General features: G+C 35.1%; 6 protein-coding genes across 7 annotated transcripts in view; all 6 read left to right on the forward strand.

The window, feature by feature from the left end:
- The window catches only part of LOC111377744, an 18,420-nt gene extending 14,285 nt beyond the window's left edge, over positions 1-4,135 (forward strand). For both annotated transcript variants that reach the window (XM_023000869.1, XM_023000868.1), the window contains 6 exons: positions 2,337-2,465; positions 2,567-2,692; positions 2,829-2,884; positions 2,983-3,082; positions 3,673-3,790; positions 3,905-4,135. In XM_023000869.1, the coding sequence (XP_022856637.1) occupies positions 2,337-2,465; positions 2,567-2,692; positions 2,829-2,884; positions 2,983-3,082; positions 3,673-3,790; positions 3,905-4,119 (744 nt within the window). In that variant the 3' untranslated portion in view covers positions 4,120-4,135. The remainder of the gene's footprint in view (positions 1-2,336; positions 2,466-2,566; positions 2,693-2,828; positions 2,885-2,982; positions 3,083-3,672; positions 3,791-3,904) is intronic.
- Positions 4,136-4,906: 771 nt separating this feature from the next.
- Positions 4,907-7,923, forward strand: LOC111377743. The gene is made up of 6 exons (XM_023000867.1): positions 4,907-4,984; positions 5,090-5,155; positions 5,266-6,030; positions 6,149-6,537; positions 6,730-6,965; positions 7,172-7,923. Exons 1-6 carry the CDS (start codon positions 4,907-4,909, stop codon positions 7,921-7,923), a joined length of 2,286 nt encoding a protein of 761 aa, XP_022856635.1.
- Positions 7,924-19,670: 11,747 nt separating this feature from the next.
- On the forward strand, positions 19,671-26,174 carry LOC111377752. The gene is made up of 10 exons (XM_023000877.1): positions 19,671-19,790; positions 19,934-20,098; positions 21,355-21,728; positions 21,964-22,057; positions 22,793-22,901; positions 23,014-23,282; positions 23,385-23,509; positions 23,923-24,157; positions 25,177-25,365; positions 25,863-26,174. The coding sequence occupies exons 1-10, from the start codon at positions 19,671-19,673 to the stop codon at positions 26,145-26,147; spliced, it is 1,965 nt and encodes a 654-aa protein (XP_022856645.1). The 3' UTR covers positions 26,148-26,174.
- Positions 26,175-26,270: 96 nt separating this feature from the next.
- Positions 26,271-28,260, forward strand: LOC111377745. The gene is made up of 4 exons (XM_023000870.1): positions 26,271-26,385; positions 26,460-26,699; positions 27,218-27,303; positions 27,859-28,260. The coding sequence occupies exons 2-4, from the start codon at positions 26,487-26,489 to the stop codon at positions 28,016-28,018; spliced, it is 459 nt and encodes a 152-aa protein (XP_022856638.1). The 5' UTR covers positions 26,271-26,385; positions 26,460-26,486; the 3' UTR covers positions 28,019-28,260.
- Positions 28,261-32,977: 4,717 nt separating this feature from the next.
- LOC111377746 (probable BOI-related E3 ubiquitin-protein ligase 3) lies at positions 32,978-34,472 on the forward strand. The gene is made up of 2 exons (XM_023000871.1): positions 32,978-33,612; positions 33,699-34,472. Exons 1-2 carry the CDS (start codon positions 33,334-33,336, stop codon positions 34,203-34,205), a joined length of 786 nt encoding a protein of 261 aa, XP_022856639.1. The 5' UTR covers positions 32,978-33,333; the 3' UTR covers positions 34,206-34,472.
- A 12,252-nt stretch (positions 34,473-46,724) lies between these two features.
- Positions 46,725-47,232, forward strand: LOC111377753. Its single transcript, XM_023000878.1, has 2 exons — positions 46,725-46,904; positions 46,981-47,232. Exons 1-2 carry the CDS (start codon positions 46,725-46,727, stop codon positions 47,230-47,232), a joined length of 432 nt encoding a protein of 143 aa, XP_022856646.1.
- Positions 47,233-51,956: the final 4,724 nt, after the last annotated feature.

The following is a 51,956-nucleotide window of genomic DNA, read 5'->3' on the forward strand; positions in this document are numbered from 1 at the left end:
GGAGAAAGGAGGGGGGGGGGGGGGGGGGGGGGGGGGGGGGGGTATTCTCAAGTCCTACCTAATCTCCAAGAATCATCCCTAATTACAATAATTACAATTTCCATAAATACAATAGTTAATTAAGGCAACAAAGATAATATCATATCTCTAGGATTTCAACATTTTTCTTTCAAGTTTTTTTAAGTTCTATCTAAGAAAAATCAATAAGTTCCTGCGTACAGGGAATTATCGACATGGTTTCAACACAGCACCTGTATGGCCCTTTTTTCATCTCCCAATGAAATTGCGCCTGGTGCTATTTCTCAAAAAAATCTGGAAAACTTTCTGTACCTATAGCATTGTTCAAGCACAATAATTTATGACGTTGGAATCTGAAAGATCTTATAAACAAATATCTGTCATGCATATAAATAAATAAATTGCACCATCAATCAGAAAGTGACAAATTCACTTGAAATAAGGAATAGAAGATTGATATGATAAACTAAGTTGAAAATGCTGCTCCTGTATCTAGCCTTAGCAATTCTTGGTTTACCGATAAATAATAGAATATCACCGATAAAGAATAGAATATCACTGGGCCAAAACTCCATTAACCCTTCTCTCTTTACAGTATCCACTCAAAAGAGATGTTTGATATTATGTACATGAGGAGACAAATCCTTTCTCCCCAAAAATAAAAGAAAAAGAATAAAGTCTTTGGCATCTTAGATAAAGAAATTGCCAATGCCAATGGGCGTTATAATATCATTGAATTCTTTCATGCCTGTTACAGTTCTGAGATGTCGACAAAATTGTTCATAATTAGAGATGGAGATTTAGTTCCTCAATGTCAAATAAACTAATTATTTGAAATCCAAAGTCCACATATCACCGTTTCTGTTCATTTTAGGCATTTAAGCTCTAATTTTGAATGAAAATAACTGTTTTTAGTGTTGTATATCTCATATAGTGCTTAGTTCGGCTCAAGGTCCAATTTATGATGACAACGAGTTACCTTTTATAGGTTTGATGTAATAATTTTTTGGGATAATTGCAGCAGAAGCCCCAAACCTTTATAATACTAGCAGATTTTTTCTCAAACCTTTCATCCTTTCCAAACGTTACATGTGAGACCCTTTTGGATGATTTCTGTCTAAAATGCTGTCAGTTGGTCGTCAAAACAAACTTTGACCACCTTTTAATGAATTTTAAAAGAGTAAAATGGTAACTTTCTATTTACCACATTAAACAATTAAAAAACTTAAATAAAAAACCAAAAAAAAAAAAAAGGAAAAGAAAAATGGATCTTCTTCTTAAAAAGATGTCACAATTTTGAAACACTGTTGTTGCATCTCTGAAGATGAAATCTTCTGTGGCCCTGGGTGGGTGGGAGTGGGGTGCGGGGAGAGAAGAAGAAGAACCTTTTTTTTTTTTTGGGTTTTTTATTTTAGTTTTTTAATTGTTTAATGTGGTAAATAGAAAAAATATCATTTTATCTTTTAAAATTAAGGTGGTAAAATTTGTTTTGACGGTCAACTAACGGTATTTTAGATAGAAACCTTCCAAAAGGACCTCACTTGCAACGTTTGGAAATGTTAAGGGTGACGGCTGTACCAAATGAAAGGTTTGGAGAAAGTTTGCTAGTGTTACAAAGGTTTGGGACTTCTGTTGCAATTATCCCCAATTTTTTATACTTACATTACATATTTTGGGCTAGTTTTCCTCTTACCGCATTCTTTTTGTGACAGCATATTCTTGTAATTGCCTAGAAGAATAAAAATATTTTAACTCACTTGAATTTCTATATCATTCGAGGTGCTGTTTTAAAAAAATTATCTTTTCTTATATTCTTTGTATGAATCTGATATTCATTACTGCTCGAGTTCTAAGAGTATTATTTGACAAATCATATACCATAGATATCTCACTGGAAAAATTTATTTAAGTTTATGGACAAGCACATTTTCCATAATATTGTTATTGTAAATGAGGATGCGGCATGGCATATCTAATTGGAGAGGCATTTTAGTGAAAATATTCATGGTTGGAACATAAACTTATGTTAACTTGTATGTTTTGGTCTATTTACATTTTTTTGTTAACCAAAGGGTGTTCAGGTATAATTTGGAAAAGAGATGGTGCTAACACCTCCAATCTTTTTCATGACCTTCCATAACAAAATTGCTACTACTGTCACTTATCTCGCACTGTGTTGGAATTATGCGTTTAAACGACCTTTTCTCATTGCCCTCTATTGACCATATGATTGAATATCACCATATATCATCTGTAGCATTTAGCAACTATGTCCACACTCCATTCATAGTCTCAAATAGTCTTTTGCGATGATGAAGGTTTATGGTGCATTTAGAGTAGCTGTCAAAATGTTACTCATGTTAAACTCCCAAATCCAAGTTGATGGTGGTGGAAACACTGTTGTTGCTACCTCTGTTCTTGAAGTCAGGAATCTTGTTGTTCTTAAGGTAATAATCAAACGACCGTTTTATGCAACTGAAACTTTCTCTGTTTCAGGTGCTTGTGGATTATAAGGCTCTAATCTCAACACTCCTCTTTTTTCTGGCAGGACCACTCTGTCATCAGTTCAAATGGAAACCTGGCTCTATATGGACAAGGACTTCTACAGCTGACCGGTCAGGGTGATGCAATTAAAGGCCAGAGACTTTCTTTGTCACTATTTTATAACATTACCGTAAGATATTGGTTAAAAAGTACTCTTCTTCATTTAATCCATTACATTTGCTATATCGATTACACACAAGATTCTTCTGAGATCTCTTTATTATCAGTCATTCAACTAGTTCTTCGGAAAACTTTTCATGTGTTAGGTGGGTCCAGGATCTTTACTTCAAGCTCCCTTGGATGATGAAGAGAGTAGAAGCTCGTAAGAAAATTGTTCAGTATTTATCTGCTTAATTTCTATTCATTTGATTATTTTTTCAATATTGCAAATTCAATCCACCTTTTCATTATCTTGAATAGGATAACTAAATCTCTTTGTGAGAGTTCAACATGCCCGGTGGAATTGATAACTCCACCAGATGATTGCCATGTTAATTACACACTGTCCTTTTCACTGCAGGTTAGTAAAGCAATTTTATCTGGTGCTCTATAAACTCAGATTTACATCTTCGCATGTGTACCCTTATGGATTGTTAAATTAAGATCGTCTGCTGTATACAGAATAACTTGCCAAGTGGAGTTTAATTTCTTTGGTGGTCTATGCGCAGTATATATGGATCAACTTATCGAATAATAGATCAAAAATTTCTATCTTCCTAGCTATGTGACAAGCAGTCTACGACGCTTAAAGGTCCTAAACAACAATCGTGATGATTGAGAACCTCTGTCATTAAGCTGACGTTATCAGATGGAGTGCAATTTTTGAGAGGATTTAATCTGTCTTGTGCTAGTTGTCTTAATTATCACATGTTGGTTCAATTGGAGTCAGTTGGAAGCATTTAAAGTTCCTACTATTTCTAAAGATACCAGCGTGCAATTTTTTATGTGTCTACGAACAAAAATTCTAAGCTTTATGAAAATGGCCAAGGAAATGAATGAGTGTTTATTTTTATTGCCTTCATTTTTAATATCTGTTACATGTTGTAATGCTTTGACTTCTGGTTGGTGTATTTTATACACTCATCACGAGACTTTTTATGTGTTTGATAGGTCTGTCGTGTTGAGGATATTTTGGTGAATGGAGTTATGAGGGGAAGTATTGTTCACATCCACAGGGCAAGGACTGTTATTGTGGATTCTGATGGCATGATAACTGCATCAGAATTAGGTATACATATCTCTTTCATTTTTGTTACTTTGATTCCTCTCTTACATTCTGAACTCTGAGATTTAGGAAACAATTACACAGGATTTTTCTCAGAAAATAATGAATACTTTTCAGGTTGCAGGAATGGTGTTGGCAGGGGAAATTACTCAAATGGAGCTGGTGCTGGTGCTGGACATGGAGGAAGAGGGGGGTCTGGATTTTTTAGTGGGAAGCTGAGTGAAGGCGGTCCCAGATATGGAAGTGCTGATCTTCCTTGCGAGTTAGGTAGTGGAACAGCAGGACCAAATGAGTCATATGGATATGTGGCTGGTGGCGGAATGATAGGTTAGCATTTAAGCTAACTCTCACCTTTTTAGTATCTGCAAAAAGTAATTCAGCCTTCAATTGCCTATCTTCATATATTTTGATGCCTGTTCTTTTGGTTTTCATTATCAAAATTTATTCCTGATAATCTCTCTCTATGTCGACAAGTTTCAATGCTCTTGTACCTGGTGGTATTATGTAAAATGTATTGATAATTTGTTTTATACTGAAGTTGCAAGGGGTTATGGAGCATTACTAATTTGTTTTACATTGAAGTGCAAGGGGTTAGGGAGCTGAATATTATAGGAAATGTTGAAAATCCACTAGTAATATAGCTGTTGTACAGCTACTGTTTTTCTAGATTCAATCTTTCCGTATTTTGTTTTTTCCTTAATTAGTTGATTGAGTAAAATCAGGAATTATGTACCTTGATTTTCTTTGCTAATTACAGCCTAAGAATTAGCTGAGTTGCTAGAAATAAGGGCAGAAATCACTCAGCCCTCTTGTATATTATGAAATCTTTGTATCAGAATAAAAGCATGGCAGATTCAATTCTTCAATTCAGGAATTTTCATGGTATCAGAGCCATATTCTCTGAATTGAACATCCCTCTCCAGCCTATTCTCTCAATTTTTTCCTCGCTCTATTCATCTTTTTTTCCTTCTTTCATCACTGTCATCTCGTGATCATTCTCTATGATGAAATATGGTATAACAATCAAACGAGAAAGCTCCAACTCCAGTCAGGAAATTCCAGTGACCGGAAACATTGGAGATAACAGCGGTGTTATTCCAATCACAAGTCACAAGCTGAATGGGCACAATTTCTTGTAGTGGTCTCAATCCGTTCTCATGTTTGTCCGAGGAAAAGGCAAGGATGATCATCTCACGGGTCTCTTGGCCTCACCAGGAGAGAAAGACCCCAAATATAGATCATGGAAAGCCGAGGACGGCATGGTTATGCCCTAGTTGATCAATTCCATGATCAATGATATAGGTGAAAATTTCCTTCTATATGGTACTGCCAAGGAGATTTGAGATGCTGCAAAAGAAACTTACTCTAGTAATGAAAATACGGCCGAATTGTTTGGTGTGGAGACGATCCTTCATGATCTCCGACAAGGCGAATCTTCTGTTACCCAATCCTAGAATAATCTAACTCGTTATTGGCAGCAGTTAGATATGTTTGAAGAGCACACTTGGGAAAGTCCAAATGATGGAATTCAGTATAGGCGGATCATTGAGAAAAAACGGGTGTTAAAGTTTCTAATGGGACTTAACAAAGATTTGGATGAGGTACGTGGAAGGATTTTGGGCACAAAGCCTCAAACAAGTCTAAGAGAAGCCTTCTCGAAGGTAAGAAGAGAAGAAAGCCGAAAAATGGTGATGTTGGGAACTCCAAACAATCAGCCCACCACGGAAGGAATAGCCCTAGCCATACGCGGCCCTCAACCAAGTAACCCAAATAGCAGGATAAAAAAGGGGAGGCCCTGGTGTGATCATTGCCGAAAACCAGGGCATACCAGAGAAGCATGTTGGAAGCTCCATGGGAAACCAGCCGATTGGAAGCCCTCACGCTTATCTCATGAAAGTCGCGGCAATGCCACATCCTCAACTAATGAAAATGGCACTTCTGAACCAGTTCTCTTTAACAAAGAGCAACTTGAACTTCTACAGAAGATGATTAGCCAATCCATTAGCTCTTCCACTGTCGCTGCGGGATCCCTGGCTCAGAAAGGTAATTTCTCAAAAGCCTTAAATGTTTACAGGGAAAGAAACAATATTTGGATTATTGACTCGGGAGCATCAGATCACATGACGGGTGATAAGACTCAACTTATTGAGTTTAAACCTTGCAAAGAAAATCACCTAGTCAAGATTGCAGATGGGTCTATTTCAAAAGTAGAAGGCTATGGTTCGGTTACAATTTCTGAGACTGTCACTTCATTCTGTCTTACTTGTACCAAACCTTAATTGTAATCTACTTTCAATCAGTAAACTTACCCGGGATAAGAATTGTGTTGCTCAATTTTTCCAAAATTTTTGTGCATTTCAGGACTCGGATTCGGGGAAAATGATTGGCAGTGCTGAGGTGTACTCGGGACTCTATCTTCTCAAGGGCGACCATCCTTTGGAGGAACAAGCTCACAAGGCAGTCTCTTTGAGTCAGTTTCACAAAAGTTGTTTTTCAGCAAATAAGGATAGTGAGATTATGTTATTACTCTATCGACTAGGGCATCCTAATTTCTTTTATCTTGAAAAACTGTTTCCTTCATTATTCAGAAATAAAAGAGGAATGAATCTTCAGTGTGAAGTGTGTCAGTTTTCAAAACATATTCGTAATTCTTATCCTAGTCGTCCATATAAAGTAACACACCCTTTCTCAATGATTCATAGTGATATCTGGGGACCATCTAATATCAAAAATATCACTGGGGCACGATGGTTTGTATCTTTTGTCGATGATCACACAAGAATTACTCGGATATTTCTTATGAAAGAAAAATTTGAAGTAGAGCAAATTTTCAAAAATTTCAATGCCATGGTCCAAAATCAATTCAAAACACAAATCCAAGTTTTCAAAACAGATAATGCAAAAGAATATTTTAAATTTGTTTTGAGTGATTATTTGAATAGCCAGGGCATAATTCACCAAAGTTCTTGTGTTGATACCCATGAACAAAATGGGATTGCTGAAAGAAAGAATAGGCACCTCCTTGAAGTTGCTAGGTCGTTGATATTCACTACTCATGTCCCAAAACACTTCTGGGGAGAAGCTGTCCTTACGGCAGCTTATTTTATCAATAGAATGTCATCTCGTGTCCTAAAATTCCAAACTCCAAGTCAAGTTCTTCTTAAAACATATCCAGAAAGTTGCATAATCACCACCATTCCTCCAAAAATATTTGGATGTTAAGCCTTTGTTCATGTATATCCTCATAATAGGAGCAAACTTGATCCCAAAGCAATCAAATGCATTTTCCTTGGATACTCACCAAGTCAAAAAGGGTACAAATGTTACTCTCCTATCACAAGAAGATTCTATAACTCAATAGATGTTACTTTCTTAACTCAATAGATGTTACTTTCTTTGCGGAACAACCCTATTACACCAAAACCAATGTTCAGAGGGAGAGTACATCAAAAGAACATCAGTTTTGGAATATCATTGAAAACCAACAACCTTCTCCTGCCGAAAGTCCATCTCAAGTTCCTTCCATTGTCGATGAATCTCCAAATCTTGTCATCGAGTCTCCTGAATCTCCTGTCAAAACTCTACCTCAAAATCCTCCCGACCCTTCTGCCAAAAATAGTGAGCTTTGTATTTACTCCAAGGGAAATTGGCACCAAAAGGAGACGGCACAACGAGCACTTCCTGAGCAACTCCATGAGTCTGAACCAACTCCAAGATCATGTGAAACATCACAAGATAACTCTCATTCAGACTCTTCTCCTCATGAGTCACCTGATAGTCGGCCCATTGCCTTAAGAAAAGGAGTGAGATCTTGCACAAATCATCCTATTTATACCTACTTATCTTACAGAAGATTATCTCCAGAATATAGTGTTTTTGTCTCCAGTCTTAACAAGATACAAGTTCCCAACAACATTCATGAAGCCCTGGAGATACCACACTGGAAGGCTGCCATTATGGAAGAAGTTCGGGCCTTAGAGAAGAACAATACATGGGAGATAGTGGACTTGCCACGAGGAAAACGACCAGTGGGCTGCAAATGGATATTCACTGTAAAACATGAAGCTGATGGAAGTGTAGAAAGATTCAAAGCCCGACTAGTAGCAAAGGGATTCACAGAGTCCCTATGGTATTGATTATTAGGAGACGTTTGCCCCAGTTGCTAAACTCAACACTATGAGAGTGCTCCTATCCCCTGCAGCCAATTTAGATTGGCCATTATTTCAACTTGATGTCAAGAATGCCTTCTTTAATGGAGACCTTGAAGAAGAAGTGTACATGGAGATTCCTTCTGAGCTAGAAAATCAAGCTACAAATAATAAAGTCTGCAGGCTCAGGAAGTCATTATACGGGTTAAAACAATCTCCTCGCGCCTGGTTTGATCGTTTCTCTAGGACAATGAAGAAATTTGGCTATTTGCAATGTCAATCAGATCATACCCTGTTTATCAAACGATCAACTCAAGGAAAATCATCCATTCTCATTGTCTATGTAGATGACATCGTTCTCACGAGGGATTTCTTTGAAGAAATGGATAGACTGAAGAACTTTCTTGTGAAAGAGTTTGAGATCAAAGACCTAGGGAAACTCAGATATGTTCTGGGGATGGAAGTATCTCGAACAAAAGATGACATATCAGTCTCTCAGCGAAAGTACATTCTGGATCTCCTAAAAGAGACAGAAATGCTCGGATGCAAGCCCGCAGATACGCCCATGGATCTGAATATAAAACTAGGAAATGGGAAGAACATGACACCAGTCGACAAAGGGAGATATCAACGACTCGTTGGAAAGCTTATCTATCTCTCACACACTAAACCTGACATTGATTTCTCAGTTTGCGTTGTGAGCCAATTCATGAACAATCCTATGGAAGAGCATATGGCAGCAGTCTACAGAATTCTTAGGTATCTCAAGATGACTCCAGGCAAAGGTCTGTACTTCAAGAAGAACGCAAAGAGGAGCTTAGAAATCTTCGCTGAAGCAGACTGGGCAAGCTCGATTACTGATCGAAGATCCACGTCAGGGTATTGCATCTTCGTATGGGGAAATTTGGTCACTTGGAGAAGTAAGAAACAAACTGTAGTTTCAAGGAGCAGTGCAGAAGCCGAGTTCAGAGCTATGGCACATGAAATTTGCGGGGGAATGTGGCTTAAAAGATTACTGAAGGAACTCAGAATTCAAGATGAAGAGCCATTACACATGTACTGTAACAATCAAGCTACAATAAGCATAGCTAAGAACCCTGTTCATCACGACAGGACTAAGCATGTTGAGAAAGATCGCCATTTCATCAAAGAAAAGATAGAAGATGGGATAATTCTGCTGCAATACACGCCAACAAAACACCAAATAGCTGACATTCTGACTAAGGCCTTGCCTAAGTCCAACTTTGAGGATTTAAACACCAAGCTGGGTATGACTAACATCTACTTGCCAGCTTGAGGGGGAGTGTTGAAAATCCACTAGTAATATAGCTGTTGTACAGCTACTGTTTTCCTAGATTCAATCTTTCCGTATTTTGTTTTTTCCTTAATTAGTTGATTGAGTAAAATCAGGAATTATGTACCTTGATTTTCTCTACTAATTACAGCCTAAGAATTAGCTGGGTTGTTAGAAATAAGGGCAGAAATCACTCAGCCCTTTTTTATATAATGACATCTTTGTATCAGAATAAAAGCGTGGCAGATTCAATTCTTCAATTCAGAAATTTTCAGGGAGCATATTTAGCTCCAGATGTCCTAAAAATTTGCAATGTTTATTCCTTGCAATGCAAATTTGTTTGGTATAGAAGAAAAGGTGTTGTGACATAGAATTTTGAAGGAAGAGAGTTTTGAGTTGAGGGATGCATCGGTATGGTTCTATACATTTAAGAAGTTTAGGGGTATTCCTTTTTCTTTAATTGTTTTCAATTCGGAAGAAGTATTTTCATCTTGATGATTAATTTAGTGTATAGATATCTTGCCCTTCATGAATTGTAGACATATTTCCTTGATTAATATATATTTTTTTTAATGAAAAAGATTGATCACAGAAAAAGTTTGAACAGTTCAGATCCTTTAACCATCATTTCATATTGGTTACAGTCCTTGGTCTTCTTGCTATCTAATCAATTATGCTATTACTTACAACCTTTTAACATTTGGTGAGATAGAGAAGCAATGCTTAATATCCTTCTATGTTTATAAGTGATGATGTATAGTTTTTCCATGCCACCGCATATTATCTTCATTGATTGGAAATGGAGTTTTCCATGAACAAGTAGCTAACCAAAAAATTTCAAGCGTCAAATAATACCTAAGTAATTCCAAGACCTCCCTAATAGAAATCCTCAGCCTGTAAGTTTAATTGTTCCTGATCCATTAAATAGTAGTTTAGATAAATTGATGTTGAAATAGTTCGAAAATGCAATATTTTGACAGAGTATACAACCAAGAAGAATAAATCCCGATATTTTCACAGGAATTGATATGAAGAAATACAATCTAACGAGACAGAGTTAGTCCACTTCGATTATGATTTATTTGGTAATCCTTATAGCTAAGTATTTAGTCATCAAGGGAAACAATCACTTTTCCGAAATTGCTAAGTGCACTAGACATAGGATATTTTGGTCGTGTAATTGACTTAAGAGTGATCTACCTCTCCTTCTCCTAACCGATTCTGACTAATAAAGGTGTATATCGGTTCAAACAAATGGATCTTCTGAAACTTACAAAACTTGACACCGGATGGAGCTCCCCCCACAATCCAAATTAACCCAGCCAACACCCATACCTATCGGCACTGGCGACCAACTGTCCGGTAGGCACCACATAACCGGCCTCACGCCACAAATCAGCCCCTCCAACCACGTCCTTCACACACAAGCATCGGCCATTGTTGGAAACCCTAGCGCCGCCAAGAAGATTCCGCTAGATCTTGCCACGTTTCGAGGAAACGCCTCACCGGAGGCCTTAGCAGAGACCGGCGACCCCAGCAGGAGTTCTGCCCCCCACACGCGCCGCTCCGGCTGTGCGTCTGCCGGCACGTGTGGCCAACGCGCCGTCGCCGGAAAACCTGCAGTGGCAGCTTGCTGCTCCGAGATCAATTGATTTGTCTGTTCCTTCGTTTGATGAACAGCTTGTACACAATCAGGGGAAAAAATTGGCGGATGTACGTAGTATGGTATTCAATCATCGTTTCAGAGTGGAGGCGAAGGACTTCCCAGTATCTATTAACGATTCCGGCACTGTTAAGTTGACAGAATGGGGTTCGAAGTTATCGGATTCTGATGTAGGGTGAATAATAAAGAAAGAGGAAGGAATGTGGAGGAGAAACAGAGAGAAGGGAGAAGAGGAAAAGAAACCAGGGAAAGAGAGGGGAGGGAGAAAACGGCTGCAAGCCACCAAAAAATACTTCAATTCTAAATCATCATCGAGACACTAAATCATCATCAACTGTCTCAAATGAGAAACAAAACAGAAATAAATAGCAGAACACAAACCCTAAAGAGAAGGGTTTGGGCCAAACCCACTAAACAAGCCCAATAACGAAAATATAAACAATAGTCCAAATAAAATATAACTAATAGTCCAAATAGAAAATAAATAATAAATGGATGTCCGCATCAACTCTCCCGGGGTGGGAGAAAAACTCGACCCTGTCGAGTAGATAAAGTAGAATGTTGCACTGAATCTGATGCGAAAGGCTCCAAGTCATGCCACGGGGGACGATCTTTCTCGATAACTAAATACCGAAACTCCACAAATGATAACAAGGATAGTTGTAGCTTATCCTCAAGGATATGATTCAACCAAGGAGGACGATCTTTCTTTGTAATTACATACCGATACTGAACTCCCAATAGTAAAAATTCATGCCACTCATCCCCGAAATCTTCCTCATTGGTCAACACAACCTGTTTATCTAAAATAGCATCAATTACATCTTTGTGTGCTGTGACAATGTTATTGGAGTGAAAATGGTAATATCTTTAGGTTGGGGATCCACATAAGGAAGTAGAAAAGGATCATCAAGGAAATTAAAAAGGCCTTTGTAAGTAACTAAGTCTTCAATATGTAAAGTAGAGTGGTGGCCAAAATGTGATGAAAAATTAATGACATGTGCGTATGGACCAACATGCTTTAAAACTTTAAAAGGACCAGCACTACCGGCTTGCAATATAACATAGTCCCCAGTATGAAATTGAAAATATTGTTTATGCAAATCAGTTTGAAGTTTATATAATGCATTACTTGCGTGAAGTTGTTTATTAATCTTAATATGCAAGTCATGAAGATGATGCACAAATGCTTCAACTGATTTCGACACACTAGCATGTGGGGACATGGAAATAAGGTCTAACGGCCGCCTAGACTTATAACTATAAACAGTTTCAAATGGATTCAAACCTAGAGACCGATTTACAGAATTGTTATACGCAATTTGAACAGTTGGGGGAATCAAGTCCCAATTTCTAAGATTTTTCTGGACTAGAGATTTGAATAAATTGCCAGGACTTTGGTTAACGACTTCATTTTGACCATCAGTTTGAAGTTGGTCAGTAGTGGGGAATGTTGATTTAATGCTAACCACAGGCGATTGGATTCTCCAAGGGTGGCCAGCGAAATCATCAAGCTCTTTGAGTTGTGCAAGGGTATGACATATAACATGTGACCGAGAGTTGTCAGAAACAAGGGGTATAGTATCTAAAGTCTCGGGAAGAGTCTGGAGTCCACCTAAAGAAGTGTCCTCACTATCATCCAAGTCATCAAAATCTTCAAATTTAGGTTCATAGACTAGATCTTCTAATGGCATATCTATTACATTCTTTTGTTCTTCCATGACTAAGGTTCGATTAATACATTTGGAAGAAACGTGGCCAAAATCTTTACAGTTGACGCACAACAAGTGAGAAGAAGACCTTGAAGTTTCAGAAATTCTATCCTGATTTTCTAAGATTGGAGAATCATTAGAAGGGGGAGGTCCTAGAAGGGACTTAACGGGAGGAGGTGGAGCCAATGAAGCCAAATGATGATTATCAAAAATTTTACCCTTATTTTTCAAAATTGGAGGAACATCAGATGGGGGAGGCCCTAGAAGGGACTTAACGGGAGGAATTAGAGCCAATGACACTGAAGGATGATTGTCAATATGCTTTCTACATGGAAAAGGAGATTGTGGACTATCACGACCTTTACAATTATTTTTCCAAATAGGAGGAACATTAGACGGAGACGATTTTATGATAGACTTATGATGAGGTGACGCTAATGAGATGGGTGAGCGACGATGACCACGCTTTTCATATGGAGTACTAATAATCAACTCATAATCTCGAGCTAAAGAGTAAGCGTGATCAAGAGTAGTGACACCTCGAAGGAAAAGCTCGCGCTTAAGATCATCTCTCAGACCTTGGCTAAACCTACTCAAAGTCGTGCTCTCATCCTCAATTAAATGACATTTGATTCGAAATTCCTCAAATTGCGCGATATACTCAGTCACTAATTGATTTCCTTGTTTAAGGGCATTCCATTGAGTAAGAATTTCAAAATTATCTCGTTCTCGCTCACGAATCTGATCCCTATTCCCATCCCTATCCTTACGATCGGGTCGAAGGTATTTTTGATTACCTTGTCGACGATGTTGTCTATTATGGGACACCTTAAAATTATTAACATCAATCGAATGAGGGATGTGTTTAAAATTTTTCGAACTAACAGATAGGGCCTTACTCTCTTCAAGAGTAGCGGTCATTTGAGTTTGAATAGCCGCTATTTGTCGGGTAAGTGCATCGAATTGTGAGGGGTTCATGTTTAAGGCACTAGAGCTAGAAGTGACAAGATGACCAATATGTAACTATATGCAAAGCAATACTACCTAAATGAAATGCAATAGAGAGATCAATATGCATCAAGGACCAACGATTAAAACATCAATTTGAAATTCTCTCTCTCTCTTTTCTTCCCTTCCAAAAATGCAAGTTAATAGTGCTGATACTTGTAAATAATAAAGTAAGGGTCCAATGCTTGTTAAGATCAAATGGTATTGTCAAGATTTCCAATCAGGTAGATAAAAGAGATAACAATGACACATCAATTCAGTGAGATAAATGGGGCAACAATGGCAAGTCAATTCAATGAGTGATTCCAGTCAAGTGAAGTTTGAGGCCAAAGTTGTGATAGTAACAGCAACACAAAGAATCTAAGTGATGCACTTTTAAAATAAAACAGCAGTATAAACCAATGAGAATTAGGAGATAGCAACTCCCTGTAGTTTAGTTTTGATTATTTGTATGCCGCTTGATTTGAATTGCGAACTTATGTGCCCCAACTATGCTTCTATTCTTCCCTTCGTGTCCAATGGTTTTAACTTCTGTTGACTGTAACTTGTGTTGGCTCTGGTGTGGACGTAAACTGAGTGTGGTGACTGTGGCTTTTAGATTGTTGAGATGGACGAGGAAATATATGAGTGTGGTAACTGTGGTGGAAGTGTATGATCTTGGGTTGGTGGTGGTGGCCTATGGCGATGAAGCGGTAGTGTTCTAGATGCCTGGGTACAATAGATAATGAAGTGGTAGCGTGATGGTGATTAGAGGCGATGGCAGCAAGAGAGTGGTTGTGAGAGAGGAATCGGATGAAACTGTGAGGTATTTGATGTTAATTGATTGGTTATAATCGGGCTTGGTCGGATATTTGGGACTGGGCCAGATGGGAAGGGGTTTAGATCTTGTTATAGAGATGGGCCAGTTTGGGTTAGTGTTTGGAGAGTGGGCTTGGGTCGTAGAGAGTAGGCTGGGTTAGTTGGGCTAAATATGTGATAAATGGGCTGAGGATTGGGTTATTGGCCAGGTTGGATAATTGGGCTGATGTAATGGCCTTATTGGGCTGAATATGAGATGTGGATAATGGCCTCTAGGACTTGGGCTACTTATGATTATGTGGATGTAGATTGAGTCTGCGTAACGGGTTAAATGATTTGGAGACTAGAATATTTGACCGGGTGTTATAATGGGCTGTTTGGATTAATAATTGATTGTGTGTATGGATTAGGGTTTGCAGGAAGTAGCAGCAGTAACATAACAACTCGGATTTTTTTTCCCCGCGGATGAACAGTACCAGGGAACAGTTTTTTTTTTTTTTTGACAGATCGCAAAACTGAAATTCTGGGCGTAACAGTACCCGCAATGAACAGTATTTTTTTTTTTTTAACCTAGGAAGGAAAACTGCTATCTTCCAACAAATCCTTTTCGTTTCTGCTGTTCAACAAGTTTTGGGAAAAGGGAAAGAAGAAAATTTTGAATTATAAGAGAAAAATACCCAAGATTTAGTTCTGATACCAAATTTGATGTAGGGTGAATAATAAAGAAAGAGGAAGGAATGTGGAGGAGAAACAGAGAGAAGGGAGAAGAGGAAAAGAAACCAGGGAAAGAGAGGGGAGGGAGAAAACGGCTGCAAGCCACCAAAAAATACTTCAATTCTAAATCATCATCAACTGTCTCAAATGAGAAACAAAACAGAAATAAATAGCAGAACACAAACCCTAAAGAGAAGGGTTTGGGCCAAACCCACTAAACAAGCCCAATAACGAAAACATAAACAATAGTCCAAATAAAATATAACTAATAGTCCAAATAGAAAATAAATAATAAATGGATGTCCGCATCAGATTCAATCTTTATGGGAAGGTATGGTGCTATTTGGATGGTGAATATGGTAGACAGATTGAGAATGAGAAGTGAATTTGAGGACTGTGTCTTTAAATTCAACGAGTCTTTAAGAGCTTTCTTGGCACAACGACGTGTGAACCGTCGAGGTAGATATTTGATGATAGCACAATATGGAGAGAGGCGTCGGAAAGGAGTTGTCGTGATACCAGAAGGTGCAAATGGAGAGGGATGGGCGTCGGTCTCGTAGGTGTTTCAAGTAGTTGTTGACTCATTTGTTGCTAGGGATAAGGCCAAACGACAAATGGTGAATGAACGAAACAGACAAAGGATGACTTATGCAGAAATTACAGCAAACTCACAGATCTCGGAGCATGCCAACCAAAGGATGCTACAGCAAAAGGAAAGGACAAATAAAGTCGGTGATAACGAAGGTCATGACATTTGTTTGAGTAAGGCTGAAATAATGGCCCGTGCCCAGGAGTTGAAAGGAGCATTGGATGAATTACTTAGGCTGGTTGGAAGCGGGCCTGAAATGGACCCCATGAAATTGGTACGCTGTCACAAGTGTGGGGTTGAGTTGGATGAGGATCAAACCGGTGAAATACACGTATCGGGATTGACTCATGAGGAATTACAATCAATTACAGAACATGAAAAGCAGGGAAGAGATGAACATTGTGATTCTCAGGAGAGGATGGAAGCGGGGTATCATAAAAACGATGACGGGGTTGACTTTGTAGGGGTCAACCGGAATGAAGTAGACACGGGGATTGTAGTTGAACGAGAGGTGGAACCGCTGTCCAAGGAAGGGGAGTTTAGTATGGTGAACTTGGAGACATTGACAATGGACGCTGTGAAAGAAAACAACGCTACACATTCGACATCAAGGATTATGAACATCTATAATAGGAGAACAAAAGAAAATGATATGGGGACCGAAAAAGCTTTGGTATTGTAGGTAGATTGTGCCAAGAAACGAGAAAGCGACAGTAACATTATGCCAGTGGTGGAAGAGAAAGAACGGTCCTTTGATCATCTTGAGGGCTATCACGGTGAGGATACTTCAGAAGCTGATGTGTTAGTAGTTGGTCACCCACCTTCGAACTGGGTTCTACAAAAAATTCAGGAATTCAGTAAGTTGGTTGGCGTGTCATATGATGGGTATGAAAGTAGATTGTTACAATTATTCGAAGAGCTGGAGACTAATAGGGGACAAGATATCAGTACACATGGAAGTAAATTAAGAAGAAAGGGTGATCGCGAACTTAAGAGGCTCGAATGGTCAGTAAACTATGCTGGTAAGGGTGGCGAGTCCAAGAAAGGAACAATGGGGAGGGGTTACGGAGTGTTATAATGATGCCAAAACTCATTAGCTGGAACGTAAGAGGGCTCAATGAGGTTAGTAAAAGGCTTGGTGTTCGACATTTGCTAAGGGGATGGAGGGCAAATCTTGTTTGCCTACAAGAAACTAAGATGGAGTTTATCTCGAGGGCGGTGATTCGTAGTTTGGGGGGGGGGGAATCATGTAGGATATCAGTTTTTGGGATCATCAGGGGTTTCAGGAGGCGTGTTGGTGATGTGGGACACTAGAGTGCTTGAGATGAAGGAGGTGAGTATAGGGGTGTTCTCTATATCGATTTCTTTCAAAAATTGCGAGGATGGATTTCGGTGGATGTTCACAGGATTTTATGAGCCTAATTCTGATGACGGTAGAGTGGGCTTGTGGGATGAATTGGGGCTTGATGGAATCTTCCTACATGTATTGGGGGTGATTTCAATGTGATTTGATTTCTTTCGGAGAGGTCGAGTGGTGGGAGACTAGCTAGGGCAATGGAGGAGTTCTCAGATTTTATTAGGGAGAATTTGTTGGTAGATTTACCTATGATTGGGGGAGATTTTACTTGGTCATCTAATCGGGATCGACCCGTCTTGTCTCGTATTGATAGGTTCTTGATTTGTGGGGAGTGGGAGTCCAAATATTCAGATGTCACTCGGAGAAGATTGGGGAGGGTGTACTCGGATCATTTTCCTATTATGTTATCTGGGAATAGGAGGGGTGGTGGAAGAAGATCTTTCAGGTTTGAGAAGATGTGGTTGAAAGTAGAAGGTTTTAGGGAGCGAGTACAGACGTGGTGGTCATGAAGTTAGTGGGTCTCGCTGTTTTGTATTGGATCAGAAGCTAAAGGCGTTGAAAGGGGACTTAAAGAAATGGAATGAGGAAGTTGTGGGCAATGTTAACTGTAGTAAAAATCAGTGTCTGTTAGAGATAGAGGAGTTGGATAGGCGGGAGGAGAGTCAAGGGTTGGCTGGGGAGGAGAAGGAGAGACATAGAGTATTAAAGGAAGAGATGGAGAGGTTGGTGGAGATGGAGGAGATTACTTGGCGACAGAAATCTAGAGTTACTTGGTTGAAAGAGGGGGATAAATGCACTAAATTCTTCCACAAGGTCGCCAATTCTAATAGGAGGAACAACTCCATCATAGTTTTGGAGGTGGACGGGGTTACATATGAGGAACCACAAGAAATTGGAAGCCAACTGATGAATTTTTATCAGAACCTCTATCGGGAGCAATTTGAATGGAGGCCAGAATTGGAGGGATTGCACTTTTCTACTACGGAGGATGATGCCCGACGGATGGAGAGACTATTTGGGGAGGATGAAATTAAGGAGGTAGTGTTTAGCGTGAACGATGATAAGGCTCCGAGACCGGACGGTTTCTCGTTCTCATTCTACAAGGCGTGCTGGGATGTGGTTCGACCGGACATTGTGAATACTTTATCTTATTTTTTTGAACGTGCGAGATTCCAGAGAAGTTATGACGCTACATTTATTGTGCTCATCCCTAAGAAATCGGAAGCGACTGATATTAAGGACTTTCGCCCCATTAGCCTTGTCAGTGGGATGTATAAGATTATTGTGAAAGTCCTGGCAAACAGATTAAAGGAGGTGCTGGGAAAAGTAGTGTCCAAGTTTCAAAATACATTTGTAAAAGGGCGTCAGATTTTAGAGTCTATGCTTATAGCGAATGAATGCTTAGATTCAAGAATGCGTCTAAGGGCCCCAGGGATGCTTTGTAAGCTAGATATTCAAAAGGCTTTCGATCATGTAAATTGGGGATTCCTGTTGTATATGCTCAGGCGCTATGGCTTTGGGGATAAATAGTGTAAATGGATTCAATTCTGTATTTCTACTGTTTCATTCTCAGTTTTGGTCAACGGAACACCTGAGGGTTATTTCCGGAGCAGTAGAGGCTTGAGACAAGGGGATCCATTGTCCCAATTGTTATTTGTCATTGTGATGGATGCTTTCAGTAGGATGATTGAAAGAGCCGTGAGAGCGGGTTTGATAAGGGGTTTTATGGTTGACCAATTGCAAGTGTCCCATTTGTTATTTGCAGATGACACGTTGATCTTATGCGATACAGATGTTGAACAATTCAGGAACTTGTGCCGTCTGCTCCTATGCTTTGAAACGGTGTCTGGTTTGAAAATCAATTTTGGGAAGTCTGAAGCTATTCCAGTAGGGGAGGTCGATAATGTGGAGGAGCTGGCTAATATATTGGGTTGTAAGGTTGTGTAGCTGCCGATGTCATATCTAGGGCTCCCGTTAGGGGCACGATTTAAAAGTACCCATATCTGGAATGGTATTGTGGAAAGGATGGAGAGAAGGTTAGCACGGTGGAAGTGTATGTACCTTTCTAAGGAAGGCAGACTTACTCTTATTAAATCCACTCTCTCCAATCTCCCTACTTACTTTTTGTCATTGTTCCCCATTCCGATTGCAGTGGCAAAGAGATTAGAGAGACTTCAAAGAGAATTTCTGTGAACAGGGTTGGGGGAGAAGAGGAGACTCCATTTGGTCAATTGGGGAGTTGTTTGTTTGCCGATGAGGATGGGGGGTCTTGGGGTGAGGAGCCTTGTGTTGTTCAATAAGGCCTTATTAGGCAAGTGGTTGTGACGATTTGGAGTGGAGAGGAAAGCTTGTGGAGAGAAATAATTAAGGCGAATTATGGTGTGACGGAGGGGGGATGGTGTACATTTGAGGATCGTGGTTCTTATGGGGTGAGTTTGTGGAGGTATATCCGACGGGGATGGAGTGCTTTTTTGGACAAACTGAAGTTTGTGGTCGGAAATGGTAATGAGATTAGATTTTGGGATGATTGTTGGTGCGGAGATCAACCGCTGAAGGAGAGATTTCCTTCCTTGCATCGCATTGCCTCAGTGCCCACTGCTATGGTGAGTGATCTCTTAGACATTCATAATGGGAACTATAGGTGGAATATTACTTTTGGGAGGGATCTACAGAATTGGGAATTGGAAGATTATTCGCTGTTTATGACCTTTTTACATGAGGCACAAATTCGGGATGGAGAGAGGGATTGCATCAGGTGGAGGACAGCACGAAGCACGGGATGACATTTTTTTCATTTCGCTCGTACTTTGGTTCCCTCATGGGATGTGTGAATAATTTATTCCCCTAGAAGTTGGTGTGGCAGTGCAAATTGCCTCCTCGGGTGGCATTCTTATTGTGGACAGTTGTGAGGGGACAGGTCTCAACGGTGGATAATTTTCGACGTAAAGGCTTCTACGTACCCGAGTGGTGTTATATGTGCAAGAAGGATGGGGAGATGATCGATCATTTGTTCATTCATTGTGATTGTGTACGTTGAATTTGGAACAGTATACTTAGTTCTCAATCTATGAATTGGGTGATACCTCGTCGTATAAAGGACGTGATATGGGCATGGCGGAGAAAACATCGTGATAAGGATAGCAAACTAGCATGACACCTTATCCCGGGCTGCATTGTATAGTGCGTGTGAAGAGAAAGGAACAACCGTTGCTTCGAAGATCAAACAAAGACAAGAGAGCAGATAAGAGAAACATTTTACTTTACCTTATATTCTTGGTTTAATGCTGTGGTTAGAAATCTTGTAGATGGGTTGCCTAATTTCATGTTGTTCCTTAATGGCTTAAAGTGATTGTACACCCCCCATGTATTCTCTTTTAAGTAATAAAATTATCCGATTACCTATAAAAAATAAAAATAAAAAAATTGACTTAAGAGTATTTTAAGTGTGGTTTCTCTATGATCCTTATTAAATGTTTCCCCTTACTATGCCAGTAGGAAGTAGGAAATTAAGATTCTTCATGTATTGACCTATAAATTATAATTGAAAGGTGATATTAAATTGATTGAATCGTACTTCTTTTGCTTCAATCTCTTGATTATATTATCTATCCCCCCCCCCCCCCTCCAGAAAAAAAATTAATAATAAAAAAATAAAGTAAAATTGTAAAATCAAGTATAAAAGAGAAGATGTTAGACAACTCAATTTGTATGCGTGTGAATTATCTGATCAAATATATTTGTTGAAACTACAGAAAGGGATGGTCAATTACTTGACCCGCTGTCAACATCTATAATAACCATGCAATGGCATTAAAATTACATCCAGTGTATTACTGCGACCAAAATATGAAATTGCATAATACAATGCAATATCTCGAAAGCATGACCCAAAAACTATAGTATCTAATACAATCCACAACAATAACCTGACAGATCATTGTTCATGCACATCAACCATGGCAATTATGTTGGAGCTCCAACAACTAGCTATGTGATTTATGGAGCTCTAGGCTTGCCATTGCTCACCTGTAGTAAAGTGCAATAACTACGTGAGCTAATGCTCAGTAAGTAAAAAAGTATGCATAGTATGAATATGAGTGTAGAATGTCATGTTGTTTCATCTTTTCAGCTATCATGTTGAAAATACACCATTTTCAAATCATATTGCAAATATGAAGCTCAAAAGCATTCATGAAAATTACTCTTTTTCGAACCCTAATCATTCATGAAAATTACTGGTTAATACTTGTTGATCTCTTTTGTTTTCAATATTTGATTTTGGAGTTGAAGTACAATAACCATTATTTGTTGTTTTATGTGCCATATGCACTAGTAATGGGATCCAGACAATGGCCACTTCTAAGGCTTGATATCTATGGGTCTATCAGAGTTGATGGCCAAAGTTGTCATAAGCCAACCCGGAACAGTAATGGTACGCTCATAGGTGGACTTGGTGGAGGTTCTGGTGGCACTATTCTTCTTTTTCTTCAAGGACTTGCACTTGCAGAGGGTTCCTCTTTATCTGTTGCTGGAGGCTATGGTGGTCCACTGGGTGGTGGCGGTGGTGGTGGCGGAAGAATTCATTTTCATTGGTCTAAGATAGCCATTGGAGATGAATATGTACCTCTTGCTTTCGTAGATGGTATGATGAACAATAGGTATGCCTGCTTTCATGGTACTTTGCTTTACATTAATCTTGATTATTTGCTCTGATCTTTAAACTTTCCCCTATGAATAAGTATCCGGAATCTGAATATAATATTTTTCTCATATTATAATTAGAAGATATTATAATTAGAAACTAACTTTTGCAATAATATAAGAAAACATTGAAGCATTTTGTGTAAGAAAAATTCATATAGCAGCATCTTACATGCTTGCCCTGCCTAACAGTGGAGGTGCCGGGAGTGGAGATGGTCTTCATGGAGAGAAGGGGACAATTACGGGAAAGAAGTGCCCCAAAGGCCTGTATGGTACATTCTGTACGGTATGTTCTGCGTTCTTCCTATCTTTTAGTGTACCTTCTGGTGATTTGTGCTTCAGGTCCTACAAGGAGAACGGGAAAAGAAATAAAAGAAAAGCAAAACATTTCTGGGCGTAGAAGAATTTTTTATTTTTTTGGCCTACACTTTATTCAATAAAAAACATTGTAAGATGATTAGCTGGAACATGACCATGTCTTGTTGCATTTCTAGTTCTTTCCCTAACAAGAACTCTCTGTTTTATCATTTCACTTTTCCTTTATTTCAAATTAACTAAACAAGCTAACCTTCACATAAAAATGATCAAGTGAAATTCCACGCATGCATAGCTACTGAAAGGTGAAATCTAAATATGTGACACTGTTCCATATCAAGGGATGAGATGGATTCTTATTTATTCATCTTAAACTGCCTTTTTATGGGATGCTTGTTTCTTTTTCTTGTTGCCTTTAGAACTCACTCATGCATGCATGCAACACTCATGTAATGTATTCCTAACCAAAAATATTTGATAAGCTTATACAGATTGAGCCATATACATATCAAACTGGCATCACATTATGGAATTAGTGACAGAACAAATTTATTCAATGCATCGGCTTGAAGTATTACTTATTTAACTGGATACATATGATATTATTTTGGCTGATAATTGAGTGCATGTTGCATTATTTACAGTTGACAATATTTTGATTTTTTGACATTGGATTTTAATTGTCCGTCCATGGACTACATTAAAGGAATGCCCTGTTGGAACCTACAAAGATGTTGAAGGATCTGATCCAAATCTTTGCACAGCTTGTTCCCTTGAGCGCCTTCCTAATCGTGCTAATTTTATATATGTACGAGGTAATAGTAATTGATCTGAATTAAATGTTTCCATGAGCATTTTGAAATTCTCTTTACGACTAAGAATTAGTTATTCTTCCCTGATTTCACCCATGGGACTCAATTGCTGTAGGCGGAGTCACCTGCTCATCATGTCCCTATAAATGTATATCTGACAAATACAGAACGCCGAAGTGCTTTACACCTTTTGAGGAGCTTATATATATGTTTGGAGGTCCCTGGTTTTTTGCATTTTTATTGTTGGGTGTTATTGTGCTCCTTGCTCTGGTACTAAATACTCTTAGAATCAAATTGATTGGATCGGGACGCTCTTATCATAGAGAAGATTCAGTTGATCATCATGAAAATCACCGTTTTCCTTCTCTGCTTTCCTTATCAGAGGTGAGCATCTTCCCAAGTATGCACGCTCATTGTTAACTGTTGCATGATCAAAATACCATATGGATTAACACTGAATTGGATTGCTCCTGCTTAAATCTCCAGGTTCGGGGTGCAAGAGCAGAAGAAACTCAGAACCACGTTCACAGGATGTACTTTATGGGTCCCAATACATTTAGAGAACCCTGGCACCTTTCTTACTCACCTCCCCATGCGATAGTTGAGATAGTGTAAGAATTTACAATTGATAGTGAATATTTTCTAAAGTACGGTTCAAATGACCCCTGTAAGGTGAAAATCCTATATTTTTCAGCCTGTTGTGAATCTGTTGTTATTTTCTTGGTTTATTCAAGACTAGTAAATATCAGTATGTTCCTGATGCTTGGTCCCATTATATTACTCTAATTTTTGCCTAATTAATCCACATATTGCAAAATTCTCCTTTATATGGTTCTCTCTTAGTTTTCAGAGGTCTGCAATATTTCCTGAAGTTTGCATACGTGTTTATCTTGAGAACTTGAGATGGCCACATTATGTTTAAGTTGTCAATCAAATTTTAATAATATATCAATATCTCTGGGTTGAATCTTATTCCCTTTTCTGCATAATTCTTTAATGAGTTGCATTGTATTATGAACTGCAGATATGAAGATGCTTTTAACAGATTTATCGATGAGATAAACTCTGTCGCTGCATACGAATGGTGGGAAGGGTCAGTGCATAGAATACTTTCAGTGCTTGCATATCCTTTTTCATGGTCCTGGAAACAATGGCGTAGGAGAAATAAACTTCATCGCCTTCAGGAGTTTGTCAAGTCTGAATATGACCATTCTTGTCTTCGCTCTTGTCGATCACGTGCTCTATACAAAGGAATGAAGGTTAGCTTAATTTGATTATGGTGGAGTTGTGATGACTCTTACAGAATGCACTCCTTTTGTGTTCCTGTTATTGGATTTTTTATCCATGCAATTAGACCTTGCCAATTTTTTTTAAAAATGGAAACATGACTTAGCGTCTGTTTAGTGTTTAAAAATTTGACACTTGAGAAATAAGCTGCAGTTGTTCTGGATTTGCTATTATTTGATTCTGCAACATTCTTTGAGACTTTGTTGTTCTGCTAACTGCTGACAGAATTAAAACAATTTAACAAAATTCTATTGTTTATTGATTTTTTATTATTTTTTTTATTTTTTTATGACAAACAAGGAATAAATGGTGGAGAACATGAGAGGATTTGATAAATCATATACTATAATACAAGTCTAGGAGGATTTGTTTGGAAAGTAAGAAGCCCCTATGACATCTTTTCATCTGCAAATAATTCTCAATGTAAAAACTTAGTCAGGGGATGATCTTCTGATTCGATTTTGTTCTACTTGATCCCTCTTTCTCTCTCATGGCCACATATTTATCCGACTAAGGAATGGGAAATTTTTTTCCAGTTCAATTTTAATTTCAAAAAGCCTATACATAAAATTATTTGGAAGAGTAAGCGATATGTGACAGCAGTAAAGGAAATTCCTTACGGAAATCTCGTCTGGAGCCTGCAATTTAGAGCATGTTTGGCTAAGCTTAAACATCTTTTTAGTTTAGCCAAACATGGTCCTGGTAATTTACTTAATCGTATATAGTGACACCAAGTGAACCTAAAGCACGTTCGACAAATTTTTTTACTTTAATTTGTCATATAGACCCCGTTTGTACCCATTTTTTTCAAAATGCATTTTTCTCTCTCTTCTTTTCAACCACACATTCTTTATTAAGATAATATTACACATAAATAAAAAACTTTTTCTTATTTTTCAACCACATATTTTCCATCAATTTACTATTCAAAAATGCATTTTTACATAAAAATGTCTTCCAAACACCCTCATAATATAAGAAGTCGTTGCAGGTTGGGGCAACACCGGATTTGATGGTTGCTTATATTGAGTTCTTTCTTGGTGGTGATGAGAAACGCTTAGACATGGTAACAAGTATACAGAAGAGGTTTCCTATGCGAATTGTTTTTGGTGGGGACGGAAGTTATATGTCACCATATAATCTGCATAGCGACGCATTATTGACAAATCTCCTTGCCCAGGTTACTTGCAAGTCTAACTTTAGATATTATAGCGTAAAAACTGGTTAGTCACTCAACTAATGGCAATGTTCCATGTTAGTCCCCTAACTTTGATTTGTTCCAAATAAATCGCTGAATTTTGCTTTATATTTAGTTTGGTCACTCAGATAAAATCCATTAGTTTTCTTAATGGAACATCAGATGTGTATGATGGCAATCTGACGTGGCATTAACTTGTTCTGCTAAAGAACTACTGGATTTAACTGAATGACCAAACTGAAATAAAATGCAAACTTCAATGACTAATTTGGAAAAGAAATAAAGCTTGGCCTGACACGAAACTTATTAAATATTGAGTGGCTACAATTGTTTTTTACCCTATATAATGCTTATTGGGGGGAGAGTCATATTTTTTCTTTGTGAAGGGCTACATGCCAAAAATTAATATTTACCTAAACAAAACATAATGATTAGTATGAATTATCTTTTAATATAGGAAAGATTTTTTTTTATTTCAGCATGTACCTGCAACTGTCTGGAATCGATTGGTAGCTGGTTTAAATGCCCAGTTGAGGACTGTGAGGCAAGGGTCAATTCGCTCAGCTCTGGTTCCTGTTATCAATTGGATTGTAACTCATGGAAACCCCCAACTTGATTTCCATGGCGTCAGAATTGAGCTGGGGTGGTTCCAAGCGACAGCTAGTGGGTACTATCAGTTAGGAATTTTGGTAGTGGCTGGTGACTGTACTCTTCAAGATCTCCACCATTCTGAATATTTGGATAGTGATGCACCATCTAGGTAATATAATGATTACATATCAAGTGTCATGTTTGCAAATATTACTGAAGTATAACAATAAAAATAAAAGTTTTTTTTTTTTTTTTTTATTATTATTTTTTTTTTTATCCTCCCCCCCCCCTACTGGTGGCATCAATGGTGGTTTGATAGATGAATCTACCTTGAAATTATTGGGCTACAGAAGGGACTATCTCTTCCCATTTTCTCTGTTATTGCACAATACTCGCTCTGTTGGTCGACAGGTAATCAAGAATTCTCTTTGACACACTTTCTAGAATAATGTTTCATCATTTAATCTTTTACTGTTGTGTTTCAGGAAACCATACAGCTTTTTATCACTATCATGCTTTTGGCAGACCTCTTTGTCACTCTTCTCATGCTGTTCTTGTTCTATTGGATATCCCTTGGTGCTTTCCTAGCCGTGCTTCTTATCCTTCCTCTGTCATTGCTTTCAACCTTTCTAGCAGGCTTGAATGCCTTATTCAGTAATGGGCCTCGAAGAGCTGCACTTGCTCGTATTTATGCTTTATGGAATGTTAGCTCCATATCGAACATCGTAAGTAGACACTTCAACGTGCTGTGTATTCTTGGTATGCAGAATTGGACAAGATTAGACAACATAATACACAAGATTCTGCTTCTTTTCTTTAATAGTGTCTAGTCCTATCCTCCCCTACCAAGCATGCGTACAATGATGAGAAAGTATAGAAACTGCATTTGTAAAATCAAGTGAAATTGGCAATGAAATTCTTAAAACACTAGCTAATATACCTAGTCCATTTCTTGTGGAGCCTGGTTGACCTTTCTATTTTACCTTTCTTGTTCCTAAGCAAATTTTCGTTTTAATTATTTTTCTAAAATAGAAATTATCTGAATGCATACTATTAGGTTTGGGTGTTTAATAAAAATCAATATAAATTATCTTATGAATCTGCAGACCAATCGTTTGTAGTGTAAGTTAAGATTTTATAGCTATATTAACCTAAAATATTTTTTACATCGTTGAAGATAACTGTTATCCTCAATGACTAATGCTTGGCTTGTTTCGTCTATTAAATTTGTTGATTTTTGCAGGCTGTGGCATTTTTATGTGGTTTAATTCACAACGGAATTTCCTCCTCGAAGCAGCCTGGAGAGATCAACATTTGGAACTTGATAAAGTGAGTTGCACTTTCTTATAAAACACAATTCTGAGGGCAGATGAGTTTTGAACTTCTTGAGTTCACAATGTACAACACTAATAATCATGTTTATTTATTATTGGGATTTTTGCTGAACAGAAACCACAAGGACCCTAACTAAAGATATTATGCTTGTTTAAAATGAGAAAATAAACTGCAGAAATAGATATTGGTTGGATTATCTTGTGTCAAGAAACAGAACGAAGAGTAGACTAGATTTCATAAGGTGAATTTTGGTGGCATTTTAGTATGATTCTGTATTGCATGTGCTGACAATGATATTTTTAATATTCTACTTTTATAGTGTTCAATATTAGGCAGTAAAGTATGAAATTGGATTAGGCAAGAAATTCATAAGTTCCTCAGAACTAATATAGTAGAACAGCCCCACGACGGGTTTCTTCAAACCTATCTAAGTTAGAAAACTCGGTCGACTTAAACTTCCTAACAGCCCCCAAGGATATTGGAAACCAGGGCTCAGGCTCTGTAGTTTTTGTGGTAGATTATTGAGGGTTAAATTTCTTGTAATGGCAGGGAGGACGAGAGATGGTGGCTTTTGCCCACCATCCTACTACTTTTCAAGGCAGTTCAAGCTCGGTTTGTCGATTGGCACATAGCGAATTTAGAAGTCAGAGATTTTTCTCTCTTCAGTCCCGACCCTGATACCTTTTGGGCCTACGAATCTGTTTCTTGATGCAAAACTGTTTGCCGGAGGAAGTTGACTGGATTTTTCAGCATCTGTGCAGTGAATAGGGTAACACCATGTACATACATCTCAGAGTACATATATGTTCCCATATGTGCATAGTTTAGAGAAATTTATGATTGGGTGAATAATTTAAAGGCAGGTAGATAGATTACAAGTTTGGTGACTGAAGCTTACTATAGATTCTAATCATTCCAATAATGAAATGTTGCCATTCTTTCTTATGTTAATTTCATTTCCTTTTTTTTATTGGCCAATTTGAGATTATTTGTTGGGAAAATTGCAGTAATGATTCTCAATGTATTGCTTGACTAGCAAGATGGTCACAGAGGCATTCTGGTGCGTAACTTTTCATTATAGTTGCACAACCATCCCTAACAATAGAAAAACGTTTAAATTACAATGGGGGGAACCTGTGATCCAGTTGAGGCATAACCCGCGATTTACCTCCTCCAAAGTTCTAGGGGCAAGGGTCTTGGGGGTCCAGGATTTAGTCTGGTGTAAGCTGAGATACCTAGATATCAAAAAAAAAAAAAAAAAGCGTTTAAATTTATGTTAAATTTTCAAATGCTTATGACATTGTAAAGTGAATCATGCTACATTCATGTCCAAGGGCCGGGTTTGTCAATCTTGTTTTAGAATGAAGAAATTATTTGTGGGATTTGTTCGGATAATTTTTTAGAAGTATTTTGTTTGATTAAAAAGTTATGAAAATAAGCTAGCTCAGTGTGACAATCTCAAGAAGTTTATTTACATGTTTCGTTTATTAATTTGTATAATGTTAACTCTAAAATTTCTAAAACGTTGGTTACAATGTTGACTTGTAGCACTTTCAGGAGTTTGTCTGCATGCATCTTGTGTGGCTTGAAGATGTTAATAGCTTGTTTGGAAAGGTGAATTGTATAATTTTGAAGGTGTTAAAGAAGTTAAAACTTTTGTTTATTATATTTTGCAATCTCGTCCAGCATTGTTTAACCAAACTTTCATTGTACGTTAAATTAGCACTTGACAACATGAAAATAATGTTGGACACTTGATCATATTTGCTTGTTATTATATGAACATTTCACTAGATGAAAGTTTTCATAAACACTCTTGTGCACGTTTGGCTAAATCGAAAAAGAGAAGGTAAAGTTACTTCTTGAGTAATTTTTATCTTAAATATATTTAAATAATTGACTTTTTTTTCTTTTCAATTAAAAAAGCTTACCATGATCGAAAACTAGAACTTACGTCGTTGTCAAAATAAGGTAACTTATTTATTTCTAGTTTCACTAATTAAAATTTATTTATTTCTAAAGCTTTTTTTTTTTTTTTTTACATAATCGTTAAAAGTAAACTTATGTTTGGCTAAACTTAATTTTTACGTTAGTTATTTATTTGAAAGTATCAAATGCCTTCAGTTAAAATAAGTATTTTTATTGATAACAAAAAAAATTACTTAAAAGAAAGTTATAAAGAAATTTAAAATTATAAAAGTTAAAAATTGATTCAATTTGAATAAATTTTAGTATACGTGTTCATATATGCATTACATTTGTATTCAAAATTATACAAAGAATTAAAAGTTAAATTTATACAGTAAGAACTTGAATCAATTATTATTATTATTATTATTTAAATAAAAAAACTCAATTTTGTCAAAGTATATCTAGATATAATCGTTTGAACAAAAAGAGAAAAAAAAATTTAACTTTTAAGTTAAAACTTGCTCTTATTAAGAAAAAAACTTTGAATCTAACATAAATATAAAAGATAAAATGAAAAATATTTATTTTTACTGATACGAAAAAGAAAAGTGGAGAACTTAAAAGGATTTGTTCGCTTTTTTTTATTTTTTATATTTGCTTTAATTTTGGTGGCTTATCTATTTCTTTTTTTCTTTCTCACATCCACTAAATTAAAGATACTATTCTTCTTGGTTTGAGAAAGATTCAACCAACTCAATTTTGTAGCTTGTGAAAGATTCAATCTTTTTCTTCTTTCCATATTGCCTTTGTCCAACCATTCATTTTCTCTAGATAACAAGTTTTCCAATTTTGCGATCGTGGTCAGTCTCGACAAATTCAACATGTTATACACTTGGAGAGGTTCGACGCAACTTGGTTCAAAATTCAAGACTTACAATTTTCGACCATTCAATTCAAATTTATCAATGTAAAAAATGATGTCCAATATAACCCACTACTTAAAACATGTATTATTTATTATCGAAAGACTACTGAGGTCAATTTTTTTTTCTTTTTTATTTCTAAATAAATTTACTAAAACGGCATATATATTTTTTTTGGAAAAACATTAGTGTCTCATGGTCTTAAGGAGCCTTGCGAATCATGACTCGTCTCTCTAGACAAGCCAACTCATGCACCATCTAACTCGACCCTGTCGAGCCAATCAAGAGTTAAGATAACCTTGTGTCTAGACAATCTAACACACTTTTACACATCTGATTAGGTGATCATGACTCCTAAATTTTCCAAATAACGAAAAATAGTAAAAGGAAAAGGAAAGAAATTGTCTCTTAACAAATTTAAATCATTTTGAGAGAGCACCAAGCATGGTTCATTATCTAAGCAAGAGGATCGACGGTCAAATACATAAACATTTTAAAATTTAAAAAATGTGTCATATTTCACCTTGACTAAATTATTAAAAATTATAAATTTATCAATTCATAACTAATAGTGATCCATTTGTGTTAACATAATTTTATGTGTAGACAGACTTTAATCAGTCAATATTTGAAGGCAGATTAAGTGTCAAAAAAGCAACAAACCAGATCCCCAAAATTTGCTTTCATCCCACATTAAGATTTGCTTCTCAATTCTTCCAAAATATATTTTTAAAATAAATTATCCCCCGTTTGACCCCATTCTTTCCAAATTTTAATGGTTAGAATAATATTTTTTTGAAAAATATGTGGTAGAAAAAGAATGAATTTTTTTTATTTACATGTAATATTATTTTATGGAAGATTGTGCGGTTGAAAATAAAAGTGAGAATGAGAATGAGAACGGGGGCATATATTTGTTCTCGGAGTTAATTTTAGCGTGACATTTTATCGACTGCAACATAAGTAGTTAATCTAAGAGATGGACCATCCACTCAATTGAGTCAAGTTATTTTTAAAACGAGACAATAATCTTGACTTTTTTGCTTTGTATTTATTTTCTTTTGAGAGAAACGAGGAATATTCTTCCATGAAATGCATGCAGTATGAAAAATAACCTAGTAGTTATACTTTTTTCATTGTCATATTTAATTAAGACATTTTTGTTGCATCTTATATCTAACCTTTAATTAATTAGTACATCATGTTTCTAATGAAAATTCCTTTGTTAGCGTGACAAATATTTATCATACTTTTGTATTTACTGTGCTTTGTTTATTTGAAAATACGAGGACAGATAAGCTTTTTCATGCACTCCCGACTTTTTGGACTAAAACTATCATTAAGAAACAAATTGTGCTAATCAATTGATAGTTAAGTATATGAATGAGAGAAAAATAAAATGTAGTGCACCAAACAAAAATTGTGACGCAAATAAATTCCTCAACTAGAAAATCAATTTTAGGTATCAAGTCAAAGAAAGATAGCTATTTAAATATTATATGATTTTTTGTTTTTTATTTTAGAAATTGAAAACACGTGCTTAGAATTTTGAAAATTTCTCTTTGGTTTTATGCTATTCCATATTCTAAAATATAAGGGTTTGAATCTTCAAAAACGGGTAATATTATGCTTTTTTCAAAAGCTAAAATGGACTTGCACCTTTCATCATATCATTTCATAGAGAAGCAATTATTATGCCAAAAAAATCCCAAAAAAAATATAATAAAATAAATTGAAATTAATTGGACCCAATGAAAATTATATTTATTATGTTGTCCAACAAGGTGGATCCAATTGACATTTACTTGTGAGTAAATTTTACATATATTGAATGGATAAAAATAAAAATAAATAATTTACTTACTTTGAAACTAACCTTTTATTTACTAATAAAAAATTTTAAATAAGTGACCATGAATATAGGTAGAACAGTTCTGCTAGGGGTACGTCACCCCATATCTAAGGGTGTCCATTATGGACATCCGGTACCTCGTCTAACACACACAGGGGCCCACAGGTGAGGCGCCGGATGTCCATCTGTCCATGATGAACACCCTTAGATACAATGTGAGGTACCTTTAGCATTTTTGTAGGTAGAATTGGCCATTGTACCACACACAAAATAGGCAAATCCCAAAAGCTAATGAGGACGGTAAAGATGAACTCACTTTCTACGCACCCATCAACAGCAATCGCCCCCACACCCACCCTAGTCTTATTTTATTTGTTTTCCTTTATTTTCTCCCTCCCTCCCTCTCTCTCTCTCTCTCTCTCTCTCTCTCTCTCTCTCTCTCTCTCTCTCTCTCTCTTTTTTTTTTTTTTCTCTCTCTCTCTCTATTTTTTTTTTTCAAAAGAAAATTAATTGAAATTACTTTATTATAATGGAATTTGATTTCCGCTCCAAATAATAATTTTAAGAGGAAATGGAAGACGTAACGTTTATAATATATCGGTAATTATTAATGGTAAATAAAGTTGTACTTCTTCAATTTATTTAAATTTGATGTGTAATAGAAGAAAAACAATGTGATCGTGTGGCTTTCCCAAACTCGACCTCAGGAATCACATAGAATGCACGAGGAGAAAAATTGAAGAACGTGAGAGAGAGATGATGCAACATGTTGAGATGAGACGGGATAGGCAAGAAATAGAATATAACATAAGCAGGATGCAAATTATTTTCAGTAAAGCTCAACAAAAAAATCTGTTTTATATATAAAAAAAATTATGAAAATAAATATTCCATTAGAAAACGAGTGTTTTAAGAAATTGAGAATAAATTATGCAGATAAAGCAACAAAAGTCAGAGAAATGCGAGGCTAATCACAGTAAAGCCAAACGCCGCCCTTAAAGAATAATTGGTGCTTCATCAATATGTATCTTGCACGCTCAATTCAGAGCATTAACAAAGAAAGGCAATCAACCCACAAACTACTTAAAGAAAGTTAGGTGAAAAAAAAGTGAAACATCGCACCAGAAGCAAAGATAAACATTGCTGGCCGTCGTCTTCTTGGTATTAGTGGCCACCTTCTGCTACTGTATCATTCATTTATTTTTCTTTCCCTCAAAATTCATTCACCCGAAAAGGTAGAAAAATTTGCTTCTCTCTTTATATCTAATTCATTGGTTTTCCAGATTTTATTCATATGTATCTCCAATTCTTTTTCTATCCCCCTTTGTCGTAAAATAAATGGCTGTTCAAGCTCAATACCCATCAAATTTTCTTATCAGTAGCGACGCACAACAAGGCGACGAGCAACCATCTCAATCTGAAGGGCAATTTCTTGATAATACACCCATGTTTTTCGATGGGACTGATAATCCACAGAAGAGAAGTAAAGTATTCGATACTGGCCTTCACTTATCCTTTGGAATCCAATCTGTTGATTCGTTTCCAATTATGGATCAAAACTTTAGTCAATATGTTAAACAACAGTGCAATGAACTCCAGTATCTCCTCCAAGCACAGGTAAAATGGTGTATTAATCCATTCATGTGTATTTAAATAAGAATCAGGATATTCAGATGTTCATAAAGTTATTAGTACTAATACAGGGGGAGCAATTGAGGCGCAAGTTAGCTGAAAAAAGGAAGAGACACTACACTGCGCTTCTCCAGGCAGCGGAGGACTCGGCGGCGCAAAGGCTGAGCGAGAAAGAGGCAGAACTAGAGAAGGGGGCCGGGCTAAACTCCGACCTCGAAGCGCGGGCGGCGCAGCTAAATGCTGAAGTGAAAACGTGGCAGGCTAGGGCGAGGGAGCAGGAGGTCACGGCGGCGATGCTACAGGCGCAGCTGCAGCAGGCTATGAAGGGGCACCAGGTACGGATGGATGCACGGAAGGAGCTGGGTAATGTGGACGATGCAGAGTCTGCGTACATTGACCCGGACCGAGTTGTTGAGTTGACTGGGCCGAGTTGCAAAGGGTGCCGGCGGCGGTACGCCTCGGTGGTGGTGTTCCCGTGTCGGCATTTCTGTCTGTGTAGAGAGTGTGACAGTATAGCCCAAATTTGCCCGATTTGCTACTCGTACAGAAGTTCAAGCGTCGAGGCCTTCCTTTCCTAAAAGCCCGAAGCCCATTAAGGACATCTACAAATATTTAAAATTATAAATTAAAAAAGAAAAAAAAAAAAGAAAGAAAGAAAATGAGAAAACATGAAGAACAAATAAGTGTTTTTCATCTATTTTTTTAAAATATTTTCCTTTTTTGTACATAGTCATAATTAATTTTCTAATATTGTATCTCCTTAGTATTGGGTTGGACGTAGCATGAAGCTAATGCGCATATGAGTACATGACCTCATTTTGTGTCAAATTTTCAACCCACTAAAATGATGTTGAATTAGTTGCGTGTTCTAAAAGGCGTGTTCTTATGATAATATCATTTTAAACTCTAATATTATTTAATAATTAAAAATAATACCTACCAAACATTTAAAATAGATATATATGAACTTTATACATTTTTTTTAAAGTTTTCAAGAAAAAGAGAAATTTCAATGTAAATACTAAATGGTCAATAAATAGAAATTTTCTAGAGTTTTCTTTTGTTCAAAGTTTCAAACGGCTATTTTGAATTTAGAGCACACGAAGTGAAAAAATCAATCTTTAAATTTTAACTTAAAAAAATTGTTAAAAAAAATTAGAAAAGAAAAGAAAGATAACCGCGCCTAGGAGCGCATTACGGTCAACGAGGCGCGTAGCACTAAAATTTCATTTAGAAACTACAGGTCCGTTTGATTGCAAAAATAGAATTAAATTGAAAACGAATTCCAGGAAATTGAATTGCCCAGAAATTATTTTCTTGAAAATTGTAAATTATTGTGTTTGATTGGAATAATTTTTCATGTGGAAAATGTTGAAATAAAAGTGTTTTTGATCTCCGTTTGACTTTGTTTTATATGAAAATTGTCAATTAAAGGGATAGATTTTACTGGTATTATGGATGAAATTTGTTTCTATTGCCAACAAAAAAAAATCAAGAAAATTATCTATCTTTTGGTGTTCGTTTGGCTTTGCTTTACATGAAAATTGTCATTTAAAGGAAAATAGTTTTTTACAATAATTCTTAGAATTTATTTCCATTGCCAACAAAAAAAAATTGAAAAAAAAAATGTTACAGTAACCGAAAATTTCAATTCTCACCATTTTGGTGAGAATTGGAATTCAAGGAAAACCAAGAAAAATCCGGAGTTCAAGACAACCAAGAAAGAGAATTCCATGAAAAAAAATCCTATCAAACATGACAAAAAGTGGAAGTTGGAATGGAATTCATGGAATTCGGATGCCTATCAAACGGACTCTACATTTTAATGCATTTATTTTGAAGGTTTCACATAGCTTTAATTCTTCCTCTTTCAAAATAATTTTTATTTTCTTGTTAAGAATAGATGAAACGCATTTTGCATTTGTTAAAAAGGAGAACTGGCATGCAATGCAAAGACACGGGAAACAATTATCAAAGAATATGGTAGGCATAGTTAGGAAAGGTTAGTACTATCAAGTATCAACCATGTTTTGCACTTATGCGGTTACATCGTGACGAAAATCTGAATCATAAAATCATCGCAATACATTGATAATTGAATGAAAAATTGCCACTTCCCTCACAATGATCAAGTTTCAACCACATATTTTACAAACAAATTGTCTCAAATTTGTACACAAGGTCCGTGCAATATCAAATCTAGATCAAAAGAATTAGAACTCAATTTTGCCTATATATCACCCCAACAATTGACCCTCAATTCCACTGCCTAAATTCCTTCCCAACCCGAAGAAACTCAGCCACTGGAACCAAAATAAGACAAGAAACATTCACAAAGATGGCGGAAGGATTCCAAAGAAAATCGCACAAAGCAGTAGGCAACCGTTGATCTAAACATGATCCAAGGGCTATAATCTCTCAAGTCATTGAGCAACACTAAAAAGTATCATTTTTACACTTGGGTCAGATCAATGTGTCAAAGTTGGTGTGAAATGTTCGGGCCTATAAATTCTTCAATTATGTAGTTCGAATACCCTGAAGTCCAACTGACGTACCTCGTCACCCTAAGGTTGTTCATCAACAAAAATATACTCATAATTTAATTTTAGGAATTTGAAAAATTAAGGGTGCAGTTGGTTTGCCATTTTCGGGCCATTTTCCATTTTCCCTTTTCGAAAACGCGAAAAATGCCTTTTTATCATTTTGAGCGTTCTCGGTTATAAATTGTCAAAATGCTCAAAATGCAAAAAACAGGCCGTTTTCGAGGAAAATTAAAAATCGTTTCGAAAATGAAAATGCAAACCAACTGCTACCTAAATTTTTCTAGAATAAATTTCTAACCTCTAACCTCGATGACATGACAACGTTAGATTTGATCGCAATATCTAAAGATATGCAAATCCAAGTGTTTCTTTCACATCCACTATGTTCATATTGGATTTTTGCATGCAAGTTGTAGGATCAGATTTTCATATGATACAGTTGAGTGTCAAAAAAAGTAGAAGGAAGACCAAAACACAAAGGAAACATTAATTATTTTTTTAAACACAATTGTGATCACATCCACACAACGTTGTCAAATAAAAAGTTTGTGGAGTGTGAGTTATAAATGCTTTTTCCCTTACCCACTAAGTTAAAACATTTCGGCGAAGGCATCTAATTGTCTTGTCTTATTTTCAACGCCAAACACCCATTTAATTAAGGTACAAGGACAACTCATTTGCAATATTCATAAAAATAATCAAGAAATTTCAATGAGAGTTGGTGCAGATTTTTTCGAGTTGAGATATGTTGTCTACTAATGAATGATTGATGCATCATTTTATATTAAAGTGTCATATAATTTTAAGCAGGAGTGATGGTAAAAGAAAAGCTGAATATATTAATTTAAATTAATGTATCAATAATTGATTGAGTAGACAAAAGTTGGATAGCAAATTTTGGACAGGAAATCTCGACTTAATTTTTCCATATCTATCAGAGATAAATTCGATGGGGTCTGATTAAATAAATTTAAGTGAATTTTGAAAACGGAAGCATCAGATAAATTATCTAGTTTATCAATCTCAAATGAGTAGAAAAGATACTTTATTCTATTCTACAGTTCGGTTTGACCTCATTTTCTTAAGTTATTTTTTTTCGAACTCATTCTCAACTACACATTTCATCAAATTCAAATGTTTAACCTTGCGTTTCATCAAAATCTACTAAAATTTTAATTTTTAGCTAAATCTAATAAAGGCTTAAACTCAAGACGGCATGGTTCATGTAATAACAGTGCATGTAAAAGACTTGGATTTGAGTCTCTGTGTACATGTCGAACTTCTAATGAAAAATTGAGTTATACTTGGACGTGAGGTAGCCTATTGAAGTTAAAATATAAATAAATAATTATTTATGGTAAAAATTCGCATACCTACTTGTGCTAACCCCAGAAGATATCCTTGAAATTATGGGCTCAAGAGTGAGTTGGCTTCTGAAATTTAGATAGTTTGGCCCAAACAAAAATTGGTAACAAGACAGCATAAAAATGGGCCACAGCTTTATATACCTTTCTGGTCGAGGTCCACTCTACCTACTTTCTTTTTCATAGTTTGCTTCTAACTTGAGATTTGAAAGGTATTACGTAAAGCGGGAATTGACAATATAAAAAATAAGAACAGAAACTCAAGATCTACGTGGGGAAAAAAAACATGATCGAGGAATGAGAAATCCAATATATCAAATATGAGTACAGAAGCTACAGCTACTCCAAATATATATAATACAATAAAAAGGTTTACAAAAGGGGCACCAAGAGCTTTCTAGGAGGGCCTAACGAAATTCAGATAGCCATAATCTAACAAAAGATTTATATCAAAAAACTTCCGACGTATTATCTAATAGTTTGGTTGTAAGCGTAGGTATATAGTCTCAGTTGGAAAAAAAGGAATGATACTTAACATATCGAAAATGGAGAAAAAGTACCAAGGTAAAAAATTCGTACGTAGTTTGGCAAACCACAAATGAACACACGATGGAAGATTTTCCTGGTTGAGAAAACCTCAAAATACAACGTTCTCCTCACTCTCTCACTTTTGCCTATACAATTAAAATGATCAACGTACAATGCATGTAAGCTCATACTCTCATATATCCGTCGTAAATGCGTTATGTAATAAGAAAAGTTATGAGCAATTGCATATTAAATTCCTAATCCTGATTACATTGTCAATCATTCTTCGGATTACATAAGGTGGCCTCAATTTTTATTTTATTATTATTATTATTATTATTATTATTATTATTTTGAATGACAATATGAGTCGTCTTTCTTAGAGCATTTCCAATACTAATTATAAATTACCGTCTATGCGGCATTCAAGTAGGGGGGACTAGTAGTTTACGTAACATAAATATCTAAAAATAGATGATAAATCACAAAATTGATATCCAATGAGTTCTATTTACAAATTTATATCCTGCATGGTGTCCTTTATCAATAATAAATTAAAAATAAATGAAATTATAAAAGGATAAGAGAAAATTTTAATACTCTAAAAATAGAAATATAATCTATAATTTTATCCACGTTTTCCCCCCTTTAATGGCTTAAACAATTGTAGAATCAACATGTATAACAGAGTCTCAACGTCAGGATGGAGCTCTGGACAATATTTTTTTGTGTGTCACTTTATCTTGACAAAGTCCCAATCAAATTGTATTGATGATTATTTTTCAAATATTGTCTATTTCTACTTATGTAGTAATTTTTTCTTAATTGAATTGGTGTATCTTAATTTGCATCATTGGTTCTCCATTTAACTAATATAATACTTTCTTGAATAAGATATATCAAAACAAATCTCAATCCAATTAATTTGTATGGCGTCAATTAAACAATTTGTAAAGTAGACCTAAGAGTTTGGATCATTGTTCTCTCAATGACTATCTTTTAATGATTAATTTAAATATTCATGACTCCTATTTAACGAGGCAAACACTGTTCACACGATTTTGGTTATACTACTATTAACCAAGGAAAATAAAAGCAAATAAACACAATTGAACATGGTGGTTAAATTGTAGCGACTCACGATTTCACTATTGTTATTCCATTTAATCTCGTCTCTCAAGTTCTATCCCTAAAGTTGTAATTGATCAAATTCATTAATTTATTCAATTTACTTCTCTCGAGTTCAAATCAATTTTATGTGATTGAGTCAAAAAAATTATATCCATATGTGAATAAGAATTGATCTCAACTAAACTTATTAAATCACCTAAGAAATGAAATGAAAGACTAGAACTATAATCAAAGCATATCTCTACCTTTTATTCAGTTGCCTGATTTTACAACACTGTGTAAACGTATAAACTCACCTGTCAGTTTGTTATAATCCACAGCTGTCTAAATCGCAACAAATGGCCACAAATCTTCCAACCGCGATCATCCTGCGACAAACAACCTCTTCATACCACGACTTTGGCTGAGCTAGCAAAACACAGTCCAAACCTCACAAGTTTCAATCTTTTTACGCTTTAGTTCCTACTTCAAGTTTTTCATACGATTTGGCATTTTCTAATACAAATTTTTAATATTGAGATCTCGAAACTTTCTTTGAAGTGGGCATTGGTCACATAGATGACTTCGTTAAGGAAAGTTGCTTTCAAAGTGCTCATCTCTTCGCTCTTTCCATGCTAATTCCAAACCTCCATATTCGGTCAAAAATGACTCTTCCAATTTTTGAAAGTGTTCATATCGGACTCCAAACTTTCCATTTATTGAATTTCATTCTTGAAACTTGTGGCTTCCCTCCAATTGCTCTCTTAGGCCCTATTTGATTATACCAAATTTTCCATGGAAAATGGAAAATCAATTTGGCATGTTTCATGGGCCATATTTTCCATGGGATTCTTTTTCCAATTAATCCCCTACGTGACTTGATGTTACAACTTTCTAAGGAATTAACTTTCCTTTGATTTTGGTGAGAAATGGGTTTTCCAGCTTTATACATATATATACACCAATTAAACACATTTAATTGACAATTTCCAGTAAAACAAGTTTGAGACAATTCAATTCCCTAGAAGTTCGTTTTCCTTCCATCCAAATTTCATTTGTACAATCAAACGGACCTAGTGAAATGTATAATAGCCATGTTGAAAAGGAAAGCTAGTGCAATTCTACTCCCCCAAAATCCAAAGAATAGTGTAATTCATTCAGACGATTTATGGGATTTTTTAATCTCCTATAAAAGTAATCTCTCAGTTAGTAGTAGTTCATCACTACCTAGAACAGTAAGTGACGATACAAATGTTGAAATATCTTCCGAGTTATCTAAGTATTTCAAAGTGTGAAAGTTTGTAGTATTTTAGAACCAAAAGGAATAGGGAAATTTGATTTTCTATAATGGTGGAAGTGTAATGAACGATAATATCCAATTGTAGCAAAAATTGTACATGATCTATTAACACCTCTGGTATTTACAAAAGCATTGCAGTGTTTAGTTTAAATGGTAGGATTTTTCTCAGACAAATGATCAAGGCTAAAAAGAAGATATATTGGAGGCTCTAGCATGCTTGAAAGACTAAGAATGTTGAGAATTATGTGTTTAATCAAGTTAGCAGTATAATAGTCGAGAAGTTGCAACATATCCAAGCATAAGATCTTAATATTTTAAGTTTTAGTTTCTTGATTTAATTGTATAATTTTTTACATCAATCTTTTTTTAAAAAAAATTACATGAATTTTTCTTAGTAAAAAAAATTGTACACGAAATATTTTATTTTAGTACAATTTTAATTTCGCCGACATTAAATGTACTCAATCCCAAGCTTGGAAAGTGAGAAGGATTGTTACGGCTTCACCATTTAGAGAGATTTCATGAATTCATATCGAAGAGAGATAATTTGCTATTCATTTTAAGAGCATATTTGTTGCATTTCCCATTCATATCTACCGGCGGTCGGTTAGTCCCAATTAATCCATAAAATACATAAATTATACACAAAAAATTTTGATTTTTGAAAAAATCCAAAATTGTGTGCTTTCTTGAAAAAATGAGGGTATAGTAGGAAATGATAAATGAGTGAATTGAGCCACTCACGGCTTGCCTTATTTTTCTTTTTCCTTTTTACAAAAATTGCATATTTTTCTATATTTGCAAGCCTGCTTATGGATGAGCATATAATTGCTCCTCAGCTTGTTAGTGGGAAGAGTCGAGTCCACTTAATGTCAACGACTAGATAGTCTCCCTTAACATTCTATATGCTGGATGGATATATGCTATAAACCTTTTTTACCCTACTGTTAATGTGAAATGCGTATGGGCGAAATTTGACTAAGTTGATCGCGCCTGGTTGATCTGTATTATATTTAAAATATATTTTTCTCTATCTTCTTTTTCAACCACACATTGTTTATAAACACTCTAGAACCCAAGTCTTAATTGCTGACTCGGCATATAGATTATGGATTTGTGCAATTATAATGCAAGAATGAACAAGGATTATCAGAGTCTATTTAATATTTCTTGTTATATTATTGTAGAATTCAACTCATTTCACCATAAACTAATTTGTTGAAGTGCATAAGAATCCATTCTATATACAGCTGGTTCAGTTATGTGCAGTTTTTCTTTCCAATTCAGACCAAAATATTCGAGACAAAGCGCGATTGATTCTGTACCTTCACAACAATTGAAATACTTTCTATTCTTGCTTCATATCTTTTGCAGAATGCAAATCCGTATGGTGTGCTCCTGATTTAACACAAATTTTAGCCAAAGTCAAATCTTAGCTTTCAACTAAACGAGGGTATAAAGATTTATTTACCTTTCTCGGCCACTGAGGCCACAATGCTGCTTGATATGTTCTTCAGCACACTGAATCCATCCATTTGAAATATGTCAGTTTCTGAAAAGATTTTTCAACTTGGACTTTCGTACCTTTGCGTACGAAGATACATGGAAGAAATTACAGAATCTCGAGGTATTTGAAATTAATTACTTCGAATGACCTGCCTCTGCTCCATGGATCTTGCAATCCATTGGCGAAAATGTTGTTGCTACCAAACCTCGAGTACTTGTTCAAAAAAAAAAAAGGTTGAACCCCAACCTTAAGGGTCCCCCACTGCCCCTGTCCTGGAGTATCGTGAGGGAGGTAAATCGCAGGTTATGCCTCTAAGAGTACAGGGTGGAAGGCTACTTGTACACTTGCATTTACTCAAGAGCCAAATCCATATTTCAGAATTCGAACCCTTGACACGGCAGCCTCAAGCAAAGCTGGATTTCTCCACCCTCTCCTTTTACCACTTGGAGATGTGCCCTAGGGGCAACTTGTTCAATCATCTATTCAGACAATTCTCATATAAGCTTGATTCGAAAAAATAATACAATCTCTTCAAATTTGTTATCAAATGGTACAATTATTGTTCAATGGTAGTCTCGTTTTTCATCTTTGTACAACTCGTATAAACTTCCATTAAACAACAAAAAAAACCTTTGAACACAAATCTAAAATCCATTTTTTTCTTCTCAAACACTTACATCTCTTCTATGTCTACTTGAATGTGCGCGCTTTATTCAATTTCAATTTATAAATTACTGTCATGCATGTCCGTTCAACAACCACCATACACTTATATTCAACATTCACCAACTAACGTGCAACCTATGTTTCCTTCACTAGTATACGAAAAGAGAAATAAAAAACATTAAAAATAATGGAGCAGGGGATTGCCCCGCCTCCCTTAAGCAGGAAAAGAAACGGTAGATTCCCCAAGTGGGGAGGGAGGGGGGACGGTGTCCCCCGTTCTGCCCTATTGCCATCGCTTACTCAATTCTTAGCTCAGCGATCGTGCCTTTCTCCACCAATCCACCATGATTTAGGATGCTAGCATGTTGAATCTCTATGTCAACATCTATTTGTTGTCGTAATTGTGTCATTAGTATCACTTCGTCGATCGTTGTGTCATAAGAACTCAATTGTCTCCTTTGTGCTATCTCATCAAGGGCTTAAAATTGTATTGTGGTATCAAAAGCGTGAAAATCTGAAAACACACTCCAGATGTTCGTTGATTCTACGAATACCCGAGAATTTGGTTATCAAAGTTTGGTTGAACCCAAAGGACACTAATAGTTTGACACTTGCAACAATCTCATTTTTTTTCATTCACTAGTGGCTTGGAAATCAACAATAAAAATGAAAGATATGGATGTTTTATACAATAACATTGAAAGGTACAAATTTTTTGTGCTAATTACCTTTTTAATAATTTATTTAGACTCATTTGTAATTTTTTAAAAGTTTGGGAGTATAATTGTAATTTGTTCTTTTTGTTTTATTTAAATAGGAGGGTATATTTGTTATTTTACATTTTTTTTTATTGAGAAAATGACATTTTCCACAATTAAAGGTTTAAATAACAAAGCTTGATTTTATTACGAATAATTAGCACAAAACGTTTTTACCTTTTAATGTTATTGTGTAAAAAGCCCTTACCTTTTATTTTTGACATTTTCATCCCTATTTCACCTTTAATTGCGGAGAAGGTTCTTTTCATCAAATTTCTCAATTAAAAAAATATAAAATGAAAATATACCCTCCTATTTAAATAAAACAAAAAAATTAAAATTAAAGAACGATTTGCAATAATACTTCCAAACTTTTTAAAAAATTACAAATGAGTTCAAATAAATTATCAAAAGGGTAATTGACACAAAACATCCATACCTTTCAATGTTATTATGCGAAACATTCATACCTTTTATTTTTTAGCACTTTCACATTTATTTTCAAATTTCATTGTGGAAATCATCATTTTCATTCATTTTGTCAATTAAAAGCTATAAATTGATGAATATACCCTCCTATATAAATAAAAGAAAAATAAAGAACAAATTGCAACTGTACTTCCAAAATTTTCAAAAAAGTAATTTCTTTATTTATTTATTTATTTGTATTTTTTTATACAAATAAAATGACGTGCACTTGTGTAAAGATATGGTGTCAACATGTTTAGCCAAACATAATCTACCAAAAATAATAAAAATAGCTCTCTAGCATTGCATTCGAACTTGTCAAAATATTTATACAGTTAGAAAATATCTTACTATATAGAAATAACAGACCTAATTTATACCATGAAAAGTTAGACAAATATATGTGAAAGGAAGACCCCTCAAAAGCTCCCCCACCTGCAAGATATTTGCAAGCAGCTTTCATGGAGGGAAGAGTGGTACCAATTGCCTTGTCCCTATTGCACACTTGATTGTTCATCATATTTCAACGAGTCATTAATTAATTCAATTGCTTTCATGGATAGAATCTTAGAAATCATTTTTTCTACGAATTTTACAAATTTAGTATGTAATAATCCAACTTTTAACTTATGTACTGTTCGCTTTGGAAGAATTTGAACACATCTTACCTCTTATTGATTTCTATCACGACAATACGTGAGTTTAATTACCATGTTACACTAATTTACTTTTGAATTGTTTGTCTTTTACGTAACTAAAATTTATAATTGCAACCGAGTGAGTTGATATCCAACTTTTAAAGTGGAGCAAGTTGGTGTTCAATATATCATTAAAGTTGCATAACTAATCATAAAAATGGAAAGTATAGGAATCTTTATTTAATGATTATAGACCCTCATGGGATTATATCTTTAATTTTTATTGGATGCCGATTAAAGTAAAAACAAAAAACAAAAAAAAAAAAATCAAAATCAAAATCAAAATTATAAAGGCTGATGACAAAATTACTTTTTCTTTTTAAATTACAATTTTATTACTCAGAGAATATTGAGGACGATGATGCAATGCTTCTAATAGTTAATAACCAGATCGAGATAGTTTCACGAATGGTAATTGAAGTTCAAGTAAAAATTCAGATTGACCGTGAAAAGTATTTTCATTACCTATTTAACACTATTTAAATATTACAATTGGTTACTCTTTTAGTAAAGAAAAGTTTCGGTAGGGCGATCGTACCATCCTAAGTGGTGTGACCCTCCAATGAGAAATCACAACCTCATTAAGTGGTCCATCCTCACCCAATTATGTGAGACCACCTTGGAATTTAATTTTTTCTCTCCTTCCACCTCAAGTCTCGAGGTGACCTCACATTATTAGGTGATAGTGGGCCACCCGATGAGATGGTGGCTCCATATTCGCTGTATGATCGTTCCACCAAATTTTTTCTTCTTTTAGTGACATTTACTCTAGATTCGACGTACATTCATTAAACATTGATATTGACTAATGATCAGCGAATCAATGCCATGAAATTATAGCAATTCAAAATAAAACACGATTCTTGACGATAGAATCTCATGTTTAGCGAAAAAATTCAAACAACCCGTTTTAATCCTAACCCTAAAATTCATCATTATTAAATTAAATCGTGAAAATATCCTGAAGCTAATACAAGAAGTTAACTGAAAGGAATTAATCGTTCAACGGTCATTAATTTACATGAACATTTGATAGCTACTACGCCTAGTATGACATTAATAAGCTAAAAGACTTGTCAACTATGTAATAGTATTCAGTTTTAGTGATTAAAGAGGTCACAAAAATACTTCAATAACTAAATCGAAAAATTTCTTAAACTTTAAAGACTATTAGTGAAATTAACTCGAATCAAAACTGAATCAGAGATATTTTATTGTTTAAAAGGTCAAAACGATGAAATAATAAAAATTAAAAAAAATTAAAAAAATCGGTACATATAATTCCAAACCTTTGCTCAAGTTGCATTTTTGGTCCAAATTTTTTAAATGTGGCATAAATGGTATCAAACCTTTTCATTTTTTGTCTAAATGGTTCTCCAGCATGAAATCCATCTAAAATAGCCATTAGTTTTGTGCATGTAGCGCAACTGTCCTCGTTTTATTTTTATATTAATGTGCAACTTGGTCAAATGATTTTCTTCACTAAAAAAAACGTTTTAAGAGAAAAAATTTAAACAAAATTTTCATCTTCTTTCACTCACTCCAACCCACCTCACCACACACTACCACCATTGCCACACCACCACCACTATTGAATCGTTTGAAACTCTCGTCAGAAAATCAAGAGACTCGTTTATTAATCCATATAAGCAGGATAGGAGAAGATACACCATATGTAGTGACCTTCGTATCTACTAAACTCGAATAACTTTGGGTGGAAAGATGAAAACTGCAAATTGTATGATCTATTCTACAAATAAAAATAACTAAAATTTGCATATATGTATAGGAGGAAGGCATTTTGGAATTACTAATTGAAATGAAACTAAAATAAGGGCAATTACATTGCACTCACAAAGCTAACGTTCCTTTTGGTGGGACAATTTACACCGAAAAGAAAAAAAGTTGGGAATCATTTGAATCACATTTAAAGATTTTGAGTAAAATTGCAATTAGCGCAAATTTGTTTGGGACCATTTACGCAATTTCCCAAACAGTAATAGATTCACTTTCATGGAATCCCCGTTTTCTCTGTCATTGAGTTTCACACCAAACCTCACTTTATATCAGCGTCTCCTCTCCACTCCTCCTCCTTCCCAACTACCGCATTGCTTCACTACTCTCTCTATAATTCTCTTTTTCTCTCTCTAAATTCATGGATTCTGCAGCAACTACTTCTTCAAGAATAAAGCCTTTTTTTATAGAGGGAGATTACGGTCCTGATTCTGTTGCGGAAATGGAAACCGGATCCTCGGTTAACGGCCGTCGACAGAATCATTCTATAATTCCGAGCGCCTTTTATTGTAATTCTCCGCCGAGAATGAGGAATCTATCGGTATCTCCGAATCTGAGATCCTTTTGTGGCAGGTTTGTATGTGATGGATTTGACGAACATAAACCTCATTTTCTAGATGCGTGTTCTCTCTGCAACCAACCTCTCAGTACTAATAAAGACATCTTCATGTATAGGTACACCTTCGACTCCATTCTGCAGTGTAGAGTGCAGACGAGATCAAATAGAGATTGATGAAGCCAAAGAGAAGAAATTGAATCTCTCTGCTTCAGTGAGAGCCTTAAGAACAAAGCAGCAAACAAAATCAAGTTCATCCAATAAACCCCAACCAGATTCCCCTTTCCGTACTGGTACAGTCTTTGCTGCTTAACCACGGAGCTGAGCTCTACAAAATTGACTCGATAAAAAAATTACTTTTAAATAATATTTTAAATTAGCCAGATACCACGTCGAGGAGGAGTAGATATTACAATTCGATATTTTTCCTTTATTCCCTGGTATGGGAAGTGTAGATTTCATTTTTTTTTCCTGCTATATACGATTGAATTTGCAAGAAAATGTGACACGTGTGATACTTTAGTACTGAACATTCCCGAGCTGGAGATCAATTTTATAGTACTAAAACGTACTAAATATTATTTAGATTAATTTTTTCGGTTCAATATTGTTGATTATTATGTTTTACGAAGATGAATTGATTATAAATATAAAATTTTAACAAATATTTAGATGAATTGCTCTTTATATATATATATTGTAAAAAATGGTTACCATAATATTGGATCAGTATGTGGAAAGTTCCTTCTGTTTTTTTTTGAATTAATCAGTGATACCAGATTTCAAGACATTTTTTATGAGTGACTTTTAAGCTAATATGAAGTTTTGTATTTCAATAACTATCGGAAAAGGTTTTTAATTAAATTAGGAATATTGACCAACAAGAATGACTACAAACAACTACCTTAATTTGTTATGATAAAAATGGATTAACAAAGGGGATTCAACATCTTAACAATACTTTCACATATTTGAAAAATCAGTTAAAACGCTTTATAGATTAATTGAAAACTTAGGCATTAGTATAAAAAAAACTCAAAACTTATTGCTATTCGATTATGTTTGTTATTAATTTGAGCTCAATTAAATATTTAGTCCTTGTGCGTTCGACACTATACACACGAATATATTACTTGTTGACGATCACGTTCACTTGCGAGTTTTCAAAGGGTCAGGAATCTATTGAGGGTAGCTTTTCTGACCTTTGCTTTATTTCGAACTTGACGTGAGTTTTTCTCTGGGCATTATGAGTAAAGAAAAAGTTGAGGGAGAAATATCTATTAAGTTGGAAAAAAGAGGCACCAAAAGCAGGTTCTCCCATAAGAAAGAGGTGATGGCTTTAGGAGTGTTTGGCAAAAAGGAAACTTGGTAGGACCGAAAGTAGAAGCATAACTTCTACTGTACTAATATGGTGGAATTGGAAGTCTGTTATACGTGTTTCAATTGAGAGGATTAAAATAATATGTTAGTTCATTAAGGGGAGTCTTGATTTCCATTGAAGTTTTCGAAGAACCAAAACCTCCATATACAAGAAATTATAGTTATCCGTTATTGAAATTGAAGATTGTCACAATGAAGAGCATGAGAAAAATGAACTAGCTCTCGATGAGATAGTACCGGCCATTAGATCGTCTCATCACGATCTCTGGCGTCTATATATATATTTGTTCCATTCAATATTTAAAAAAAAAAATACAAAAATACACCATGCATTTAGAGTTTATTTAAAGCTTATATACTATATTTTAAATTTTGCATATCATATTTTAGTTTTGGTGACAAAAAACACACTTTGAGAGGAAGATTATAAATATGTCCAAGTTTACCGTCATAAATAAATAAACAGGCTAAAATACTCGAAAATAAAAATAAAAAATTACAATTTATAGATCAATTGTATAACACTTCAAATACCAGTTGATTAAATATTTATTATTCTTTAAACTTTATTACTAAAAGATTATGATAATTTATTAAATGTTTTTTTCTCTAAGTGCTTGTTTGTGCCCTGTTATTTGTGAGTAATGTATTATGAAATAGTGATTGATGTTGAAATGTATGGTTTAAAAAAATGAAAAGTTTTTTTATTTACGTGTAATATTATCTTAATGAAAAATGTGTGGTTGAAAATAAGTATTGTAGAAAAAATAATGTGTCATAATAGTAGACAAATAAGGCTAAAAATAAGGAAGTTTTATTATGAAATTTAAAACGTAAAAAGTATTTCTAAAATTGTCATGAAGTAGAGGTGAGGGTTCTTATATTGTCACTTAGAAAATTTTACTTTAAATTATTTTATGATACAAAATTATTGAAAAAACAATAATTAAGAAAAATGGTTTTAAGCAATTTTCAAATTTCGGTCTTGATGATAGCGAAAGATGAAGGCCTTTTCTTTTTCTTTTTTTTTTTTTCCAAAAACAATGTTTAAATAGATTCCAAAATCAATATCGTTTGACTAATAGACTTCATTTTCAAAAATTATTTTTCTATGGTATAGATATCAATTTTAAAAATGACTCTTACTCTTTTTTTATTTGATGATAACGAAATGTCTGTATTAACTGAAAAAAGAAACTTAGGGGGTGTTCTCTTTGTGTTTCAATTTTGTGTTTTGAGTTTTGAATTCATTTTGAGTTTTGTGTTTTGAGTGTTTGTTTTGAAATTGTTGAAAATGCGTTCTTTTTGTTAGTTTCTCAAAACAAAAAAATGAATTTTTTTTTTGAAATTTCGAGAATCACCACAACACTACCTCAAAAAATAAAAAAAATAAATTAAATTTTTAAATTTTTTTTTTGAAATTTTGAGAATCACCACACCACCTCCTCAAAAAACCAAAAAAAAAAAAATAAAAAAATGGTGTTTCCTGCATTTTCAATTTTTTTCAAGTTTTACACTGAAAACGTCAAAAACGACAAAAAAGTCGTTTTGTGTTTTCTTCACAAATTTTTTTTTCGTTTTCGAAAACGGGAAAAAGAACACGTTTTCACCGTTTTGAAAAATCGAAAACAGAAAACGGCCCGAAAATACTAAAGAGAACAGGGCCTTAGTTTCGCGCAATTTTTATTTTTGGGTTGCAATCCTTGGAAAAGATGTTGAATTTTTATTCAAAATAATAATAATAATAACAATCAATCTTCATAGAATAAAACACGTCATCGTTGAAAAGGAATTTTAAACTCATTTTTACTTGATGAGAAATTGCCTGTAGCGATGTATTATATAAAATAAATTTGACTCAGTCGACATATTATGAAGTGGAAATTCTATTTAAAAGTACATAAAAAATAAAATAAAATTAGCTCACATTATTATTGACAGAGATATATATACGCATTTTGGCCCCTGAATTGTAAATATGTGACGCGTGACCGTGACACTGATACATTTCGAAATGAATTTCACCTTTTTTATGTTAAAAATTATTTTCTATTACTTTTTTTTTTTTTTTTTTGCAATAAAGGGTTCTCAACCAAGCATATAAATCACCTTCGTTCTGTCCCAATTTTGATGAAAATGATATTTCATTTTATTTTTTGGGTTGGGGACAGGCGGGGGGGGGACTGAATGTAACTGCATTATTATAATTGTAGACTACGCATCTTAATACTTTGAAAACGTCATTTAATTATATTATTATCAATATTGTCAAATAAATTTTGCTGCTTGTATAGTTTTGTTTATCACTTCGTTGAAAATTGTTGAGCCAACAATGAGTAAATCAAGTTGAATGTAGAAAGTAAATGAATTAAAATAAAATTCAAATTTAATTTAGGAAGTAAATGAAATTCAAAAGTAGTTCAAATTACATTTAATCTATAATGATCCCAAATTTTTTTACGTCATACTCCATGTAAAATTTGCTTATAAAATGTAAAAATAATAAATGCTAATAAAATAATTAATTTTTTTTAAAGGAAATACGAATTAGACATCTCTTTTAGAGATTATGTTTGACGCAAGTTTAACTATTTTTGATATCTGTTTGTACCATTCGATATGACTGTGATGCAGTTCTCGAAACGAGCTTCTAGGTGACATGGACAATTTGTAAATTTGGCTAGCGTACAATCGTCAGTAAATTTTTAAAGTTAGCATATTATCGAAATTCTCAAAATACTAGTTTGGAATGACCAACTTTGACGCGCTGTAACTTTTACTATAGTTGGCTGTTTTACGCATCATTAACGAGAAGAAAAATAAGCTTTGAACACTTCGAAATGGTATTAATAATACAATATTTTGAGACGTCTCTTTTAGAGACTAAGTTTGACGCAAATTTAAATATTTTTGATATCTGTTTGGACCATTCGATATGACTACGATATAATTCTCTAAATGAGCTTCTAGGTGATATGGGCATTTTGTAAATTTGGCTAGTATACAATCGTCGGTGAATTTTTAAAGTTAGCATATTATCGAAATTTTAGAAATACTAGTTTGGAATGTCCAACTTTGACGCGCTGTAACTTTGGTTATAGTTGGCCGTTTTACGCACCATTAACGAGAAGAAAAATAAGCTTCGAACACTTCAAAATGGTATTAATAATGCAATATTTCGATTTTGTTTAATATCTTGTAATGAGCGCGTCAAAGTAAGCCGTAAAGAAAATAATTACAAATTTCTTGGGAAAAAAATAAAATAATAATAATAATAATAAAATTGTGGGGGTGACCCCATGTGGTCCGCCCATTTGCATGTGTAGTTTATTGAATTTCTTTCGTCTTTTTAATTTTTTGAAAATTCTCACGGGTACCTGAGCGTTCGCATGAAGCATAATTCGAGAATCAAAAAGACCTTAATTTTTAAGTCATACAATAAAAAAGGCCAAGCGAGATCGTTAAACGTTTGTCATTTCGTTACAAGTTGACAACTCGAAGTCCATATAGAATTGATTAGCTTTTAGCTTTTGAGTGGTATGTGAAGCATTTTTCATTGAATTTCATTTAATCCTAGTCTTTGTATATTAGATTACAAAATTTTGTGTAAGCATCGGAATATTTATTTTCATTTACTCTTTTTTTTTTTTTTTTTTC

This window comes from Olea europaea, unplaced genomic scaffold (assembly GCF_002742605.1).
Source record: "Olea europaea var. sylvestris unplaced genomic scaffold, O_europaea_v1 scaffold1714, whole genome shotgun sequence".
Lineage (NCBI taxonomy): Eukaryota > Viridiplantae > Streptophyta > Magnoliopsida > Lamiales > Oleaceae > Olea > Olea europaea.

Excerpts from the sequence above, each read along its gene's own strand:
- LOC111377743 (XM_023000867.1), top strand. The coding sequence starts at position 4,907 with ATGGGCACAATTTCTTGTAGTGGTCTCAATCCGTTCTCATGTTTGTCC. Across the intron at positions 4,985-5,089 it reads CAAGGATGATCATCTCACGG|GTGAAAATTTCCTTCTATAT; the intron begins GTCTCTTGGCCT and ends TCAATGATATAG. Across the intron at positions 6,966-7,171 it reads TCTTAAAACATATCCAGAAA|ATGTTACTTTCTTTGCGGAA; the intron begins GTTGCATAATCA and ends TTAACTCAATAG.
- LOC111377752 (XM_023000877.1), top strand. The coding sequence starts at position 19,671 with ATGGTGAGTGATCTCTTAGACATTCATAATGGGAACTATAGGTGGAAT. Across the intron at positions 19,791-19,933 it reads TTATGACCTTTTTACATGAG|TGCAAATTGCCTCCTCGGGT; the intron begins GCACAAATTCGG and ends TTGGTGTGGCAG. Across the intron at positions 23,283-23,384 it reads CTCTGCTTTCCTTATCAGAG|GTTCGGGGTGCAAGAGCAGA; the intron begins GTGAGCATCTTC and ends TTAAATCTCCAG.
- LOC111377745 (XM_023000870.1), top strand. The coding sequence starts at position 26,487 with ATGCTTTTGGCAGACCTCTTTGTCACTCTTCTCATGCTGTTCTTGTTC. Across the intron at positions 26,700-27,217 it reads TTAGCTCCATATCGAACATC|GCTGTGGCATTTTTATGTGG; the intron begins GTAAGTAGACAC and ends TGATTTTTGCAG. Across the intron at positions 27,304-27,858 it reads AACATTTGGAACTTGATAAA|GGAGGACGAGAGATGGTGGC; the intron begins GTGAGTTGCACT and ends TTGTAATGGCAG.
- LOC111377746 (XM_023000871.1), top strand. The coding sequence starts at position 33,334 with ATGGCTGTTCAAGCTCAATACCCATCAAATTTTCTTATCAGTAGCGAC. Across the intron at positions 33,613-33,698 it reads AGTATCTCCTCCAAGCACAG|GGGGAGCAATTGAGGCGCAA; the intron begins GTAAAATGGTGT and ends GTACTAATACAG.
- LOC111377753 (XM_023000878.1), top strand. The coding sequence starts at position 46,725 with ATGGATTCTGCAGCAACTACTTCTTCAAGAATAAAGCCTTTTTTTATA. Across the intron at positions 46,905-46,980 it reads CGAGAATGAGGAATCTATCG|ATGCGTGTTCTCTCTGCAAC; the intron begins GTATCTCCGAAT and ends CTCATTTTCTAG.